Raw genomic sequence first — 72,089 nt, forward strand, 5'->3', positions numbered from 1 at the left:
ACTAACAAATCTGGCAAGGTAGTTGCCAAGTTTGTTGGGGGCAAACACAAGGGATCAAAGACTTGTGTTTGGGTACCCAAAGTTCTTGTATCTAATGCCAAAGGACCCAAAACCGTTTGGGTACCTAAAATCAAGAACTAAATTTGTTTTGTAGGTTTATGCATCCGGGGGCTCAAGTTGGATCATCGATAGTGGGTGCACAAACCACATGACAGGGGAGAAGGAGATGTTCTCCTCCTATGAGAAAAACCAAGATCCCCAACGAGCTATCACATTCGGGGATGTAAATCAAGGTTTGGTCAAAGGATTGGGTAAAATTGCTATATCTCGTGACCATTCTATTTCCAATGATTTTCTTGTAGATTCTTTAGGTTACAATTTAATTTCCGTATCTCAATTATGCAAAATGGGCTACAACTGTCTTTTCACAGATGTAGGTGTTACTGTCTTTAGAAGAAGTGGTGATTCAATAACATTTAAGGGAGTGTTAGAGGGTCAGCTATACTTAGTAGATTTTGATAGAGCTGAACTCGACACTTGCTTAATTGCTAAGACTAACATGGGTTGGCTCTGGCATCGTCGACTAGCACATGTTGGAATGAAGAATCTTCACAAGCTTCTAAAGGGAGAACACATTTTGGGACTAACAAATGTTCATTTTGAGAAAGACAGGATTTGTAGCGCATGTCAGGCAGGGAAGCAAGTTGGTGTTCATCATCCACACAAGAACATCATGACGACTGACAGACCACTCGAGCTCCTACACATGGACCTATTCGGCCCGATTGCTTATATAAGCATCGGTGGGAGTAAGTACTGTCCAGTTATTGTGGATGATTATTCTCGCTTCACTTGGGTGTTCTTTTTGCAGGAAAAATCTCATACCCAAGAGACTTTAAAGGGATCCTTGAGACGGGCTCAAAACGAGTTCGGCTTAAGGATCAAGAAAATTAGAAGCGACAATGGGACGGAGTTCAAGAACTCTCAAATTGAAGGCTTCCTTGAGGAGGAGGGCATCAAGCATGAGTTCTCTTCTCCCTACACGCCACAACAAAATAGTGTAGTGGAGAGGAAGAATAGAACTCTATTGGACATGGCAAGGACCATGCTTGATGAGTACAAGACTTCGGATCGGTTTTGGGCCGAGGCGGTCAACACCGCCTGCTACGCCATCAACCGGTTGTATCTACACTGAATCCTCAAGAAGACATCATATGAACTCCTAACCGGTAAAAAGCCCAATATTTCATATTTTAGAGTCTTTGGTAGCAAATGCTTTATTCTTGTTAAAAGAGGTAGAAAATCTAAATTTGCTCCTAAGACAGTAGAAGGCTTTTTACTAGGATATGATTCAAACACAAGGGCATATAGAGTCTTTAACAAGTCCTCAGGACTAGTTGAAGTTTCTTGTGACGTTGTGTTTGATGAGACTAACGGCTCTCAAGTAGAGCAAGTTGATCTTGATGAGATAGGTGATGAAGAGGCTCCGTGCGTCTCGCTAAGGAACATGTCCATTGGGGATTGTGTCCTAAGGAATCCGAAGAGCCTCCAAATACACAAGATCAACCATCCTCCTTCACACAAGCATCTCCACCAACTCAAAATGAGGATGAGGCTCAAGTTGATGAAGGAGAAGATAAAAAAGATGAGCTACCTCAAGATGACGACAATGATCAAGGGGGAGATGCAAATGATCAAGACAAGGAGGATGAAGAACCAAGGCCGCCACACCCAAGAGTCCACCAAGCAATCCAACGAGATCACCCCGTCGACACCATCCTCGGCGACATTCATAAGGGGGTAACTACTAGATCTCGTGTTGCACATTTTTGTGAGCATTACTCTTTTGTTTCCTCTATTGAGCCACACAAGGTAGAAGAAGCACTACAAGATTCGGATTGGGTGGTGGCGATGCAAGAGGAGCTCAACAACTTCACTAGAAATGAGGTATGGCATTTAGTTCCACGTCCAAATCAAAATGTTGTAGGAACCAAATGGGTGTTCCGCAACAAGCAAGATGAGCATGGTGTGGTGACAGGAACAAAGCCCGACTTGTGGCCAAGCGGTATTCGCAAGTCGAAGGTTTGGATTTCGGTGAAACCTATGCACCCGTAGCTAGGCTTGAATCAATTCGCATATTACTTGCCTATGCTACTTACCATGGCTTTAAGCTTTATCAAATGGACGTGAAAAGTGCCTTCCTCAATGGACCAATCAAGGAAGAGGTCTATGTTGAGCAACCTCCCGGCTTTGAAGATAGTGAGTATCCTAACCATGTGTATAAACTCTCTAAGGCGCTTTATGGGCTCAAGCAAGCCCCAAGAGCATGGTATGAATGCCTAAGAGATTTCCTTATCACTAATGGCTTCAAAGTCGGAAAGGCCGATCCTACTCTATTTACTAAAACTCTTGACAATGATTTGTTTGTATGCCAAATTTATGTTGATGATATCATATTTGGGTCTACTAACGAATCTACATGTGAGGAATTTAGTAGGATCATAACACAAAAATTCGAGATGTCTATGATGGGGATGTTGAAGTGCTTCTTGGGATTTCAAGTGAAGCAACTCCAAGAGGGCACCTTCATTAGTCAAACGAAGTATATTCAAGACATTCTAAACAAGTTTGGGATGAAGGATGCCAAGCCCATCAAGACACCCATGGGAACCAATGGGCATCTCGACCTCGACACGGGAGATAAATCCGTAGATCAAAAGGTATATCGGTCGATGATAGGTTCTTTACTCTACTTATGTGCATCTCGACCGGACATAATGCTTTCCGTATGCATGTGTGCAAGATTCCAAGCCGACCCTAAGGAAGCTCACCTTACGGCCGTAAAACAAATCTTGAGATATTTGGTTCATACTCCTAAGTTTGGGCTTTGGTATCCTAGGGGATCCACATTTGATTTAATTGGTTATTCGGATGCCGATTGATCGGGGTGTAAAATTAATAGAAAGAGCACATCGGGGACTTGCCAGTTCTTGGGAAGATCCTTGGTGTCTTGGGCTTCAAAGAAGCAAAATTCCGTAGCTCTTTCTACCGCCGAAGCCGAGTATATTGTCGCAGGACATTGTTGCGCGCAATTGCTTTGGATGAGGCAAACCCTTAGGGACTATGGTTACAAATTAACCAAAGTTCCTCTTCTATGTGATAATGAGAGTACAATCCGCATGGCGGATAATCCCATTGAGCATAGCCGCACTAAACATATAGCCATTCGGTATCATTTCTTAAGGGATCACCAACAAAAGGGAGATATCGAGATTGCATATATTAACACTAAGGAACAATTAGCCGATATCTTTACCAAGCCACTTGATGAACAAACTTTTAACAAACTTAGGCATGAGCTAAATATTCTTGATTCTAGGAATTTCTTTTGATGTCTTGCATACATAGCTCATTATTATACCTTTGATCATGTCTCTTTCATGTGCTATGACTAATGTGTTTTCAAGTATATTTCAAACCAAGTCATAGGTGTATTGAAAGGGAATTGGAGTCTTCGGCGAAGACAAAGGCTTCCACTCCACTCAAATACTCATCCTTCGCCGTTGCTTCGAGCAACTCTCCAACTTTGGTGTAATCTTCACTCATATTTTATTCGTCGAAGTGAGAGAAAGAAGTTATACGGGCTTATATTTCACTCAAAGTATTCGTTTTTGGCGATTCATGCCTAAGGGGGAGAAAGTATTAGCCCAAAGCAAAAGGACCGCACCACACCCTCATTTTAAAAGAGTTTTTCAAATTGGTATCTTATTGTGTTCAAAAGAGGGAGAAAGTAGTATTTTCAAAATTGATATCTTAAAACCCTCTTGAACACTAAGAGGAGGATTTCATTGAGGGGGAGTTTTGTTTAAGTCAAAGGAAAAGCATTTGAAACAGGGGGAGAAAATTTCAAATCTTGAAAATACTTCTCAAAATCTTATTCATTTACCTTTGACCATTTGCAAAAAAAGACTTTGAAAAGAATTTACAAAAAAATTTGCAAAAACAAAACAAGTGGTGCAAGCGTGGTCCAAAATGATGAAAATATAAAGAAACAATTCATGCATATCTTATGAGAATTTATATTGGCTCAATTCTAAGTAACCTTTGCACTTACAATTATGCAAACTAGTTCAATTATGCACTTCTCTATTTGCTTTGGTTTGTGTTGGCATCAATCACCAAAAAGGGGGAGATTAAAAGGGAATTAGACTTACACCTATTTCCTAATTGATTTTGCTGGTTGAATTGCCCAACACAAATAATTGGACTAACTAGTTTGCTCTAGTCTATAAGTTCTACAGGTTCCAAAGGTTCACAATAAGCCAATAAAAAGACCAAGAAAAGGGTTCAAACAAGAGAGCAAAAGACAACCCGAATGGCACCCTGGTCTGGCGCACCGGACTGTTCGGTGTGCCACCGGACAGTGTCCGGTGCACCAGGGGACTTAAGGCTGAACTCTTCACCTTCAGGAATTTCCAAGGGCGCTCCGCTATAATTCACCGGACTGTCCGGTGAGTCATCGGACAGTGTCCGGTGCACACCGGACTGTCCGGTGTGACAGCGGAGGAACGGCTACTTCGTGCGCAACGGTCGACTGCAATGCATTAAATGCGCGCCTGCGCGCGTAGAGGAGCAGAGCACGCGCGGGTGGCACACCGGACAGCCTACAGGGCCTAGTCACCCCCCTCTAGGCGACTTTCACCTTGTCCTTGTCCATTTGATTCTTTGGTCCTGTCATTGTTAGCACAAAACAGAGACAAAAAGACAACAAATAATGTGAACTCTACAACTATCTCTCAGGGTGGTGGTGTAGGTGGTGGAATACAAATTATGAAGCGTCTTACCCCGCTCTTACAACGTTCTTACCAGCACTGCAGGCGGCAAACGGTGACCGGTGTGACTGTCCAACGAGCGTGGGTGTGATTGCAAAGGAGTACCTGTTCTGCTCGAGAGAAAATTGGAGCTATGGGAAGGCTGACTAAATATATATATGTGGCACACAAGTCAGTAACAGATAGCAATGTTGAATAAGTGTTCCAAGTTATGCCCGTTTTATGGAAGGTACCTCAAGTTATGGTTTTCAAAGGCACAAATCGGCAGGAACCGAAGCGGTGGCTATGGAGCACAGGGTCAGTTTTAGAGATAGGATTTGTTTTCTGGATATGGTCGGTTTAGATATAGGATCTGTTTTGTGGATATGGTCGGTTTTAGAGATAGGATTGAAGGCAAGTTGTGCCCTTGACCACTTTTATTTACCCAATAATGTTCTTTATAATCATTTATTCATGCGTAGGCTTAATTTTAATGGGTCCCAATAGGTCACCATAGTCTGGTTATCTTTTTACCTTGTTTACTCCTGAATTTTGGGGTAGTCGTTGCTATTACTTTACATGTTTTTGGGTGTTGAGATATCTATTACACATGATTATTCTTTATTATTGTTCTGTTTCTGTTCATGATAAGACAACTATGTTAATTGGAACATCGAGCTTAACTTGAGAAACATGTGCCACCACAAGGGTGGAATGGGACGGACTAACTAGGAAAGCTATTGGAGGACTACCTTACCCGATAGGGGCAAGGGTAGTAGGGGAGTAGGCGTGTAGGGAGGTTCCTGGGTTGATTTTGCTACCATGACAGTCATACGAAGGATTCCTGCATTGCTCTTCCTAGAAACTGTAGCGAGTTTTCTGAAGCTAGTGGAACTTTGTAAAAGCCTCGTAGTGGATCCCTAGCCATTCACCTTGGTAGTGTCTAAGGGTCTAGCTAACCCTGGCGAGATGGGATACACGACTTGTGGGTATAGGGTACAACCTCTGCATAGTGTAAAACTAGTATACTAGCCGTGCTCGCGGTCATTAGTAGCTCATGGATCTCGCATGATTAATTTATAGAATTAAATTCAATTTGTTATTTACATCGCATTTATTATTAATTTTGATCTATTATTATTCTGGTTTGGTATTTACTTACATTTAATAACTGCTAATAAAATTTGACCAACTTATTAAAAGCAATGCTCAGATTTAACCCCTATTGTTGATCAGCCTTACACTTTTCATGAACTCACACCGTTAGTAAGTTCATGCACATTATTCCCCATAACTTGTTGAGCTATGATCTTTTGTGAGATTACACTTACGATATATAAACCCCCCACAGGAGAAGAACAGGTGGTTCAGGAGGAGCCGTACAATGAGGAGTACGAGTTGATCTAGGTGGCGTCTCCGAGTCAGCTTTATGGCGCCAAGGATGAACGTTTAGTTCGTTGTATCATTATCATTTATTTTTGTAAGACTTCCACTATGTAATAATAACATTTATGATATCTGTGACATTTATCTTTATGCAGTTTGTCATTATATGTGTTGTTCTTTTTTGGCGCACATATGAGACGTACCCGACTTTTCTTAAATCTGGGTACGACAGTTTGGAATGACTTAAATTATAGAAGCTAGCTTTTCTTCTTTTTCCACTAGCAGCTTAGTGGGGAAGCTCGGGTCAATGAAAGCTCTGCGTTTGGCATCCTAGCTTTTTATGTGGGCGATGTCTTTTGGGACCCATGTTCCATTGATTAACGGAGAATACATCAGCACAGAGAGCACCTTTGGGAAGCTAGAAAAGCCGCGCGACCCGAGCTCACCAGAAAAGCCCGATAGTAGTTGTTTTCTGAAAAGCGCTTCGGTAAGCCGAGAAGTTTTGCGTGTGGGAGCTCTTGGGCTTTTTTTTGACTGAGAAGTTGCCTAATAATCAGTTCCAAACAAGACCTATAGAAAGTAATAAATAGATTTTGGTGTGTTCCCTGCTGCCTATACTATAAAGGCTGGCTGCTAGATTAGAGAGCATCAAAGAATAATACAGTTACCTCATTAAAGGCTTGTTCGGTTATTCCTATCCCATTTGAATTGGATGAGATTAAAAAAAATTATGAAAGATTTTGATTTATTTGGAATTAAAACTCATCCATTCTCACCCCAATCCATATGGATTGAGAGCAAAACGAACAGACCCTAAGGTGAACTATTCTTCGATGGTGGCGCCTATTCAGCCGTCGGCGACGACAGTCCTCCTCTTCGTCCTCGCTACATTCTGCGTTCCTAATCTCGAGCTACTCTCCTCTGCGTACTCCTCATCGACCACCACGCTGCCACAACATTGGGGGGTGGAGGGACTGTTGTATTACCGTAATAACTTTATTTACGCTGTCGAACGATCAGAATAAATCAGAGACATGGACACCAAGAGGCACAGCCGCACAGCCCAACCACCGTATATACTATTATTAAAAAAAATCACGGGAAAATTTTCACAAATGTTTGGTCACACTCAACATGATTGGATGGTTGTGCGCTCAGGTGCAGGTTCGTAAGATGTTGGCTGGCCAGATACGACGTTTTCTGGCGTATGTGTGGGTGCAGTCAAATGGTATTAAAAGGCTAAAATAAAGTTAACGTATATAGTGGTGCAAGATGAGACGGTGTGGTCAACCAATTAGATGGACTGTGAACTCATGAACAATGCAGGTAATTAGCAACTGCATTGGTATAACATGTGAAAATGAATGCAACATTGTAGTTGGCGCGTTGGATACTTTGATCCTTCGACTGCCTTATTGCTGCATGCTTTATCCAACTTCTGTTTGATTCAGTACTGCATGACCTTTGCACACAAAATAGGCCTCCTCACAGTTTAGCACCGGCAAGCCAACGGCTGTAGAAAGCTAGTGCTTCCTGTGGTTTGTACTCAGGAACTGTGTGCCCAGCACCCTGCCAGAGGAACAAAAATTAAGGATAGTTAAAGAAAAGACAACTTGTTTTTTATTTTATTTTTTTTTAATTATCTGGTGGGGTTATTAGTATCATGTTTAATTTGTGAGTCCATGGATTAATTGACAAAAATTTAATCTGAAACTGTGGCACACCTTAATAGTGGCAAAAGTAAGGCCCTTTTCATATCCTTGGGTGTACCTGGGAGCAAAAATACAAACATTTGACTGGAACAAATGGAACATGATAACAAATCATCGAGCTGAATATTTCGTGAAATATATAAATAATGCCAAAGTTTTTGTTGATTATAGTAGTGAATTCATATCGTCCAAGAGCTAGCAATTACTCAACATCGATCTAGGATCGACTAAACGGTTCAAAGATCTTAGGAGGAAATAAAGGGTCAATGCATATATGCTTGTGTTCAGAATCCAGATACATACCCGGCAACTTGTTCGTCGACAATCCACTGTCGCCACGGATCAACGACGGCGTAGCCTAAAGACGCAGTCCATGCTTCAGTCCCGGTGTAAGGTACACACATGTCATGGTCGCCGCTGAAGCAAATCATGCAAAAAAAACAATGATCATGCTAGCTGCCGACATCATGATTCCCATATTATTGCGATTCTGTAGCTAGGTATATATATTGGAAGTACCTGTAGATGAAAGCACGGTAGCCCTGACTCGTGAGGTTCTTGTGATAGATGATCATGCTGCCGGCATCATGATCAAAATCCAGTTTATCCGTGCATAATTCCCAGGGTCCGATTGAACTGACCTAATATATATATGCACATAATCGTTAATTAGAAGGTGGAAATATATAGAATCGATCAATTAGTGCTTGGTGGCATGGTAATCATACTGGTTCGGCATGGATAGCGGATCTGACGCTATTGTTGTTTAGCCACGCTGTCGCAACCTCATCGCTCTTGAAAAAACCAATCAGAAACAACAAGGGCACTACACAATTAAGGAAATTGGAAAATGAGATGAATAATCATGCGTGCTCACCATACACGGAACTCCACTGGAAGTCGAAGCTACATCAGCCGCCAGCTCCTGCCACGACGGAACGCGGCCGTCTCTTACCGGAGCTCTCAAAGGCCACGCCCGTCCGTGCATTCTTGTCCTTACAGGGAGAGGCTTGTTGCTGGTCACGCCGAGGTCTTTGAAACTCTGAGGCAGCTCGCTAGTACTCTGTGCCTGTGGGGTCACTGCTGCTTGTTTGGTATCAGCTGGGGCGTGGTAACATGGCTCAAGGATGTCGTAGATATTTAATCCGTCGATTTCCTACGTACACACGAAAACATATATAGTACATTAATTAACATATATAGAGAAATACTACTGTTTTTTTATTTATTTTTTACTAGCTGGGTACTGGCTATATAGTGTTACACAGCTGGTTTACCTACCGTCTCGACTTTTGACAGCGCCTCGTCGCATTTTGCACTGCTAGAGTTCCAGTAATTCCCTTGACATGCAGTGCTGGCTTCCTACATTTTCGCATAGAGACAAATCGTGGTAAATAATCGCAAGAAACAATAACATGCGAATATCAGAGTGAGGATCACTATCTGATCTGAAATCATCGTATATATACCTTGTATATACTCTCTGAAATGAGAGCCATCCCGTGCGCAAACGGCACAAGAGCATTACCATCAAAGACGGTGTCGCACACACCATTGCCGACCATGTAGCCCTAATTAATTAACATGATATATATGGGAGTACGTACAGAGAACACAAGTTCAACCATTGTGTTATGCATGTATAACGAAAACTAACCTTAAAGTTTATAACTGGCTTCACTCCTTTGTGGATTCCTGTAGAACTAACAGTTAGCTCGTCAGGAACAAGCTAGAGCGTCAAAACAGTTTGCAGGTGAATCAAGGATCCCAAAGCTAGCACGCACCTTTGACGACTTCGCTTGAAAGGGTAGGGACATAAACGCCAGCGTACGACTCTCCGGCTATGTAGAACGGATTTGCCAAGAACTCAGGGTAGAGCTGGAACCACTGCAGGGGGTTCAAAAATTAACACGGAAAGGAAACCGATCAGCGGCAGCCTTCTGTTATTAAAAAGAAAGAAAGAAAGAAAGATTGCACAACACAGTAACTGATAAATTCACCACCAACCAACAACACGAGAGAACGTGTATATGTTTAATTATATTACCTTGAGCAGGAAAGTGTGCGAATCGGCGGCGGTCTTGAAGTCGCCAGTCTCGTAGTCCGAAACGTTGTTTGAGTAGGAAAGCCCGACGCCGGCAGGGGAGTCCAAGTATATCACACTCGACACCTGCGACAAAAACAATGCAAAAAGCACATCACTAGCTGCCTGGCTATAGTTAATTAGTCTCTCGCGGACAGAGACGAGAGGTGCAGTGCAGTGCAGTAGTGTGTCCAACCTTAGACCAGCTATAAGGGTTGAGATGAAGCTTTGGCAGGCTCCCAGCTGACCCTCCTGATGACTCAAAGCTGAATGGCCCTGAATCCAAAAACAGAATCATCATCGGCATGCATGGAGAGTAGTAGTGTATTAGGCATCTCTAGACTGACTTGTTTACTTCACACCTGCTCCATTGCTTTTCTCAATATAGTCCGTAGATATTAACATTTCGAGAAAAAAAGGTATAAAGACGAGATATTTTTTTTAGCATCCATGTGTGCTAAAAAAAAAAGCAAAGACAACAGAAACAGAGAGGACAATCTGAGATGGTGTGAGGATAATCAGGCATTATTATTCGTCTGGCCAGTTAACGTAATTGGGAGCATGTATGTGCAGCAGCGGAGAACCACCAATGCGTATCAGTCTGCTGCTGGGACGACAAAAGTTGAAGCCGCCAGACAATAATCAGGAGTTGATCCGATCAGGAGAATCATCGTGCAACGTAGAGCACCGGCCAGATGGGCAACGAGTGTGGCCGCCAACAATCTCTACTCGACCAAGGGTTCACTTTATTGACAGAGAAAAAATATCAGATATTATGTAACTTTCCATCGACCATTAATTCCATTTGAATAGCGTTGGAGTTCATTGAAGCCCAAAGAAGAAGCTGTTTGCAAAGTGATTAATTAGTGAGCATATTTTAGGCTCACCCGTAGCTATTGCAATATGCCTTTTTCCCCCATGGGCATCTTTGTTCGTCACTACTTGTTCTGGCGTCTAGAATTGAATATCTATGTCCATATACATATAACCCCACGCTAACTAGTAGCTCGTCGTGTCATGCTAAAAACGGAGTAGAGTACTATATGTATATAGCTAGTTTGGTCCTTAACTCGACCATCCTTATTAGTAGAGAGTAACCATATCATACTACATGTGTATATATATAGCAACCCCTAGTGCGTCACTGTGCACTATAACAACCTCCCGCACTAGCTAGAATTTGGGGTGGGCCCCGCGTATCCCCCAAAATCCTCAATTGTTCTACGTCCGGCGTCCGGCCGCCGGTGCGTAGTGGTAGAAAGCAACAGCGCAGCAACCAGACCAGCTCTCGATGATCGGCCGGCCCCACCCACACCGCTATAGATATATTCTTCCGTTCCTCTCTAAGCTAGCTAGAGCTCGGTCATCCATTCCGTTTCCGTCCGTCCACAAACAAGCAACGACGGGGGTTATTCCGGGCAAAAGATAAGAAAAAGGGAACCCGATGGTGACCTGACGACACGCACACACGACGACCAAGATGAGAAAAGAAAGGTAGGGAGCTAGCTAGGGGTCGTCGACGTCGACGTCGACTTCGACGCGACGTACGGACGCCGTAATACGCACGCACCGTACCGTGCTCGTAGACGAAGCCGTCGAAGCTGGAGCAGCCGGGCCCGCCGTTGAGCCAGAGCACGACGGGGTCCCGGGCCGGGTCGCGCTCCGACTCCACCAGGTAGTAGAACAGCCGCCTGCCGTGCCGCTCGTCCACCGTCACGTACCCGGCGTAGTGCTTCGACGGCAGCTGCTGCTTGTTGCCGAACCCCGGGACGCTCGTCACCAGCGCGCCCGGCGGCGCCGCGACGGCGAGGAAGGAGGTCGCCACCACCACCGCCGCCAGCAGCCAGAGGCGGGCTGCTGGTCGAGCGGCGGTAGCAGAGCCGCACGCCATTGCTTGCCGCTGCGGTAGTGTAGTGGATGGGCAGGGCTAGCTCGATTGACGTACCGTCGTCGGCGGAGCTTGCTAGCTAGCTAGCTAGGAGCCTAGGACGGACGGCGGCAATGGCACAGTGACCAGTCGGGATGATTGATACGGCCGGAGGCGTTTAAATACACACACGGTGAGCTGCCGCCCGCCTGCATGCGCCGTTACTATTAGTGAGGGGATTGGATGGTGACGTCGACGATAAAGCCGGTGCGCGCGCGCGCGGCAGTCCTGTTGGAATTCTCACCGTCGCACAGCGCCACAGCCTACCCAGTGCCCAGTGGAGTCGGCCGCCGAACAACGCATGGATATGTTGACTAGTTGACGGACTTAGCGAAAACAGAACTTAGTTAATTAATCTCTTTCTCTCTCTCTCTATATATATGGACGAACTAATGGAAGCCCAGGGCTTCCATTAGTATCGGGAAGCCCCAGCCAATTAGACGCAATCGGTCAGACCGCAGGTTTGTTCGGCGGTTTATGGTCTGATCGAACCACAACGTAAATCATAAGCCAACAGATCGTAAACCCGTGTGTATTTTAGCGTAAAATGGTATACGCGATAAAATCTCGAACGATAACTGAAGCCTCCCGAAAATATCGCCTAGCATGCACGTAAGCAGAAACGCGAGGCATAAATATGTACATACAATGGCGTAACTGGTTAGATATACTTCAGTAAATATAAATCTGTTTCAACAAACCGCGATAAATTCTCTCGAGTTGTTATCACCAGTCCGACAATATCTCCTGGCATGCAGGAACAAACTTTATAGATCGTAATTGACCGAACAAAATAGCGTAAACATTGTACACGGGATTGGTTAGCTCAGGGCATATAAAAAGGAACGTGGCGGCTGATTGTATTGCATTGTTTACAATGGCTGACGGCAGAGAAGAAGAAGCAGGCGATGATAATTCTGCGTCATTGCACATAGCTGCACCAGGTAAATTTGCAATTGAATTATTACTTCAGTTCATAAAATAATTAGACAAATATGATGGCCGGCTTGCAGACACATGCAGTGGTCTACCAGCAGCGCCCACATCAAGAATTATATCTCCAAACTGTGGTGCGAGTCCACGGATAAATATAGTAACACCACCTGCAGAATTACGAGCGCCAGGGGTCAATGATGGCAATACAACAATAATTGAAACAATGGTAGCAGCAAATCAAATGGTGCCTATGAGGACCATTAGTGATCATGAACAAGATACACCTAATATCCTCCGAAGTCATGTAAGTTATTTATCTTTGGTTATGTCAATTATACAATTTATAAAATTAAGACTGTAACTAATATAAAATTAATTGTATTTATGATTATGTTAATTCACAGCCTGAAAGTATTGATCCAACCATGGTGCCTAGGATCGGTATGACATTTGGAAATGTCGATGAGGCATACAATTTTTACAGTCGTTACGCATATGAGGTTGGTTTTCCACTTAAAAAGTATAGGGAGAGAAAGAACTGTAAGTGGTTAAATTGTTCAATGGAGGGTAGAAATACAGAAAGTTAGCTAGTAATCCTAGAATCCGTAATACATCATCGAGGAGAACACAATGCAAGGCTGGTTTGAAACTAAAAAAATCTATGATGACTCAAAAGAAAATATTGTAGCCGTAAGAATCGATCTGGTGCACTTAGAACATAATCATGAATTCATTAAGAAGGATACTGTAAAGAAACACCTACAATGCAACAAAACTCATGATCCTGAGTACATGGAGTTTCTCAGTTCAATGCAGCAAAGCAGAATCCCGCAACACTGTATCATGGACTTCGTGTCTGAGATGCATGGTGGTCCAGAAAACGTACCAATTACAGCAAAGGACATTGCTAATTTGTAAGAATCATTTTCTTTATGTATCTATTATATAAATTTTAAAATCCATTTCAAGTTAATGAGTAATAATTATAATTTTTTGTTGAAATATACAGGAAACAGGCAAAGCAACGAGAAAAGAATGCCAATGATGTGTCTAAGCTTTTGGCTTTTTTTCATTATGCAAAAGGGATAATCCACAATTTTTCTCTGATTTCTAGTTAGACAGCGAAGGAAAAATATTGAGTATTTTTTGGTCTCATGCTAGTCAGCAAGGAGAGTATGTTGATTTTGGGGATGCAGTTACCTTTGATACAACTCATAAGACTAATTTGTATGGAAAACCTCTAGGAATGTTTGTTGGTGCAAACCAACACCTACAATGCACAGTGTTTGGGTTCTCATTATTGGGAGATGAAACTGTTGAAACATTCGAGTGGGTATTTAATGCATTCAAGACATGCATGGGGACTGAAGGACCAAGAGTCATGTTGACAGGTATGATTTATGTAGATATAATAACTATAAACTCGAAGTACATGCAATATAAATTCAATATCTTGTGCGTATTTACAATGCATGTGAGTCTTGTTTTGTTATGTACCATACAATGTTTGCATAAAAATATGCATATAATAATGTCAAACAATGAATATTTACAGATCAAGACCCTGCAATGCCAGTGGCATTACGTCGGGTCTTCCCAAACACAGTCCACAGGTTGTGTCTATGACATGTGCAAAATAGGTACATGCCATTTCTAAATGAGTTGTATGCACGATATGCTGAAGTGGATTTTAAGACAAAATTCCAGTCTATAGTACATCATCCATTGACTGAAATAGAGTTTGAGGCTGCATGGAAATTGTTGATTGATGAATTCAACTTGCATGAAGATGGAACACTTAGAAAATTATATGCAATGCGTAAGGAGTGGATACCTGTTTTTTTCAAACATGACTATTGTGGGCTTATGGTGTCAACGCAACGTAGCGAGAGCATGAACAAACTCGTGAAGAGCGCTCATGTCGATTCAAACACCCCACTTCATGAGTTTGCTAAGCAAATGTTGAAACTACTGCATAGCAGGAAGATGCAAGAAGGAAAGGAAACACTAGGATGTATGGTATGTAATATTATTTATGCATTATACTATTTAGTAGGCTCGCAAGACGTAACTAATTATTTTATATGCAGGGTCAAAAAGAAACCACAACTCTATATATGTTCGAAATTAGGGTTGCAAGGGCATACACCAGGGCTGTGATGAATAGATTCGAGGAGTCAATAAAATACGCTACTGCATATAGGATAACACTTGATCCAGATGGAGGCGCAAATGATTGGTTGGTGCAGCATACATCAAGATCGAAAAGAATCGTGTGGGGGCAACACCAATTCAAAGTGAATGCAGATGTAGAGGCAGGAAAGTTTAAATGTGAATGCAAACAGTGGGAACACACAGGTAAGCAAGAGTTAAGAAATAACGTCGTATTATTTATACGCTAATAAATAAAGCTGAATGTGAAATGTTGCACCCTTGTTTAAATGTAGGACTATTTTGTGTGCATCTAATCCGAACATTCATGCACATTCAACTAGAGAGGATACCTAAGGAATACATTCTACAGCGTTACACATACTCAGCTAAGCAAGATGTGGTATTTTCAAGAGATGACAGGAAAATGAGTGGAAAAGATGGAGAAACAAAATCATATAGGCAAAAAATATTGCTTAAAAAGGCAATGAAGGTAGTAAACCAAGCTAGTATGTCAAAGGCAGGGAGTGATAAGGCTTTGGACACAATGGATGAACTGTTGGAGATGCTTGGGCGTTTAGAGCCAGATATAGGATGTGAAGATGCTGGTGGTGCAACTACTGGAGAGGGCAACCATGTGGGTGTTCTTTTATATAAAATTGTTGAAAATTTTATTCAGAACTTAATTATTGCTAATTGTAAAAAATAAACGTTGCAGGGCGAAGAGGATGATGTTGGAAACGCTGAAGATGAACATGTATCGCAATGTGATAACGAGGAGCATGTGGCAGTACATTCACGACAACAGGTAATATTATGGCAAAAAACAATGTAATTTATGTATAGTGCAAACAAATGGGATGATTTATACATTATTTGTAATATTGACTATAATGCACTAATGAGTAGGATGGAGGCTTAAATATTGATGCACATCATCAATCTGAACTGCAAATGACGCTTGTTGGAAATGATGATTGTGAAGGAACACAATATGGGGATGTTAGAAAGGTATGAAATCTAAATTTATTAAATTGCAGATATTATGTATATTTAATGATAGTAACTATTTATAATTTGACATAACATATGTACCTATAAAAACTTCTTTGTATGGCATGTAGAGACTGGAATATGATGTAGATGGCATAAGCTTATTGCGTCCAATTAATGCAAGGCCAAAGGGAAGGACAATAAAAACTAGTGAACAAAGAGTTCTAAAACTGGGTGCGAAAGGAGAAAAGAAGACTCGAAAGTGCCAAAAATGTGGCATTGCTGATGGACACAACAGTCGAACCTGCTTGTCTGTAGAGGAAAATAGGGTTAAATTGGCTAGCCTTGCCGATAGAAAAAGAGGACGACCGCCTGGGTCTAGAAACAAAAATTCAACAATGGCCCCACAGTGGAATGAGACATCCACATCAAAAAAACATAAACATACTGATTCTGAAGAACATGGTTCGGATGACGATAATTTGGCAGGATTGTAAAACATTTATACATAAATAATGGATGATATTGAAATGTTATGATCATGATACTATTTGATGATTATGAATATTTACGTTAAAAGCTCACTGTATGGAATAGATCTATTAATGCGACGTAATTATTTGTTATGAGCTATGCTACTGATGGATTTGTTTGGCTATATAATCATATATTCACTGCATCTCGTACAGTATTTATGTTGAAAGAATCAAATATCCGGCGAAATGAAGTCAATATGTAGGGGCTGGCGCCAAACGAAAAAACTAAATGAATAAGCGTAAACATGTTCAGTTATATGCATAAACAGTATCAGATTTATGCATAACTGAACAAAGATAGGCAGCACATTAACACTGGATAAACATGCGCATTCAGTAAATAAGTACATAAAACAAAGTAAACATGTTCAGTTATATGCATAAACATTATCGGATTTTTTGCATAGTCAATACAAGGAATTATTGAAAATATTGAACAGAACTGATCAAAGATAAGCAGCACAATGAAGCTGGATAAATAGGCGCATAAAGTAAATAAGTATACAAAAAAGCATAAACATGTTCAGTAATATGCATAAACAGTATCAGGTTTTTGCATAATCAATACAGAGAATAACTGAAAAGACTGCATAAATGAACTTAGAAAGGAAGCACATTGGCACTGGATAATCAGGAACGTACAGTAGATAACGGAATAAAACATCCGATGCATTGAAGAACATCACTGAATAAGATATAAAAACCATAAGACAAATAATAAAGTGCAGAACTATCATATATAAATATAACCATCTAAAACATATCTGGTACGATATATATAAGAGTTTGCTAAGAGCTGCATATGGACATAAGTATTATCTGAATCCTAACATAAGCCAACAGACCAATATTTACATGAACACCATTCAGTGACACTACCCTAAACTAAGCTAGAACTGAGATAACTTGAAGCCACCAAAAGCCATCAGACCATGATGTTCATACTAATATTAAGATAGTAAACTATACTAGGCTACTACTGAGAGAACTTGAATCTATCCAGATGGGAAACCACGTAGCTGTTTCTATTTAGTCGATGGAATATTAGCTAATGCAGTACAAGAGAGCAAATGTCCTCTGAATTATCCTGCAAACAAATATAAGGAAAAGGTGAGTTAGACATAACTATACATACATTATCTCATAACAACAAAAATACTATATATGTATTATGTACCGGATCAATGACTGCATTCATAGCTCCAACCATGTAGTCGTAGTTCTGCATATATCTCATGATAAAGAATCCACAATCATTAGACCCCAATTTCATTGTTGGGCAGTTATTCATGAGTTCAATAGGGTACTTCAAAAAAGCAGGGAGAGCTGATCTTGGTCGAGCATTTTGAATAGCTAGATTGAGCCTACTCATCATTAACCTGGCCCATGAAACCTTCCTATCACCCAAATCTATAGGTATACAATGGTAATTTTTCCAGATAGTCCCACCCATCTCTGGTCCATAAGGGTTGGAATCTAACACATGTATGCGTCCAATCTGAAGATTAACAACATACAATGTCCAATGTCCAGAACATAGCATGGGTACCATTATCTACATGCACACAAAATGGAAATAACATATGTTGAATACACTAAGTGTTGGGGGCCTTCGTCCTCCGAAGGTCCTCAAAAACATGATTTGACAATGTTTTCCAAGTGGATTATGTGAACAGGTACCTTCGGACTCAGAATTACGAACATGAAGTGCGGTCAGGACGAAGCCTGAACCAGACGAAGGACGGGCTGATTACCAAGCTCCACGAAGGATGGTGCACAGCCGAAGCTGTGCGCAGGGAAGCTTCGTCGCGATAGCAGAGAGGGGAACCGACTTAAAGATGAAAAGACTACGTGGACCTTGTCAGATTTCCATAAGTCATTGACAAATGTAATGGACATAAATGTAATTTTACGTGGGCTGCGTCCCGCGTCTATAAATAGATGAACAGTACTCCCGTACTGTTCACGCTGACTTGGCATTTGTTTTTGCGTCACGCTTGTACTTTTTATCTTCTCTCAGGACCGAAGGTACATTTGTAATTTGAAATCATTTCTATTTTTCCATGTTAATAAAATGGAAATGATTCTATGATGATGCTTATATTATATTTCATGCTTTATATGAATCCTTCGTCATTACTTGTTATGTTTACGAAGGTATGTCTCTTATGACCTTCGTCCGAAACTCATTATTTCCCGAAGGGACATAATGCTTCGAAGGACGAAGGACTTTAACACTTAACATTTTTTATGTTGCCTTGTTCTTAACTCTTAGCATTTGAGAACAAGTCCCCAACATTGGCGCCCACCTCCGGTGAACTCACTTCCATTTCCTGAGCTTTTCGACACCTTCGGCAAGCATCAGCTTCGTCATGCTGCCGAAGAAGGCTTCAGCACCAGGGGCTGGCACGCTGCAGCCGCTGGACCCCAATCAAGACGTCCTTTCTCTCAGAGAGGCACGAAGCCAGAAGAGGAAGGCTACCAGTCCAACACATCCGGAGGTTGATCTAGATCAGGAGATTCAGAATCTGGAAATCCTTCAGCAGCAGGTTCAACGCAGGAAGGAGAAGATGGCCAGGCTAGCTGAACTGCAGAGGCAGATAGATGAAGCCTCTGAAGAAGTTCGTCATCTTGCTCAGGATGAGCAACACCGAAGGCCTCAGCATCAAGACCTTCATCAGGAGGGCTTTCACAACGAAGACGACTGGTATGACAATTTCCATCGTGGGAATTTTGTTTTTGATGATACTTCTCCCCTGTCCGCTGAGTTACAGGCTACACCTTGGCCTCCGTCCTACAAGCCGCCTCAGCTCCCCGTATTTGATGGCCATTCAGACCCGAAGCAGTTCTTGATGAGCTACGAAGCAACAGTGTCTTCGTACGGTGGCAATGCTTCAGTCATGGCCAAATCTTTCGTTATGGCTGTCAGAAGTGTTGCTCAAACCTGGTATTCCTCCCTTCGACCAGGAACGATCACTTCATGGCAGAAGCTGAAGGATTTGTTGTTAACCAGTTTTCAAGGATTTCAGACGAAGCCGGTCACTGCTCAGGCTCTGTTCCAGTGCACTCAGGACCACGAAGAATACCTTCAGGCATATGTCCGAAGGTTTCTGCGTCTAAGGGCACAGGCGCCGACAGTGCCCAATGAGATTGTCATTGAGGCCATGATCAAGGGGCTTCGGCCAGGGCCATCAGCGCAGTATTTTGCCAGGAAGCCACCACAAACGCTGGAGAAGCTGCTCCAGAAGATGGATGAATATATTCGAGCTGACAATGATTTTCGCCAAAGAAGGGAGGAGGCCTTCAGATTTTCTGAGATGACCAGGGGCTTCGGAGGAAAATTCTATCCGAAGCATGTCAGATCAATTCATAATTCCAATCAAAATGATGATAAGGGGAACCAGCAGCAAAGGCCACAGTACTCCTCACAGACTTCGGGGCAACAGCAAAGCTCCTTTCGACCACCAGCTCCAAGAGGCAGAGGCGCCAGGTGCTTCGGTGGAAGATTCGGGGATCAACCCAGAAGAATATTTTGCTTATTCTGTGGTGAAAACAAAGGTCATACTACCAGGATGTGTCATGTTACCATTCAGAAGCAAAAAGAGATAGCCGAAGCTGCCGCGCAACAGGCTCAGCCGAAGCAGGTCATGCACACTGCTTCGTATCATTCGCCCTACATCCCAGAATATGTGGGCAACCATCCTGTAGTCTCTGCTGCTTCGGCAAGTCAGCCTTCAGCTTCCTGGCAACAGCCCCCGCCTCCACCCCCGTTGCAACAAGGCCAGCAGCCAGAAGGGAGCCAATATGCTCCACATCAAAGGGACTTCAGAGAACAGTCCGAAGCTCGCACGGTCAACAGCACCGTGCCAGAGTCAAAACACATCTATTGACAAATATCCTACCTTAATAGCAATCTTTTTCATTCAGTTTTATTTTTTCTAATAAAGGACATTGTTTAGGTTTCATGTAATTAGTTTCGTTGATTCCTACAAGAAAAATATGTTTTCTTCACAGGTTTGTGATAATAAAAAGGACCTTCGGACTATCGAAAATCCTTCGAAGCAACAAAAAGTCGTTCTAAGGAACGCAGAGTAAGTCTGACGAAGTCACAAAAAGTCGTTCCGAAGGGAGCGCAGTGTATGTTTTCTGCTCCAAAGTCGTTCCAAAAGGAATGCAGAGCATACAGCGAAAAGTCAACGCTGATACCGCCTAAGTAAAAGGCGAAGAAGCTCCAAAGACGTTCCTAAGGGAATGCAGAGCTTATACCGCCTAAGTAAAAGGCGAAGAAGTTCCAAAGACGTTCCTAAGGGGATGCAGAACTTACAGCGAAAAATAAACGCTGATTCCGCTGAAGTAAAAGGCGAAGAAGCTCCTAAGGGAGGCTTATAATGAAAAAGTCAGTATTGATACAAAAGATTGTGCTCCATTGCAGGAATGTGTGTATCTTCGGCACAAAATATCATTTTGCATAACATAACATCATCACATCATTTTGCATAGCATAATCATCATACATCATGCTGCATGTGGCACAAGAAGGGGGCATGTTATCGATCTTCGGAAAATGCTTTGAAAAGGGGCAAATCATGCCAAGTTACAGGGAGAAACAATATTGATTTTCGAGGTATAGCTTCGGAGATTATTTTTACGAAGCTTGGATATTTCTTATCAGAACACTATGGATATTGTCGTGATAAATGATAAATTCTTCTTCACGAAGCATGAAAAGAAGGGAAGGTGTTTTTTCGTCGAAGACTCAAAAATGGTACGTGTTTAAAGTTTCATGCATCGTAAAGAATTGAATCATAAAACAAGTATATTACATACAGGATTACAGAATATTACACAAATCATATATCAAATGTTTTTTGCAATAGCACTTAGTCTTCCCTAAGTACTATCTCTGCAGCTTCGTTCAGCAGTCGATCGACAACCTGATCCATGATAGCTTCGGCCATCTTTTTAATTTCGTCGTCATCTTTAGGCTGAGGGCCCGAAGATGCTTGAGTAGGATCTGAGTGAGGACGGGACACGACTACATTACTATTACAAATCGCAAACAGATCTTAAAAGCCTAAAGATTACAACACGGTAAAAACTATTATTTAGTACCTAATTGACCTTCGGGCTCTGTGCTCTTTTTAGCAGCCTTAGCCACTTCTCTAGCATCATGGATGCCCTTTTCACTTCTCTGAATAATTTCTCTTGCCATTTCTCGGCCACCGTTATCCCAGATATCAGTAAAAAACTTTCCACCAATTATGCTAGCTTCGGCCGAGGGATCTTTTGTATCTTCAAAGGACAAAGCAGCTTCGGACTGTGCTAAAATTTTCACATGCTCACAGCCCTTCTTCTCTAAAATGGTGGCAATCCCTCTGGCGCCAGAGAAGGCACATATATCTCCTCGGCTATTTAAAATTTCTTCGAAGGCTTCAGCTTCGTGGTCAATCCATTCAATGACACTTTCGGGTTTGCCCCTCAAAAAATTTTCTTCACTTGAGAATGCGCCGACTTTGGCGAAGCTAGCCTTTAATTTTTTAACACAATCTACAGATTTATTGTAGCATTTCTTTTTGGACGAACGAAGCTCTTCAACAGTCACTTCTAGATGATCTGCCCATTGATCGCTGAGTTCACGCTTTGTTTCTTCAAGTATACGTTCTTCTTTGGCTCTGGCCAGTTGTTTCCGAAGGTCTTCAATTTCGCGTTTCTGAGCTTCAGCTTGACTTTTGAAAGCAGCTTCGTCCTCCTTTATTTTATCTATCAATGAGTATAATATTTTGTCTTTTTCGAGACCTTCGTTCCTCAGTTCAGTTACTTCGGAACGAAGGTTGCTCAGGGCTATAGTACATCCTTCGTCCTCAGCATCTTTCTGTGCTCTGAGGGCATTGCTGAGTATCAGGCCCTGCAGACAGGAATATGTCTGTGTCAATAGTTTTAAACAAACGGAAAATTTTGAATTCAACAAAAATATAAGAATTCCATTTGTCGCACCTTTAAACTGTTGTAAGCTAGGCTGTCAGCCAGATCGTTCTTTGACAGCACCGAAAGTCCGTCTTCTAAAGTTGGAAATCCGAAGCTTCTGCTCATCTCCCGACAGACAGAAATCTCCTTGCTGTCGGGGAGGCAATACAAGAAATCTTCTTCTCCACTGCCATTAAATATCAACGCCCCCTTTGGATATTTCAACTTTTGGGCATAGTGTTGGGCCTCTTGTTCTTCTTTTTCTGTTAATTTTTTCCCCGAAGCATGACGAAAAATATAATCACGAATTTTGGATGCTTCGGGGGTAACAACACCAGTTCCTTCAGCAAAAGTTGGCTTTGTTATTTTTTCTGCCTCACTTTCCAAGGTTTTTGCCTTTGAGGGCCCTGAGGGCCCAGCTTCGGCTTCAGTATCTTGCTCTGGAGCTTTAGAACCCGAAGCTTCGACTGTTGTTTCAGGAGTGACGGCAGCCTTCTTCGGAGGGGTGCTTGAAGATTTGATCGTTTCCAGCACATCTAGCACATTAGCCATTCTCCTTCTTTTCGGAGTCACTGCTGGCACTTTTTGATTACTTACTGTTTCAATGTTTGCCACAGGACTCAAAACTTCTGATGTTTTGGAGTCCTCGGTTGCTTCCTTTACCTCTTCCATTTTTTCTGTGAATGGCGCTTCGGCCTTCTCTTTCGTTTCTGGTAACAAAATTTTTGATTGCTCCAATTTTGTCTTCGTTGGTATTTCGGCTGTTTCTGTGACTTCTGGCAGCAAAGTTGGCTCGGCTGGTTTTTCAGCTTCGGTGGCCGAAGAAGTCTCTCCGGCAAACTCAGGCACCGAAGCTGGTTCAATATAACGCGGTCGATAAGTAAGAACCTTTATCTTTTTCCTTTTCGGTTCTGGCTCGCTAGGAGCAGCTGCAGTTTCTTCTTTTGCAGAGGTTGTATTTTTTCTCTTCTGCCTTCGAATGGGGTAGCAATAGTCAGGGTAGACAAACCCGATGGCATCAAATACCCGATTCAGCCTTTTCTTTTTTCGGCCTCCGAAGGCTGCTGACATTGCAGTATCTTCGGCCTTCGAGTATGTCCCAAGCAGCTCATCACTTAAATTGTCAATGCTTTTCAACCACTCATCGTCTGGCTCAATAAATTTATCTTCAAATTTAAAAGTGTACTTAAACCTGACAAGTCCACCTTCGTCGGCCTCTTTAACGGTTTCTTGTGGCATTCCCCATTTCTCCGCAAGCGGCCACACCCTGAAGGCAATATGCTCTTGTACTAAGTCCCTTGTTCCTATAAAAGAGCAGACAACGCCGAAGGCTCTTTGGCACTCTTCGGCGGCTTCGTTCATTTCAACCTTCGGCCTCCGAAGGCCGAAGCTTTGCCAAATAGGACGCATAATTATACCTTTGATGTCTTCTCGTGCTGATAAGTCATTCTTCACATAAAACCATTCTGTCATCCAATCCCCGGGCCATCTCTTCCGAAAGGTTGGTACGGGACAGCTTGCCCCGGACCGAGAGACGAAGCTGTAGCAGCCAAAGTTGTTATGGTACTGTTCTTTGCCCCAAGGCTTTGTTTCATATAATAATTCATGAACATTACAGAAGCTTCTTGCGTCAGGCTTCAGACCTTGGCTTCTCGCGGCCCACACGAAGATATTTAGCCTTATAATTGCCTCGGGAGTAAGTTGATGAAGATAGACTTCGAAGATTTTCAACACCTCCACGATGAAGCTGCTCAAGGGGAATCGCAATCCAGCTTTCAAAAAGCTTCGATACACCACAACTTCATTTTCTTCAGGGTGTGGACAAGTTTTTTCCCCTTCGTCCGCCCTCACAATGGACAGATCCCGGAAATACCTTCCTCTCATATTAACAAGATGATTCTCTTTGATAGTTGATTTACCATAAACTGAATGGCTTGGTCGCCAGGGGCGATCTTCGGAGTCTTCGCCACCGCTGTCCACATCATAACTTTCACTGTCACCAGTATCTTCAGACAGCCCTTCCAGAATTTCCCTGGTGATCTTTTCTGTGTTGGTCTTCGACATTGCTATAAGAAACCCTAAGTTCTTCTCTTCATCAAGACTCAGCTTCATCTCAGCAGCAGCCTTCTTAGCAGCTTCAGACATCTTCGGAAACACTAAAAAACTGTTTTTAAAAGCCGAAGCTTCAAAGCTAAAAACTTAGCAGATCACAGTGCACAAGAGCTAAAAAATGAGTGAGCAGGAGTGGTTGGCCAGAAAGCGTGCAAAATAAGTTTGCGGTATGGCCGTATTTATACGCTTGATGCGTTGAAAGTTGAAAGACCCCACTTGTCATTGAATGTTGCTATTCTAGCAAAGGGAAGGTGTTTTTTCGGACCTTCGGCATAAAGCCTTCGTTCATATCGCAATCTGAATTTATTATTTCAAACAAATTAATATTGCGAGGGGCTACTGTTGGGGGCCTTCGTCCTCCGAAGGTCCTCAAAAACATGATTTGACAATGTTTTCCAAGTGGATTATGTGAACAGGTACCTTCGGACTCAGAATTACGAACATGAAGTGCGGTCAGGACGAAGCCTGAACCAGACGAAGGACGGGCTGATTACCAAGCTCCACGAAGGATGGTGCACAGCCGAAGCTGTGCGCAGGGAAGCTTCGTCGCGATAGCAGAGAGGGGAACCGACTTAAAGATGAAAAGACTACGTGGACCTTGTCAGATTTCCATAAGTCATTGACAAATGTAATGGACATAAATGTAATTTTACGTGGGCTGCGTCCCGCGTCTATAAATAGATGAACAGTACTCCCGTACTGTTCACGCTGACTTGGCATTTGTTTTTGCGTCACGCTTGTACTTTTTATCTTCTCTCAGGACCGAAGGTACATTTGTAATTTGAAATCATTTCTATTTTTCCATGTTAATAAAATGGAAATGATTCTATGATGATGCTTATATTATATTTCATGCTTTATATGAATCCTTCGTCATTACTTGTTATGTTTACGAAGGTATGTCTCTTATGACCTTCGTCCGAAACTCATTATTTCCCGAAGGGACATAATGCTTCGAAGGACGAAGGACTTTAACACTTAACATTTTTTATGTTGCCTTGTTCTTAACTCTTAGCATTTGAGAACAAGTCCCCAACACTAAGGTTGATATGGATGATTGGATTAAAATTTAAATGCAGCAAAATGAGGTGAGAGTGTGAAGGGTGAAGGAACAGAAATTAACTGATTTGTAGTCATCCAGCTGCTTGAAAGAAGGCAGTGTCTTCAATAGGTAACTCTCCAAAACTGAAGGGTCAAATGGACGAGGAGACTTACTATGTTGCTCCTGCTCCTCAAAGTTCAATATAGCCTAATAGGATAGAGAAGTATTATGTAATTTCCATTAAAGATATGCATTTAAAAAAGAGGTATAAATGTAGAAGTCATACCCCAACATTAACATCTAGAATGAGCTGGTGAGCATTGAGTGGAGGAATATGTTTAGACCAGTCATCGCAGACACACTCAATGAAACATTGCATAAACACGTTGTCGAGACATGCGCCATCAGCAAAAGATTGTTGTATGTCACAACAATTGGCGCGATGTTCACCAAAGTCAATTATATTTCTACATAAGAAAAGATTGAACATACAACAATAGAAACACATGTTATTTGTATAAATGAGATATAAAATTACATAATATATATGAAACTTGACCATTGAATTGAAGGTACTATATGGGAATAATGAGATACAAAATTACATAATATGCAACTTGACCACCCTCTCTCAGACATAATAATGGGAATTCTAGTATTTCAATTTTCTGTTTTTCTCTTTTATGTAAACTTGTTGTTTTTGACTTTTGATTGTCTGGCACAGCCTGCTGTTGGAGCTGACAGAAGGAAAGTGGATGCTCAAGGTAATGTTCTATAGAAGCTACAACTCAAAGTTCAGTCATGTGTATAGCTATTTTCCTTTCGCTTCTATTCAATGCTAAATATTTGGGTACAAAGATTGAATAAAACTTAATAGTATCAATACCATTGCCACGATGTTGTTCAATCAGAATTAAAAAAATTAAAAATTATGCCAAGTCAAACAAATTGAAAATTATGTACCTGTCCAATTCAATGAACTTAGAACACAAGTATGCCCGAAGAGCGCGAGCACATTCTAATTCAGATAAGAAGAGACCTGGTGCAGAAACACTCCCAATAGGAGTCTTGTCAAATACTGGTCCAGAATCATTGTCAACTGTGACACCTACCACTGTCTGACCTTGCTGCACAAAAAATATGAAGTATACGTTAATCATAATATGTAAACATGAAATGCAAGATATCAAGACAGAAAAGATATATAAGTAAAGCTTAAATACTAACAGTATTTGGTGTAACAGATTCATCGGCCCAAAGAACCTCATCAATCAATTCTCCAAATGTAGCAGCTAGATTGGAATGCTTTGTACCAATAGTATTCAAACATTGCTTGATAGAGGCAAATATTTTGCCAACCTCTAAGTCATAATCAATCAACGTAGCTTGGAACTTCTGGCGTTGATGTACAGGAAGCATCTGAATCTTATTTGCCATCAAGTCTTGCATAAGAGGGAGTTGGATGATTATATTGGGAAGTCGATCATGTTGATTTGGGTCTTCATCAAAAGTTTCTGGCCTCATAGGAAACTGAAGTAAAAAAAGATAATAATGATATGATAAGTATGGTAAAGCAACAGACAAACAAAGATCATAGTGGGTATATGACCTAACCTCAATCTGGCAAGTAGTTGGCGATTTTGAGACGTAACATGTCTCACTGCTGCTACGAAACTGATGAAACAGAATCAAAATTAATAATTATGTATATGGATTGACACATGGCATGAATTGATATCGTTATATGACTACTAAAATCAAGATGTGTATTCCAACTAAGAAAGAAAAGAAGACCACAAACTATATTTCAAACCATCCAGCCATGCATACTGCAAGTTTCAGCTTCCATATACAAGGATAGCAATCCTGACACCTCTTATTTATCAGGACATTGTAAATGTAATTTAGATTTGATAGGGAGCCATATTATAGTAAACGCAAGCAAACATTTCGACATGAATATATACTTTCAGTGGCTGTTTGCTTGGGATCCCTAGGAAACCTGCCAGGCATATTATAGTGAACGCAAGCAAACATTTCGACATGAATATATACTTTTAGTGGCTGTTTGCTTGGGATCCCTAGGAAACCTGCCAGGCACAAGTAGTGCTCCCAGGCGCACAATTTCATCTGCTTGGGGTCATGATCAATGCCTGGCAGATCCCAATCAAACAGACAAATAGTCCCTCACCACACCCATTTGCAGTACTGTTCATGGCTCGATTTTGATCAGAATATTTACTTTACAAAGAAAATGCAAGAATGCGCAATAACAGCCAGTAAGATGAGTCAAGCAAATCCATGCAGTAGTAGTAGAGGGTAATTATATAATATCTAAGGCAAAGTTAATCATAAATGGTGCTCCCAAAAATTATTACTTTGGATCAACTTGGTAACCCAACCATAGAGTTATTTTTTCAGAAAGGGCTACTTAATCTTTTATAACTTGTACTATGTCAGGTTTGAGTGTAAAGACATAATGCACATTTTGGGTTCAAAGGTACATGCTAACTAATAGGCTACGAAACTAATGAAACAGAATCAAAATTAATAATTGTGTATATGGATTGACGCATGGCATGAATTGATATCGTTATATGACTACTAAAATAATTGGTTTGTAACTAGTTGTAAATAACATTGTTATAAAGAACAGGAAAAATATGATAGAAGAAATGAAGACTCACAGGGCAAACACCAAATGGTTCACCACCCTGGCGAGGCTTCCGCTTATCGGCCATTGACAATGCCCTTATAATATTCTTATTAAAATACTTTATGCGTGGAGTGCCATTTTTGTTGTTTGGAGCAGCAGCATGATGCAAATGATCCAAATAATACAGCTACATAATATAAATATTTCATGAGAGTCATATACAAATGAACGTAAACACATAATATGTCTATGTATTTTCAAATTGCAAATGAATAATCTAATAAAAGATTTGACAAATTAATTTTGAAACTTACAAGAACAATGATGGAACAGCCATATATCGTCGCCGACACATTGTTAATGCTCCTGTTGTGCCATCTCTGGGCAGCCTCACATAAGTCACTAAAAATTAGATGGCACCAATCAATTTGAGGGAATCGCTCCATTTCTTCTGTAAGTACAACCTCATTGAAAGAAATAGACCAGCTAGCTGTTGGGAATAGCAGCCGGTTGAAGAGAATGAGAAAAAAACATCTGATAGAAAGATCATCATCCTGGCCTAGCCTCAATCTGTCTTGGAGCTTTGAAATAACAAACTCATCCTTGCTAATATTCAATGAGGCCCGAAGTGTTGCCGCAGCGTTCGCTTCATTAATATTAAGGGGCTTTCCACCACCCAAATTTGGAAGACCCAATATCTGATGGACAGTCTGCTTGGTGATTTTGAGTTCTTTGTCTGGACCAATACGAAGAGTCATGTCCCTGGGGTCTAGCTTCTGCATGAGCCAACAAAGAAGTGTTCGACATCCAATTGCATCAATTGTCATGTCAAGAATACTAGAAAATCCTTTTCTGACTATAGCTTGACGTTGCCTTTCATTCAATATCTGAATGGACGCAAGAACATCTCCTGGGTTGCATCTGATGTTGAGCTTCTTAAATGAAAAGGTAGATAGATGGATAAATATGTGAATACTTAAATATCACAATTTATGCTTTCTTATTTATACAAAGTTCCTTGTACTATGACTGTTTTGTATTAATGAGCTAATGTAATGTAGAAAGCTATAACTTTCAGCACATAAGATATGTATTGAGATTAGATGCATGATTAAAATATTGGAAACGATTAATTTCTGCAATGTTGTAAACTCACCTGCGTCTTATTTGGGGCATCCATTGAGATATTGCACTTCTTTTTGGGTGGCTCAAAGTCATCATCATCATCCACATTAGGCATAGCAATGTTTTTAGCAGCAACTGCAACACCCGTCTTTCTATGCTGCGGAGGATCACCATCAGACGGCGTATTTGTAGGGTCTGCCATGTCAGTCGAGCATGGAATGTCAACACTGAAACATTCTTGACTTGACTCAATGATTAAACGCTTCGGATTGGTTGGGGGTCGATCAACCTTCCGCATTATTGAAGCAGCAGCCTGCAAAAGAACAATGTAAAACATATGCGCTTCATTGAGTTAGAACAACATATACACCAATGATTATACGAACTAATTGAAAAAATGTCATTAATTGTGTTTTATGACCCTAACGAAATAAATGTCAACACAGTCAAACATCAAAAAAATTATATCATTGCATTATAAAAATTGCCATATACATATATGCAAACCAACAGACTGATAATAGAAACAATATTTACTCAAGAAAAATGTATATTTATGCAATATTAGTAGTTAATAAGCATCAACATAAATATGTATATATGACTAAATAAACATGCAAACAGATGTTCAAATATTATTTCTTTTTCCTTTATTTTTCCCCTTCTTCTAAACTGAGTGTATTGCCCTTGGTCCCCATCACATCTGTTCGTTCGTTTCTTGACAGGAAATAAAATAGTTTTTGCATTCCTGAAAAGTGTAAATCTGTGATAGTTTTAAAACCATGTAGTACATTTGTGCATAAAAGAATGTTGCAGATGTTGGATTGATCCATCAAGTAGTATATTTGTTTCTAATTCTCAATACTGAAAATATATCAGTTTATGGAGGTGAAATATTGAAATTAAAACGTGACTAACTATTGTGAATTCAATGTATTGGTGGGATCTGCTCTTGATGTTGGCATATACTATCCACACGGTGAAGTGAAGAAACAAACGTACAGATGTGAATTGCCAATTAAGCTACACCCTATTACGGTAGAGACATTAGAAAAATTTGGCGGCGCCGAATGCTATCAAGAAACGAACGAACAAATGTGATGGGGATTGGGGGCAATACAGTAAGTTTAGGAGAAGGGAAAAATAAAGGAAAATGAAATAATAAAAAGAGGTGAGAATACTATTTTAAAGAGTAATAGCACTTGTAAATACTACTATAGAGAAGGTCACATTAAAAATACTATAAGGGAGAAACCTGTTAAAACAAGTGTTATAATAGAAAAAAACTCGGTATTTTTTGTAAATGATTATGTCAGCAAGACCTATGTGAGCAAAAAACAGGTGTTCGCAAAAATTCGCAGCGCCATAAGCACATATGGCCAAGTCACCGCAAGCTAGTCATTTGCTTTCAGCTAGTTTGGATTGGTTTGATTTGTGGCTGTTAGCTATGTGCTAAGATCGGTTTATGATTGTTGAGTGATTAGTTTGGTTTGCTAGAACCGCCTCTATGTTGAAAAAAATGCAGAACAGAGGATAAAAAATGAATTGTATCTTGTTGTTCAGAGCCACTAAAGAGGGCAAACACACCATTCTCATCCCTGCCTTTTCTTTCTCTGTGGATAGATGGCAGGTTTCTCTCTTTCTCTGTGGTTTATGGTCGATTTAGTTCCATTTTGGGTGTTGAACATATATGTTCATATAGCTGCAGCACAAAAGATAAATGTAGGCAGTGCTTATTAGTTTACTAATGTTATGAAGTAGTGGTTTATGATTGTTGAGTGATTAATTTGGACATGATTGATGACCATATTTATGTGAAAAATATGATCCAGTAAGTATATAAAAAGTGAAATGCATTACAGTTTATTTGAATAATATATAGTAGCATGAAGTCATGCGCAGCACACTTGTTTCCTCATCAAAATATCAACCCTACTTCATAAAGGAATGTATAATTCACAACATTGCATATATCTTCACCCACAGAATTTGAGCATACAATGAGTCTAAAACAACAGGTCCGTGAACCTTTATCAAAGCTAAAGGCTCTATGATAAACAACTGAACCATAATCGCACAAGAACAGTAAGATTAATGAAGACCGTTGGTGGGCATGTAAAATACCTATGGGACGCGGTGGCGGAGGATTGACAGCAGCGGCCGGCTCGACGACACTGTCAACGGCGGCGCCGATTAGGGTTGAGTTCGCGCGGAGACAAATGAAGGTGATTCACACTGCCGGAAGGGGGGAAGGAGATTAGGAAGTTGCATTGTAAAGCATAAATTTAAAAAATCAACTCGAGCACCTTGGAATCCGGACGACATAGCGACCGCGGACGTGAGCCAATGTGACGTGGGGCGCGCAAGATTGACAACGGCAGCGGCTCGACGATGCTGTCAACGGCGGCGACGATTAATGTAGGGCGTGCGGTGGTGGAGGACGGCGAAACGCGCTGGCGGCGGCGGATGAACAAGAATCGCCCTGGCGACCCCTGAAGAAACGCGGCGAGTCGGCCAGGAAGGTTGACCGCGCGGGGGTTAGGGTATAGAAATGTTTGACCGCGTGGGAAGTGGAGTAGTGGGCCAATTCCTTTATTTCTGGAACATGGGTCGGCTGAAGTAGTTATGCTAAATCACTATTATGTATAAACGGAAGAATGGAATAGCGTAAACATGTGTTGACTAAGGAAGATATGGTTGACCACGTGGAAAGTGGGCCTAAGCCGCTATTTCTGGAACGAGGGCTCGCGGTTGTTACTCTGTTTACGCTAAAATGGGTTTACGTTTACGCTAAATCAGTTCGCTTGCGTAAAAAGTGATCGGACGTGGGCTGGGGCTCTCTACAGTTATATAGAGCCCAGGGCTCTTAATAGATAAACTATATATATATATATATATAGTATTTAGAGCCCTGGGCTCTATTTAACTACAGGAAGCCCTGACCAGGTGTGCAGACCGCACTGGAGCCCTGAGCTTATTGTACCTACATGTGCTTACGCTAAATTATAATACGAGTTATGCTGATGTGTGTATCAGTTTATGCAAATATAGTCTGTGCATATTACGTGAATCGGGCCCACGCCGTCACTATAAAAACACCCCCACGCCGCCAGAGATTAGGTTTTAGCGGCGGCGGCGGTTCCCTCGGGCGTGTAAGGAGGCGCCCGTGAGTAGGAGAGCCCCGGCCGCCGCGGCGCTCTCCAGCCGGCGGATTGGCGGTCGTGGAGGGGGCGCGAGGAGGAGCCTCAGCGTCCGCGTCGGTACAGCTTCAGGAGGCACCGGTCGGGCACAGCGGAGTGGGCGGCGGTGGTGCTGTTCATGGTGCTTGCGGTCGTGGTGCTGCTGGGCGCCGTGGCCGTCCTTGTGGTGGTGCTGCTGCTGCAGCCCCGCGTGTCGTACGTGGCGGTGTGGGCGGGCTGGCGGTGCTCTGCGCCTACCCGTTCCACGTGCCCGCCAGGGGCGTCCTCTCGCTGGCGTACGTGGCGCGCGCGCAGGGCGCCCCGCTGGGCGACGCCGGCAGCGCCGCCATGGAGTCTGCGCTCCGCGACGGCGTGGTGCCGTTCCGGGTGGATGGGGAGGCCCGGATGCGATGGAAGGTCGCGGGGATCATCGGCGTCGACCAGTGGACGCGCCTGGCGTGCCAGCTCCGCTTCTTCTGGCCCAACAGCACCGTGCTCCCCTTCAGATGCATCTCCAAGTCCAAGTTCTTGTTCTTCTGACCGCCGTGCCCTCTGTATTGTCTAGTGGCTACTCTTCTGACCTCAGTTCCATGGCCGAGCGTGAGCGTGACGGATCAAGATTCAGGAACAGCAAATGGCTTCATCGTTTTCTTTCTTGTCTTGGATTCGTTCAGTTATTAATTCACCCCCATGTCGCATGTATAGGTCGGCAAAAAAAGATTTTGTCTTGGGTTCTTTCTTATTGCATTTTACGCTTCCACTAAAAAGCAAGTTCCACATTCGTCGTTTTAAAACAGATCATTGATTTACGCTAAAATTCGTATCCATTTACGCTGTTTCGGATCACGTCTTACGCTTAAATCCACCTGACCTAGAACCCGAGCACGATCGGAGCGCGATTTTGACGTCGTAATTTAGGCCACATTCGTTGTTACGAAATAGATTGATGATGTACGATAAAATTTGTACCCATTTACGCTGTTTGGTTCACGTTTTACGCTGAAATTTGACCAAGCCAAAATCTGTGCACGATCGAACGTGATCAATCTACGCTGTTTTAGCTAATATAGGATTTACGCTAAATTTCGTATTCATTTACGATGTTTTAGCTCACGTTTTACGCCGGAATCTGCCCTAGCCAGAACCCGCGCACGATTGGTGCACGCGATTTTCACGCCGTAATTTTGGGCTTCGTTTGCTGTTACAAAATAGATATATGATTTACGCTAAATTTCGTACTCATTTACGATGTTTTAGCTCACGTTTTACGCTGGAATCCGCCCGAGCAGCTGCGGCTGTAAATTAAAATTTATTTCCTTCTACTAATGCTCCTCGAACCGTAACTGTCCCTTTATTTACGCGATTATGCAGCACGTCTTTCCTTATATCAAACTGGTCAAGATTTATATAATGCATGGTTTATGCTATCATGTTACACATCGTTATGCAGTCGTAAACGGTGTGCACATGGTAATATTCGTTTCCGTGAGTCAAGGTACAAAATATCCCTTCTATGCATGATTTATGCACATTACTACATATATTTATGTGTGCGTATTTGTTTTCTCCCGTAACTGCGCCTTTATTTACGCGCACGAAGAGCACGTCTTTCCTTATCTCAAAACCGGTGGGAGATTTTAAATGTTTGCATGGTTTACGCTATCATGTATCATAACGTTATGCAGTCGTAAACGTCTAGCACATGCAAATATTCGTGCGCGCGATTCCTGGCATGCAAAGATTCCATTTATGCATGAGTTATGCACATTTGTACACATATTTATGGTTGCGTAATTGCATGTCGCGTGTAAGACGGGATACGTGGTTATCCTTTGCATAAATGGCGCAGGCTGGCGTCCAGTGGGCCGAACGCGACCCGATCGGTCTCCCTGGCTGGGGCTTCGCCCACTAACGGAAGCCCAGGGCTTCCATTACCTCTTCCCTATATATATATATATATATATATATATATATATATATATATATATATATATATATATATATATATATATATATATATATATATATATATATATACTACTCTATTAAAAATCTAATGTGATCAATCTAGTATTACCATGGCTTCACCCTATAGCCCACCACACGTCCGGCGCCCGCGAGCAAATAATATTGTAGAGCAAGTACTCGAAACCACACTCCCTTATATACTTAATAAATTTGGAGATAACCATCAGACCACACGTACCTAAATGTTTATAAGTGTTTAGAAATAAACGATAATTATATCTATAGTTTAGACGCCGTTCTTTCGTCTCATGGCAACATACGGGCATATATCTAATATATATAATAGATATAAGGGCTTAGAGGTGGCGGCCAAGAACGAACACTGTAATGGCCGGCAGCTAGCGATGTTAAGTTGGCGATGCATGATCCGAGTGTGCTGATGACTGAGAGAGTGTGTGTGGATGGAGGCTCAAGATTCGGCAAAGATAGTAGTGACCATGCTCGATCGGTGCAGGCATCGTATGGACGAAACGGATCGAAAGGACTGGTGTGGTGTTATGAGTGGCCACGGCGCACCACCATGATACCCATATGTGGTCGACGGGGAGAGGCACGCACTAATGGTGTCTAGCTAGTATCTATGGAATATGGATGGACATGAAAGATTTTTAGGCTAATAAGTGGATCAAATAGACTGAATCATTTATCACTGTTGCACTAGTACAGAGAAGCTATATAGAGGAAGGATGTGAACCTATCTGCATTGGCGTTTTTTCAGAACCGTCAGTGCTAGGGGCTAGTACAAATAATTATTTGTACAGTCGGGTAACTGAGAACCGCCAGTACACTGACGTTTTTTTAAGATTATGGCATATATGGTTGCCTAGTTGAAAACATATACAATAAATAATCTATGTACATGCAACCGTAGTTATGACTAAGTGTGTTATTATATCTACTACAGATAGTTATGTAACCTAGGTTTAACCTTTTAACTAAATCGGAAACGTAAAGCAAACGACCGAGGTACATAACATAAATGTGAAAGCCAAATGGAGATAGAGATGTAAACTTTCCATTAACAACTTCGGTATTTTTACCGATGTATTGAGAAACATGCAAGCTTTCTCATAGTCCTTGTTATTAGAGCCCCTCACAAGGATGCTTATACGAGGGCCAAGCTCATAGTCTGGTAACTCTGTGGATAGCTCCAGGTCTTTCCCAATGACAATTGAATGTCTACAATTGTCGTCACGGGAAACCAATAACGGATGGTCATCTAGGCTACCAACACACGTCGAGACAGGAAATTCGCTATAGTTGTTGTGGTCATCTCTTCTAAATGCGGCTCTACTACCTCTGACTGATAGAGGCGATCAATCTAGGCATGCCACTTGGATTGACTTATTAGCTACGGAGGGTGTGCTTGTGATCAGTGAATGTAACACCCCAACTTCTTATTTTGACAATGTTGTAAAACTCTCTAAATGTTTTAGATTAAAAGGTCATTAAATAAGAAATTTTCTTACCTTGGAGTTACATCTCCGAAAACCAATATGTTTTTATAAAGATTTAATAAAAGAATATTTGGTTATCCCTTTGTTGATTAATATATTAATATCCTCTAAAAAGAAAATTAACCTAAACACCCTTGTGATCATACCTTAGAACTTATTTTCTCCTACGACAGTGAATAGTGATTTTTAATGAAGTTTTAATTAAGCAATATATGGTAAGGCGTATTTGTTGCATATTTGAATCATTTACCTAAACGGATACAAACATGAAATCAAAATATTTTATATATAATTGCATAGCATGCTGGATTTATGATTGTGCATTCAGTTTTGAATTTGAAAACTCAAATTAGAGTTTAGTTTGAAACTTGTAAATTAAAACCGAGTGTCTGAATCGGCCTCTTTGCCAAGTGTCTGAAGCACTCGGCGAAAGCTTTGCTGAGTGTGACACTCGAAAAAGAGAGCTCGGCGAACTGTACATCGGCAACGACTTCTTTGCCGAGAATTTTTTATTGGGCAGTCTTTGCCGAGTGTCACTCGGTACTCAGCAAAGAAAATCCACCGTCACGACGACTGGTAACGGAGACGGCGCCTTTGCCGAGTGTTTTAGGTGACACTTAGCAAAGAGTTTCCCTTTGCCGAGTGTATTACGTGACACTCGGCAAAGAGTTTCCCTTTTTGCCGAGTGTCCGTAGGACAAGCACTCGGCAACAAGGCCACCAGCAGGTCTCTTTGTCAGTTTCTTTACCGAGTGCGCTAGGAGGCACTCGACAAAGCTTGCTTCTTTGTCGGGTGTCAGGGCCATAGCACTCGGCAAAGAAGCTTTACCGGTGCCCAGGTGTTCCTTCTTTGTCGAGTGCTATGACCTTGACAATCGGCAAAGCACCTCTTTGTCAAGTGTTACACTCGACAAAGTGACCAGTATACCCCTTTTTTATTTGTTTTTGCTATTCACTCCAAACAAAAAAGATATATCACATATACATCGCAGATATCACATATACATCACATATCTCACAAAGACCATAAATCAAACAAGTTCTCACATCATTACCAACATGTTCAAACACAAACATAAGTATCCAACCTCAAGAACATAAGTGTCAAGTATCTCACAAAGCATTACCAACATCAAACAAGTTCAGACCGGGTTATCTCACAAAGTATTAACAACACTAACAAAGATAATATCTCATCGAGGTGGGCGGCTAGACTGGTGCAACGATGGGCTGGACGATCCATGTGGTTTGTTGGATGTCGCCCCATATTGTCCCTGCACAGAGAAGAGATTGCATGTGTTATACTAGATGAATATATATATCATGAAGAACTAGAATTTTGATACTCATTGGAGTATGGAACTGAGCAGGGTCAACTGTAGGGAACAACAGAGGTGGTGGAGTGAAATCCTATGTGGCGCCAAGGCTCTTCATGTACTGGAACATCTCCGCCATCCTCGCCTCCATCTCCTGATGTTCCCTCCTCTCTATTTCTAGCTGGGTCTGTAATTTTCCAAGCCAATGTTATAATAACTCAAAGAGAAGGTATATAACTCAAGGAATGACGAGTTACAGAAGCACTAACCTCGAGTTGTTGTATGTGATGATGTGAGTTGTCCTACCGAGGTCATATGGCTGGGCTCGAGCTCGTACTCCTTGCTCGCACCTGAGATAGAGTGGGAGTGGACGACGAGTCAATTGCCCCATCGGCAATCCAGTACCACCCATGTCTCTTGCTCCTCCGACTCTCATGAGGACATCAGGGTTGATCTCCTCGGTCCTTGGATCGTAATCTGGCCCATGGACCTCTTGTGCCATGGCGGTGTAGTCATGAAGGCAGCTGTAGACGGCGGGGTCGCTATACGCCTCAGGCCCATCATTCGGGTTGTAGGTGACGTCGGACGTTGCCTTGCCCTTGTGGGCCATAGCATAGGATGAGAAGATGGAGTAAGGCTGGCCACCATGTGACGCTTCTGCAAGAAAACCAACTATAGTTAGAAATAATATCTAATCTAGTGTTATATACCTAAATAAAAAAGAGGGTGTACCCATGCTTCTGTATATTGTCCTAGGCCGCGGCTGCCTTGGTGGTGGGAGGGACATTGCATCATCAGACGTCGTTCCCGGCTAGCGTTGTGCGCCTCGTCCCACTCAGGTGAGCACCACTTATCCACCATCTGCTCCCAGTACTAAGGATGTGCGGCGCACCAATAAGGAATCATCTACAAAGTAAACACGTACACTGCATATCAGAAGATAAAATCAAGGAAAAAATTCACGGATATTAAAGTGTTGTATTTACCTCCAAGTACTAGTCCCTGGTCAACGACATGGTTCGGGCTTGCTGCTTGGTCACCTTCTCCCCAAGGATGGACTCGTGGTAGCTGACGATGGCCTAGTTTCGTGCCTCGTAGTGCATGTCCACGACAAGCTTCTTACAGCTCGTGGTGGCCACCACATCCACCCTATCCTCTTATCTAGCCTTGCATCTGAAGAAATCCTGCATACAAAGACAATGTATTCATACATTATTTAAAGAATGTGCAACGAATGTGACATATTTTACATTATAGTAAGACTTACGCACAACTCTTGCTTCACCCGCTCTGCCTTGTTGTTGAATTCCCTGTCGTCCCGGTCTACTGCATCGTGGGCGATGGCGTAGTGGTCCAAGGTGTAGGCTGGGACCGTCACTCCGACGTACTCAACCAGTCCAGGGAAGTGTTCCCTGCATAGCAGGTCGAGGATGCCATTGGGGTTGTGGATGTGACCCCCAGGATTCTCCACAACCATCCAAGACCTGTCCAAGTGAAAAATAAAAAGTATGTGTTTATATTATGAATTTGAACACATAATATGAACAAGCATGGAGAACATAAAGTTACATGCCTCTCCCCATTTGTCCGAATCAGTGGCCGCTTGTCTCGAAGTATGGGACGCTGAGGGAGACTCGTGGGACCTCGTAGGTAGACGTTCCTCGAACCTAAGGCATCCTACTGAGCGTCGTCGTCGTCCTGCTGCGTCGCATCAATAGCGGCCTGCTGCTCCACCTGCTGTTGGACGTCGTTGTCCTGCTGTGCCTCCTCCGCCGTCCTACATGTGCTCCTCCTCCCCATCCTCGTCCTCAGCCAACCACCCACCATCTTTGTCCAACAACCTGCAATTAAGAGTAAACAAATAAGCACATATAAAAAAGATGTATTTAGAAACAGGTGTGAAATAAAAAATATAGCATTACATCGATTAAAAATAATCTTCATATGTGTCGAGGTTAGCCGGATCGTAACTCTCATCATCACTATCAACCATTTCAGTCAACACCATCTGAAGGTGCAAGTTCATCATTAATGTCATTGCCTTCAAGTATTACTAAGTTATTCTCATTTTGCACCTCATCATCCTCCTCATCAACAACCATTTCAATATCTACTTCCATTCCGATAGCTTCAGTTAAGTCTATCTCAAATCGCCCTTCTAGCCCATCTTTTTGGAAGAACTCTCTATCATATGTGTCCGGGTCTAAGTTATAATCTTCATCATTAGGAACAGGTAATCTACCGTGTGACGATACCTTATACACAACATCCCAACCCTTAAGATGTTATTTTGTTTGGCACACATATGGGAGATAATACACTTGTGTGGCCTGTTGGGCCACGATATAGACATCGTCTCCTGGTAAGGTGGAATCTTGTCGAATTTCGACTATCCCAAGATTAGAATGTGTCCATCTCATCACTTGAGGGTCAAACCAATGACATTTGAATATCACTGGAGTAAGAGGTTTGGAACCATGAAAATTGAGTTCATATATTTCTTCGATTCGTCCAAAATAATCGACCTCATCAAGGCCGGGCGTAAAGACTCCAGAACACGTTGTTTTCGATTGGGCCGACTTTGGTCATAGCTTGTTGTGTGAAAACGGTATCCATTGATGTTATACCCAGAATATTTCTTGACCCTATAAGCAAAGTCGTTGGCTACTTGTCTCAACTCGGCACTCATAGACGGATCTCTTTGGCCCTACAAGTATTCGCAATTTAAAAGACGCTAAATTGAATTCATAGACATATATGTTTAACAAACTAAGCATGTACCTTATGTTTGAACCAAGAAATGAAATCGGACAATCCATTTCTCGCACCCTTTCTAAGAAGGGTATCATATTCCTGTGGTGTTGGGTCCATTGATCGATGCCAGAATTCATGAACATTTGTTCCATGTATGGCGTCGCCTTTTCAAGGTTGGTCAATACATATAGCATGATATGGCGCCACTCTTCATGTGTGAGGGTCTTAGTGTTCGAACCACTTGCGCTTCCGAGTTGGCCTCAAAATATGCTGAGGTTCGATTCATTGCTGCCATCATTGTAACGAGGGGTGGATTATGCACGCTCGGCTGTTTGTCACCATAGTAAGTTATTGTGAAGTTTGACGCCTCCTCTAGAATGTATGCCTCTGCAATGGAAGCCTCGATTTTGCATTTCTTTCTACATTTCTTTCGAATAGTCTTTAGACATCTCTCGATTGCATAGCACCGACGTCCCTGCACGCCCCCCCCCCATTCGTGCCTCATAGGGGAGATGAAGAATCAAATGCTGCATTGGATTGAAGAAGCCGAGTGGAAATATCTTCTCAAGCTTACACAGTAACATAAGTGTCAGTCTTTCCAAATCTGCAATCACGGTCCGATATAACTCTTTTGCACAAAGCTGGTGGAAGAAATAGCTCAATGAAAGCGCTAGCCAGACATGCTCAGGGACATAGCCTCGAACCATCGTAGGAAGAATCCATTCAATCCACATGTGGAAGTCATGACTCTTCATCCCTAAGATTCGTAGAGTAGATAAGTTCACCCCCTACTCACGTTAGCTGCATACCCATCAGGGAACATCAACATCTTGATCCACTGAAGTACTTCCTTCCTCTGGGCCCTACTTAGGACGAAATTAGCCTTAGGCCTTCTCCATGTCTTTCCACCACTAGGCGGCTTCATCTCTTGGTTTGGTCTATCACATAACATTGCTAGATCCACTCTTGCCTTTACGTTATCCTTTGACTTATCAGGAATGTCCATAATTGTTGCCCAAAGTGCCTCGTCAACATTCTTTCCAGTGTGCAACACGTCAATGTTGTGTGGAAGGAGCAAGTCGTCATAATAGGGGAGCTGAGTCAAGCCCGACTTATGTGTCCACATATGCTGCTCACCATATCCCACCAAACCACCTTCTACATTGGCCACGAGCCCATCTATCTGTTGATGAATTTCGGCACCAGTCATCGTTGCAGTTGGGCGGTCTGTCACTACGACACCTTTCATAAAGTTCTTGATGTCTAGGCGGAATGGATGGTCAGGAGGGAGAAATTGTCGATGTTTATCGAACGACGAATATTTGCCACCCTTTTTAAACCAAATGAACCTAAGACCTTCCTTGCAAACTGGGCATGGGAACTTACCTTGAACACACCAGGTGCAGAATAGCCCATATGTCGGTAAGTCATGCATGGAGTACTGGTACCAAACATGCATTGTGAAGTTTGCCTTCGTAGCTCGGGTGTCTGGGAATTATCAATCAAAGGCTCCATGTACACGCCCATTTTATTCCTCGGGTGTCCGGGGATTATCAACGACACGAATATGTTCTGCCTTTGAAAGCACACACCGGGGGGGAGATTGAGTGGGATAACAAACACAAGCCAACATGTGTAAGGGGTAGCGCTCATTCCATAGGGATTGACCCCATCTGTGGCCAGCGCAACACGTACATTACGAGCCTCTTCGGCTTTCTCACGATGAATGGCATCAAAGTGTTTCCATGCTTCACCATCGGATGTGTGCACCATCTTGTCAGGATTGTATCATTTTCCATTTTTGTGCCATGTCATCTGTTTCGCGGATTCCTCGGTCATGTATAGACGTTGGATCCTCGGTATGAATGGAAGGTGGCATAGGATTGTGACGGGGATGTCGAGCTGCCTCTTCTTTCCATCACCAGAGTATACCTTCATGAACCTAGACGATTTACACTTCGGACAATACTTTGCCTCCATGTATTCTTTTCTAAATAGCAAACCTGATCCTCCAGAAGCAGACTGCCAATAACCGTCAACAAGCCATTAAATGCGTCTCGACTCATGCTATACTGCGACTTGAACGTCATTACACGCCCAATGGCATCTAGTTGAGAAATCCTTGTCTAGCCGTGAAGGGGCTTTTGTGTCGTGTCAAACATGTCGTAGAACACCTTTACAGTCGGCTCTGGCTCATCCTCCGTACATCCTCCGGCGAACTGTGCCTCGTGATAGTCGTTCAACATATCCGCTACCCTGGCATTAGCATCATAATCCTCGATGCGTTGTCTCACCACCTCCTCTCTCGTACGATGCGCTTCACCATGGAAGATCCACCAAGTATAGTCCGACGTAAATCCATTCTTCCAAATATGTTCTACCATGGCCTTCTTTGATTTTTTTTCAGTTAGCACATTTGTTGCATAGACATGGGACTAGACTCGCTCCTTTAGTAGCTTCGTCATATGCCCATTCAACGAAATCATCAGTCTTTCTAATCCATTCAGGGGTGACATCATTCCTTCCTACATGGCTCATGTACATCCACTCACGATCCTCTATCCTCTAACATATATAACCGAGTATAGTTTAATATAAACATGTAATCCATGTACACTACAGAAATAGATGTTATAGTTTAATATAAACATGTAATCTATGACCATGTTGCGGAAATAGAAGTTATACCTAGGGTGACGGTGGTGGGTCGGTGCAGTGGTGACGCGTCGCGGTGCAGGCAGACCCGCAATGGCTGGGAAATCCTCTGCAAAAAAAATAAACAAGCATGTCAACAAAAAAACTCGGCATCACCTCCCATATACGGGGAGGTTTTCAAGACCTGCAGATAAAAGTAACAACACGATGGCTGACACACACATATACAAACGACACGATGGATGCCAGTCACATCTAAGCGGTATCCATATCCACCATCACAATATATAGAACTATTTTACTAAACATAGCAAATTCACTAGAATGCCCTAAAACTACCGCTCAATCATGTGTCACTATAGTATTTTGCTGAGATAGCATAAGTAGGTAACTTACCTACTTATATGTAAAGTTGTGTTGTTATATCTAAATTTGTCTAGAAATTCAAATAGAGGCCTAGGCTTTGCATGAAACAATCTTACCACTACATTTTACTATAGTAATGTGAGGAAGTGAATATTTTTGTACTTATTACAGTGAATCGTGTAATGAATAATTAATACCCTAAAGAATTACAAACACAAACAATAAATATGGAGTGAGCCGACGACGAACGGGGAAGGTGGCCGACGACCGGGGAAGGGCGTGGTGGCTAGGGAGGGGGCGGTGGCTGTGGGCAGGCGTGCGGACGGTGGGGGCATGACGGCGTGTGGACGGGCGGTGGTGGGCGGCGGCGCTGTGGGGGCGCGGTGGCTGTGGGCGGATGCGTACTGGGGGGCGCGGTGGCGGTGACAGCGCGCGGCGGTGAGGGCGCACGACGGTGAGGGCACGACGATGGTGTGGGCGCGGCGGCGGTGAGGGCACGGTGGTGTGGGCGCGGCGACGGTGAGAGAGAGAGAGAGAGAGAGAGAGTGAGAGTGATGAAGAAATAAGGCTTAACAGAACACATGTAAGACTACTTTGTCGAGTGCCCGCGATCTGGCACTCGACATTTTTTTTTTAAAATTTAAAACATATTTTGTCGAGAGCCAACTGACAAGCACTCGACAAAGAAAGCTTTATATTTTTAAATTATTTTTGTCGAGTGTCCCATGTCTGACACTCGGCAAAGAATGTTTTGCCAAGTGCCATTCTTGGATACTCGGCAAAGTATATTTTTATTTTTTTTCCTTTACCCAACCAAACTTTTTGTGGTATATTCCTACACTATGTAGACCTACATGTTCCATTTTTGCACAATTATAAAAGTGTTTGCTATAACTATTAGATGTTGTTCGTTTAATTGAATTTTCTCGGAAAATTTAGATTTGAACTGCAAGTCACTCAAAATATAAAACCGTGAATGCAAAAATAATATCCATGTTAGGTAAGACAAGTTACGACCGATTTCAGGAGCAGACCGGAATTTTCGAGCACCATGATCACTAAATATGACCGTGAATTTGCCATCAAGTTATTTAAAAATTGTATAAAACATAAACAAAGTCAGAAAATCATGAAACTTGTCCACATGTCATGATATCATATGTAGAGGTTGTGAGAAAAATTTGAGAATGTTTTGAGAAAGTTGTGACGCACTATATGTAGAAACCTACCCGATCTACATTGAAACTCTATGATTTCATGTGTAGGCCACTTAGGTTTCTACAAATAGTGTGTCACAACTTTCTCAAAATAGTCTCAATTTTTTATCACATCCTCTACATATGATATCATGACATGTGGGCAAGTTTCATGATTTTCTGACTTTATTTGTGTTTTATACAATTTTTAAACAACAGGATGGCAAGTTTATGGTCATGTTTAGTGATGATGGTGTTCGAAAATTTTGGTATGCTCCTGAAATCGGTCGTAACTTGTGTTACCTAACATGGACATTATTTTTGCATTCACGGTTTTACATTTTTCTAGTGACTTGCAGTTCAAATCTGAATTTTCCGAGGAAATTCAATTAAACGAACAAAATCTAATAGTTATAGCAAACACTTTTATAATTGTGCAAAAATAGAACATGTAGGTCTACATAGTGTAAAAACATACCACAAAAAGTTTGGTTGGGAAAAGGAAAAAAACTAAAAATATATTTTGCCGAGTGTCCAAGAATGGCACTCGGCAAAGCATTCTTTGCCGAGTGTCAGACGTGGGACACTCGGCAAAGAATCTTCTTTGACGAGTGCCAAAGACTGGCGCTCGGTAAAGTTAATGGCCGTCAGCTATAGACGGCTGCTGACGGCCTTTTGCCGAGCGTCTCCGTTCGCCGAGTGTTAGGCACTCGGCAAAGCGGTCTTTGTCGAGTGTCTAGCTGTGGCGAGAGTCCTGCTCTCGATAAACGCGGTCATTACCGAGCGTAGGACTTTACCGAGTACGACACTCGATAAATAATTCTTTGTCGAGTGCCCGATAAAAAGCACTCAGCAAAGTGCCGAGCACTCGGCTAAGTGCCGGATTCCGGTAGTGCCTTGTGATCATACCTTATAAATTATTTTCTCCTATGACAGTGAATAGTGATTTTTAATGAACTTTTAGTTAAGTAATATATGGTAAGAAGTATTTGTTGCATATTTGAATCATTTACCTAAACAGATACAAACATGGAATCAAAATATTTTATATATAATTGCATAATATGCTGGATTTATGATTGTGCATTCAGTTTTGAATTTGAAAACTCAAATTAGAGTTTAGTTTGAAACTTGTAAATTAAAACTGAAAATAAAAAATAAAATAGAATAGAAAAAGAGAGGGAAGTACCTGTGTTTGGGCCGAAACGGGAAACCCTTTCCCTCATCCCACTGTCACCTCACCCGGCGCGACCTAGCTATCTCGCGTCCGCGCGCACGGGCACCGACACTTGGGCCCCACTCGTCAGCCCCACTTAAATTGTGCCACAACTCTATCGCACCCACCAGCCCAGTTCGACACCAACAGGCGGGCCTCGGTGGACAAGCTCGCGCGCGTAGCTGGAACGATCACCGACATGTCGGGCCGACCCGTCAGACCCTTCTCCTAGCTCAGTTCGTTATGATTCACGCGTCATAGATGCCCCGCCTCCCTCCTCGGATCGGACTTCGCCGGGTCCTATAAAAACGTGAGCAATGAGTCCATCTTCTCCCCCCCCCCCCCCCCCCCCCCCCCCACCCACCAATGTGCCCATCGTCGCATTCATGGTTTTTGAGTGACGGGTGGCGCGCCGCGGGCGAAGCCGAGAAACACCGTCGATTGGGGGAGCGAATTGTTGGGGGGCTTCGCCTGCTCCTCCGATTAGTGGTCATGGCTTCTCTAGGCGCGATTGATTAGCGGAGCGCGAGGAATTCATCGCTGGACTTTGATGGTCCTAGTGGACCCGCCATTCGTCGGCGCCTGGGCGTTCTGCTGCACTTCCTACGGTATGAAGTCCCCAACCGAGTTCGTCTTAAACCCCTCCTCACGTAGCACCGGTTGATATGGGATTTGTGGCCCTGATTCGTCAGGGCTTGTTTGGTTACACCAATCCAGAAGGGGATTGGAGGGGATTTAATCCCCTGCTAGTCAAAAATGACTAGGAGGGGATTGAATCCCCTCTAATCCCCTTCTGGATTGGTATAACCGAACATGCCCTCAAGAGGGGTGCGTCGGTGATCTCCTCCGCCACGGAATGGGTGGCGTCGCAGTGCCCAGGCAACCAGAGGTCAGATGGTGTGTTTTGGGCGTTGGATTGGAAGGGATCAGTTCAGATTAGGAGAAGTATACCGTTTCACTTGGGTTAAATCGCTACCCTAGGATCTCTCATGAACGCACGAGAATAGATCTAGGTATTTTTAAATCCCAGCCATTTACTTAGAATCGGGCGGTTAGGGTCGTGATGGAGAATACCGATTGGGTGGGCGATCCGCAGCCCTGGTCATGCACGTGTGTTCAGTCGAGACCATTTTATCGAAGAGTCCCTGTGTTTTCTATGAATAAACTCGTCGTCCACCCGTGCGGTAAGAAGATTAGGCAGCAGTCCCTGGAAATTTCAAATAAGTCCCTGGAGCTCGATTTTAATTATAAAAATGACCTAAAACTCATTTAATCCCTATATTGCTCGTTTTAACCCCGATTTAGTCAGTTCAAGTCGCGTTAGCTTCATAATAAAATTATCTATGCAGTACCAAACCTTATTGGACCATATTACATACTCCCAGAATTGGATATTTATTTAACTTGTGATTAGTGGATTAACCATCCTAATTAGGGTAAATCCTCCAATAACATTGACTAACACATGACCTCTAATCAAGTTATAACTTAAACTAATGTTGAAAGTGTTATTTCTTTAGATTGCCTTAGCCACATGGTTTACATTAATCAACAAAGAATATAACTTTATTGTTCAATCACCTAAAACCTTAGGAAAACATATCTTTTCAACCGTAACTCCGAATTTAGTGGTTCTCGAACCTATAATCTCGTAGCAGCACGTAGAATATTCTTACGTTGTTTGTCCTCGTGTTTGGTGTACTGTTATTTTCATGTACCGCTTGTCTATTTGTATGTATTGCTACGAGTAGAAGCAAAGTCACGAGAAACCCGAAGACTAATTTGGTGAAGTACCTGGGGTCTCAAGTCTAAGGCAAGTTGTGCCCTTGATCACTCTCCTTTACCTAATAATGTTCTTGTTAATCAATGTGACATTCTTAGGTTAATTTGATGGGACCTTATAGGTTTCCCTAGTATTGTTCAACCCACACCTTGCCAACAAATGAACTATTGGGTAGATTTGCTATTGCTCTACCTGGTTTCAGGAAATTAATGCTATATTATGATCATGTTACAATTTTGTTGTTGGTTTATTTATTGTTCATGATAAGATCATTATTAATTGGAACATGGAGCGACCACCCGGGAAAATAGTTCTACCACAATGGTGGTATGGGACGCCCTTGGCTGACTAATTAGGAAAGCGAGTGGAGGATTAACTTACCTGAAAGGGGCAAGGGCGGTAGAGGAGCTGTGGTATAGGGAGGTTCTTGGGTCGATCATGTACGATGGCTTTTTGGAAGAGGGATTCCTATATTGCCCTTCTCAGAAACCGTAGCAGGTTTTCTGAAGCTAGTGTAACTTTGTAAAGGCCTCGTAGTGCTACCCTGCCTCGTCTCCTCGATAGAGATGTATGGGATTCATGACCCTGTGGCAAATGGGTAACACGACATGTGGGTAAATATGTGCAACCTCTGCAGAATGTAAAGGTGGTATATTAGCCATGCTCACGGTCATGAGCGGCTCAGACCCTCACATGAGTAATTTATGGAACTAAACTTAATTTGTCATATGCATTGCATTGTGGGTGTTATTATTAATTGTGATGTCTTGTTTATTTGGGTTGGTATCTACTTATACTTAGTAACTGCTAATAAAACTTTGACCAACTTTAAAAGCAATGCTCAGCTTTAACCATCTCCTTTGGTAAGCCTTACACTTCACATGAGCCTCCGCCGTAAGTGAGCTCATGCACATTATTCCCCACAACTTGTTGAGCGATAAACGTATGTGAGATCACCCTTGTTGTACTCACATTTGCCCCTAGGTCAAGGACATGTACCACAATATAAGGAGCATGAACGATACCGCGATGAGTTCGTGAGAGGTCTAGACCATCGTCTCCCCATCAACAATGGTTGCTGGATCGTTGTCTTCGTATGATGTAATTATTTAACTATTTTGTACAGAACTCCATTATATATTAAAGATGTGACATTCGTTTCTGTACCATGAGGCATCATATGTGTGAGACTTGATCCTAGCACACATTTGAGACGCACCCGGGTTTGCCCCCTAAATCTGGGTGTGACAGAAGTGGTATCAGAGGAATGTTGACTATAGGACGTAACCTAGATAGAACTGGATAACTCTTACCTACTTACCTTTGCTACTCTGATTCTTTCTAAAACTTTCCTTAATCTTCTCTCAACTATTGCTGCATTACTCTGACTATTCTTACCTTTTCTCTTCTAAAGACAAAAGAGGATTTCACACTTAGAATCTTGTACCTAAAGTGACCTTTAAGAATAGGACACCTAACCATAGGAACAAAAAACAAAATATTTTTGTAGGTATCTATACGCTTGAATGCTTGTTCTTATGGTACTTGTTTTATTTGGTTCTTTGATTGAGTGTGGTGAGTTGTGGAGTAATGTCCACAATTACATCTCCATATACATATTGGCATAAAAGTATAGATTATCCCCCATAAAAATCTATCTTATAGACCCATATTACCATAAAAAGATTATCTTATCCTTCTATCTTATCCTAACAACTTTGCTTATCTCATTGTAGAGCAATAACCATGATCTAATCCAAATCGATTAGATCTTATTCAGTCTAATCTAGTTATACCAATCTAATCTAGATCCCATCTGATCTAATACGATCTAATCTAGAGTAATCTAATAGATTAATCTAACCAAACCAAGTCTAACCTTAAGTCGATCTATTCCAATATGAGTTACTTAACAAGTTAGTTAATAATGTTGAATGAGATCAGATCCTACTCCTATAAACATATTTTATCCTAAATTGGTGCCTTAGACCAACTCGACCAAGAACAATAACCTAACTTGCGTAGTGGGTTATATGACCTATATAGCCCAACCAAGAAAAACCCAGAATTTGCTTAATCTCATTGAAACTTAAGCCACCTACTAAAGCCTTTTACTCTGCCTACTAAACTGTTTGGTACCCCTATGCTATCTTAGCCATATGTCCCTAGCTCAGATAGAGAAACCAAGACTGAAAATAGATCAACCTCGTCAACAAAGGATGGGAGTCAGATCAGATCTCCAAGGGAATCAAGATCAACAATCCAGAGCGGAATTTTTCCTTGCCCTACCCTTTCTTACCACAACTTATAACCACCCCTCACCCTGACTATTCAACGACTTGACATACAGATACTTATGCCTTCCTAATCACCGACTAGTTAATATTAAAGGAAAAGGAACCTTTTGGAATTGGAACAAAAATGTCACACCCGGTTTTGGAAGGTAAACCGAATGCGAACCATGTACGTGCCAGGATCAGAAACTCACGTACACAGCGATTACATAATTGGACATCATCACACAATGCTCGAAATAAATAGCGGAAAGGTACTTTATTACATCAAGATGTCCAAGACATCCACCGAGTCTAATACATTACCATTGTTCAACATAAATATCAAAGTGCGGAAATACGAAACGTAGATGCTAAGCCTACACAGGCAGCTGATTGGGGGTTTGCCACTAACAAAGAACTAGAACTCGTCATATTCCTGGAACTCCTCGAAGTCATCCATGTTGCCAGCATCACCTCCTGAGCATTGAGTACACTAGGGACAACCTAGGGTGGGGGTGGTGTGTAAAGCAAGGGTGAGTACACATCAACGTACTCAACAAATGTCCTGTTTGGCTAAAGTGGACTAGCTGTATATGGAGTTGAGGTTAAACAGTTGCTTTTAGTTGGTCAAGTATTTATTACTATTAGTAGAGCCAAGTTTTAGTAATAAACCCAGTTATTACCCAGAAGTACCTTCTCAAAAGAGGAAATACCAGAGATCAGATTTTATAACATCATTATTGACCATCATCATAAAAGTATCCAAAGTTCTTCTAATCAAAGAGGATCCCAAGGCTGCTCTTAACCGTGAGCTCGGTTGACATACCAGTTTCTAACACTCTGTAGAGGTTGTACACTTTACCCACAAGTCGTGATCCCTTTCCAGCCTGGGTTGTACAGACCCGATCTTCACTACCAAGGTGAAAGGCCAGGGATACACTATGTAGCCTTTACAAAAGACTCCCCTGGTGCATAGCTGCTCGTTAGGTTTCGCCAGTCGTACAAACGCAGTACACCTCCCCAAGGTGGGTGACTAACAAAACCAAATCGAAAGAACCTCTGCACCCCAACCTTGGCAGAGCGAGCACTACGCCCCAGCCCCCATTGACGCCCCTCCGACAAAGCCAACTACACCCCCAGGTTCATCTAATTAATCAGCTAATGGCATCCCATTCTACCCTCATGGTTGTACTGTTATCCTGGGTGGTCACTCCACGAACAGGTCCTTACGGAGAGGTACTCAGGAAAAAGGCCTGAGCCCCCTAAGGTATCACAAGATCATCCACATAATCAGGATAACAGTTTCGTATCATAAATATTCACATCATGTTCATTGATTAAGTTAAGGCAATAGCAACATGCTAACCATGATAACCCCAAAAGGTAAACAAGAATAAAGTAAATAGAAAGCTAGTCAAACCTTAGGTTTAAGTAATGTAATGCGGGATAGTGAATCATAAAGTACATAGGACATAATAGGTTAGAGGACACTTGCCTTCACCATGTTGTTGCTTAGGGAGGTCTCCAACAACACACTCAGGAACCTCAGACTGCTCGTTGTCTAAATAAAACGAGCATGCATTCAATACATTTGGAAAGTACAAATGAACATCACACCAAACATGTACAAACATTGGAACACATCTTAAAAGGGCACAATACTACATACTGAATTCAAAGTATGACATGAACTATAACATAAATTTACTTCATTTGAAAATAGATTGTTATTTCCCTAAGTGTTACTTACAAGTACATAAACATAGTTCAACTTATTTTATTGTGACCTAAAATTTAGAACAAAGGTAAACTCATGTAATACACATTATTAATCTCACAAGCTTACACATGTTTAAATCTCTAAGGTTCTCCTTTTATTTATTTTATTAAATAAATAAAAATACATCTACATTAGTTAAAATTCAATCCTAAAATTAGAGTGTGCAGACAGTAAGTGAAACCATTTTATTTAAACAGAGAATAATTCTATGAACCTTTTGCAATTTGAATCACTAAATTTGAAGTTCATATGCAAAAGTTATGAAATAAACAAGTTTGGGAATTCAAAATATGAAATTAGGGCTAATTCTGTGAATATTTAAAAGTCCAGGGCTAAATCTGCAAGATTACAGAGGCCTGCGCGCGAAAACCAAGGACGACGGGTTGATTTCCAGTAAACCGAGGGTCTCTTTAAGAAAACTACCGCGCGAAGGGGTATCAAGTGAATCTAACCGTCGGATCTAAAATCAACGGCTAAGATTAGATCTGCGGTCGAGGGCGCGCGCGCGAGCGGGCGAGCGCTGATAGGCGGGCCATGGAGTGTCAGCGACAAAGAGGGAGAGCGCGCTGACCGAGCGGGCCCAGCGTCAGAGGGTTTGGGTGCTGACAGGCGGGCCAGGGCGTCAGGGCGCGCGTACGCTTAGCGTTATCCGTGATCTGAGCCGTTCGATCTGACCGGACGGAGGGGATCAGACCAGGGGGAAACGGATGGCTGTGGGTGGCGCTGTTCCTCTACGTGGCAGTGAGGTCGCCGAAGTTGAGTCTGGCGCGAGATAGGGTGGCTCTAGGGTCGCCGGAGTTGGGCAGAGAGGGAGAGGGTGCCACGACGAACTCAATGGCGGGGAAGAGGCCATGAGTCCACGGGTAGAGAGGGGAGAACGGCGGTGAGAAAGCCACGGGCGGGCCGGAGTAACTCCGGTGAGCCATTCCGGCCACGGGGAAGGGGCTTAAGTTGCGCTAAGGCCTAGGCTAGCTTCAGCAGAGGCAGGGGTGACACAAGACCTACTCCGGGGAACTAGACCAGGGCTAAATCGGCCGGCCACCGCGCGAGCACGGCAGACCGCCACGGCCGAGCACCGGCGAAGGTGAAATTGGCCGAACACAGGGCGCAATAGGGGAAATTGGGCACGGGGACGGGTGTCTCACCTCGGGGTGGAGCTCAGGAAGGCTTGGAGCGATCTCCGGCGAGCTGGATGGCCGGGAACGTGGGCGAGTGTCTCCGGCGCCGGCTGGCGGCGTGGGCAGAGCGCGAGAGAGAGTGAGGCTGTGCGAAATGAGGCAAGGGGTGTGTGCCGGGCACTGGCGGGGCTCTAAGAAGGGAGTTGGGCGCGTGGGCAGGCGTCGTGGCCGAGAAATTCGGCGATGTGCGCGAGTGCGCACGCGCCGGTCCACGGCGAGCGTGGAGGGGGCGAAACTGACAAGGCAGGCCCACGGCGCAGAGAGAGAAGAAAGGGGCGCGCGGGGCAACGACTCGGCGACTGGCGATCCAGGCCCGCAAGACAGAGAGAGAGGGAGCGCACGGGGTGAAGAAAACTTGCACCGACAGGTTGGCCCCACTGGGCAGCGGGCGAGAGAGGGAGGGCGCGCGAGAGAGAGCGCGTGAAAGAGAGCGTTGTCGCTGACAGGCGGGGTCCGCCTGTCAGGCGACGCGGGCGCGCGGCCTGGCTGGGCCGAGCTGGGCCAGCTAGGCTGCTTTCCCTTTTTCTTTTTCTCTGAATTTTCTAATTCCTTTCCTTTTTCTTTTCTCTAGGTTTTTCAATTCCAAATTCAAACTAGATTTCAAATTCAAATAATTTCAAACATGTGCAACACTTCAAAGAACATTTTAAGCTTAGCATGATGCAACATGTCATGACCCATAGTGTTTTGGCAAAAATAAATAATTACCCTTTGGTATCCCTTTGTTGCTTAATATATTAATATCCTCTAAAAGGATCTTTGGTTATCCCTTTGTAGAGGAGCTGTGGTATAGGGAGGTTCTCGGGTCGGCCATGCTGCGATGGCTTCTCGGATGAGGGATTCCTATATCGCCCTTCTCAGAAACCGTAGCGGGTTTTCTGAAGCTAGTGGAACTTTGTAAAGGCCTCGTAGTGCTACCCTGCCTCGTCTCCTCGATATAGATGTATGAGATTCATGGCCCCGTGGCAAATGGGTAACATGACTTGTGGTAAAGATGTGCAACCACTACAGAGTGTAAAACTGGTATATCAGTCGTGCTCACGGTCATGAGTAGGGATGGCAATGGATGTGATTTATCCGCGTACCCGCGGATAAAAAACCCGTTGGGCACGGTTTTGGGTACGAGTCTATACCCATGGATACGGATACGGGTAGCACTTGATATCCGTGGATATTTTTAAAACGAGTACGAAAAATCAGTATTCTGTCACACCCGGTTTTAGAAGGCAAACCGAATGCGAACCATGTACGTGCCAGGATCAGTTATTCACGTACACAACAGTTACATAATATGGACATCATCACACAGTGCTCAAAATAGTATTAAGAAGGGAAATAGTCGATTACATCATACGTCTGAGACGTCCATATAGTCCTTACAATAAATCAAAGTGCGAAAACGAAACGTAGATAACCGCGGCCTTCACAGGCAGCCGACTGGGAGTTGCCGCTAACCCACGCCTAGAACTCGTCGTAGTCTTGGAACTCCTGGAAGTCTCCTTCCACAGCTTCATCTTCGCCTGAGCAGTGGTTGCAATGCTGACAACCTGGGGATGGGGGGGGGGGTTTGGTGTGTAGAGCAAGGGTGAGTACACATCAACATACTCAGCAAGTATCCTGTTTGGCTGTAGTGGACTAGCTTTATGTGGGGATGAGTCAAGCAGTTGCTTTTAGTTGGTCAGATTATTATTTACTAATAGAAAGCCAGGTTTTAGCATTAACCCAAGTTATTAGCCCGATGTACCCTTTCCAAACGGAAAGAATACCACTTACCAGCACCATAGTCATAACCAAAACCATCGATCTCATAGCCACCTGTACCAAAGTATCTCTGATCAAGTACCACTAATCACTGGAGCTCCCTTGGCCGCTCATAACCGCGAGCACGGCTGATATATCAGTTTTCAAACACTCTGCAGAGGTTGTGCACTTTACCCACAAGCCGTGATTCCCTTTCTGCCCGGAGAGAGCTACTCCCCATTGACCACTACCTAGGTGGCCTAGCAGGGCATCACTACGTAGCCTTTACAAAGATTCCCCGGGGTTGTGGCCACCCGTTAGGTTTCCTAAATGCACCGCACTCCTCCCCAAGGGGCGAACCCAAACTTGGCAGAGCGAGCCGCATACACCGAGCCCCATTGACGGCACGACGGCTAAGTGAACTACACCCCGGATCCTCTAATTATTCAGCTAAGGGCACCCCATTCCACCCTCATGGTTGCACTGTTTTCCCGGGCGGTCATCCATAGAACAGGTCCTTACGGAGAGGCACTCGAGAAACCGCTCGAGCCCCCTTGAAGACCACAAGTACAACATCGTCATAAGAAAGGGGAAAACAGCGTATCATAGATGATCTCATCATGTTCATTGATTAGAGTTTGAGCAATAGCATAAAGCTAAACAATAATAATAATAATCCAACCCAGATAGGTAAACAAGGACATGGATAACAAAAACTAGTCAATCCTTAGGTATAGATGTGTAATGCGGGAGGTGAATTAAATAATGAATAGGATAGAGATAGGTCAAGGGACACTTGCCTCCACCAACCGACTGCTGCTCAGGGGCTTCTCCTACGAGTTCCTCGGGCTCTTCAACCGGATCGTTCTCTATGCGATTGCAAACATACATACATCCACATATTTAATACAAAAGAACAGTACACCATACAATAGAATGCAATAAGTAAACAGACGTCCACGCGGGTTCGCGAGTACGGTTAAGAGAGAAAGAGGAAAAGACAGTCGAGAAACGATCACGTTACATGATTATAAATTAACCACTCGCTTAATGGAAGGAAATTTAATGTAGACACTATGTTTAGCGTAAAGTAAAGTCATGTTTCATGTCTAATCATTATAAGCAGGTGGAGATAAATAAAGAGGATGGTCGCGCGGCGAGACGCACGACAGCATACGTCGACTAAACTGAGTCCAAAGTGGAACGTCGCGTGAATACACACGCGGCGTTACACCTTAAACAACCTGAAATTAAAATGGATCGTCGCGCGACGAAGCGCACGACACAGCACATAGATAGAATCTGAATTTAGACAATCCGTCGCGCGGCGAAGCGCGCGACGCAGCACGCTAACTAACGGAGTTTGACATTAACTATCGACTAACAAATAATCATCGCGAGCGTGGGCGAGCGAGGATACGGTCGGGCGAGGCCGGGACGGGGCTGTTGAACCGGGGGGGGCAGTTGAACCGGCCAGGGGCCGCGCCGCCGCTCCGGGGGCCGCGCCGAGCGAGCAGGGAGCCGCCGGGGCCGCACCGGGCGAGCAGGGGCCGCCGGGGCCGCGCCGCCGCGCACGGGGCTAGGACGAGGACGAGCGCCGCCGCGGGGAGGCCGGGGCGGGGTCGCGCGCCGCGGGGGGGGGGGGGGGGGAGCAGGGCGGGGCCGCGGGCGCCGCCGCGAGGGGAGGCTGGGCGGGGCCGCGCCGCCGCGCGCAGGGCCGGGTCGGGGGGCCGCGCCGCGCCGGGGAAGCAGGGAGCGGGGCCGGGGCGCCGCCGCGGGGGCAGGGGGGCGGGGGCTGCGCGCCGCCGCGCGGGTAGGGGGCGGGCGGGGGCGCGCGCGAGCAGGGGGAGAGAGAGGGCGCGCGCGGGGGAGAGAAGAGGAGGGAGAGGGAGAGAGAGAGGAGAAGGGGAGGGGAGGGGAGCTCACCTCGGGGTCCAAAATCCGGTGATCGCCGTCTCCAAATCCTAGGGCACCACGGGGAGAGAGAGGTGGAAGAGGGAGAGGAGAGGTTGTTGAGCGGGAGATCCAAATGAGAGAGGGAGGAGAGGAGGGGGCGCATGGGGGGGGGGGGGGGGTTGGGCGCCAGGGGCGCGCAGGGCCGGGTCGGACCGGGCCGGCTGGGCTGGGCTGGGCTAGGCTGGGTCGAGCCACTTCGCGGATTGAAAACCCACGACGTGCGCGGACCACTAAACGGAATTAAATCGCGAATCGAAATCCGGAACGGAACGAGACAAACACTCAACATCAGACAAAGAAAAGTGCTTCGGCATGATGCAACACCCATGACACTTAGGTTTTGGTTTATACATGACACGGGCACTTGTCGCTATACTGGTTTGAAATTGGGAAGAAGGAGCAAACGGGGAAAGAGAAAAGAGAGTAACGCCCGAATTTGGTGAGAGAAAAGAAGAAAAAATTCTACCCCCAAATTCAGGGCGTTACAAACCTATCCCCCTTAAAAGAATCTCGCCCTCGAGATTCAGGGTTGGCTAGCAAAGAGCTCAGGGTATTTAGCCATCAGATCATCTTCACGCTCCCAGGTTGCTTCTTCCTCAGAGTGATGATTCCATTTGACTTTGCACATTCTGATGGTCTTCCTTCGGGTGACTCTGTCTGCAACCTCAAGGATCTGCACTGGCTTCTCAACGTAGGTCAAGTCCTCCTGGACCTCAAGACCTTCCACTGGCAACTGCTCCTCTGGCACACGCAAGCACTTCTTCAACTGAGACACATGAAAAACATCATGCACAGCAGACAAATTCTCGGGCAAACTGAGCTGATAGGCCACTTCTCCACGTCTTGCAAGGATCTGATACGGACCAATGTAGCGGGGTGCTAGCTTGCCTTTCACTCCGAACCTTCTGACTCCTCTGATCAGTGACACTTTCAGATAGACAAAGTCTCCGACTTTGAAACTCAGCTCTCTTCTTCTTGTGTCTGCATAGCTTCGCTGCCTCGATTGCGCTATCTTCAGATTCTCTCGGACCATCTTGATGTTTTCTTCAGCTTCAAGCAAAATGTCTGGTCCAAACACCTGCTTTTCTCCAGGCTGATCCCATTGCAATGGAGTTCTGCAACTCCTTCCATAGAGCGCCTGAAATGGTGACATCTTCAAACTGGCCTGGTAACTTTTGTTATAGGAAAACTCCGCATAAGGCAATCTCTTGTCCCATCCGGACTGATCTTGCAACGCACAGGCTCTCAACATGTCTTCAAGAATTTGGTTGGTCCTTTCGGTCTGGCCATCTGTCTGCGGATGATAAGCTGAACTGAAATTCAGATGTGTGCCCAAAACTTCATGCAACTGCTGCCAGAAATGAGAGGTGAACTGCGTTCCTCTGTCTAACACTATCTTCTTTGGCACACCATGAAGACAAACGATCCGAGACATATACAATTCTGCCAATACTGCACCGCTGTAGTTGGTCTTGACAGGTATGAAGTGGGCTGACTTGGTCAAACGGTCCACTACTACCCAAATGGAATCATAGCCGGCTCGAGTGCGAGGCAATCCGACTATGAAATCCATACCGACTTCATCCCATTTCCACTGAGGGATTTGCAACGGTTGCAACAATCCGGCAGGTCTCTGGTGCTCTGCCTTAATTCTTCGACAACTATCGCACATAGCCACATGCTCTGCGATTTCCCTCTTCATTCCGTACCACCAGAATTTCTTCTTCAGATCCTGATACATCTTCTCATTGCCAGGGTGAATCGAATAGGCCGTCTCATGAGCTTCCTTAAGAATCAACTCCCGAATGGACTGGACATTGGGAACACACAAGCGGTCTTTGAACCATATCACGCCTTCTGCATCTTCTCGAAAACCTTTGCCTCTGCCATCTAGAACCAGTCGCCGGATCTCACTGATTTTCTCATCATTCTTCTGCGCTTTTTTGATTTTGCGCTCTAGGGTAGGTTCCAACTCAACTGTGACTCCTCGCGAATTGTTCAGAAATCCGAGACTCAACCTGTCGAACTCTTTGGCCAACTCATAAGGCATCGGACGAGCGACCATCAGATTGACTTGACTCTTTCTTCTCAAAGCATCTGCCACTACGTTTGCTTTGCCTGGATGGTAATGAATCTCCAACTCATAGTCTTTGATCAACTCTAACCATCTTCGCTGCCTCATATTCAACTCGGACTGAGTGAATATGTACTTCAGACTCTTGTGGTCTATGTAAACATCGCATTTCTGTCCATACAGGTAGTGCCTCCATGTCTTCAGTGCGTGAACCACTGTTGCCAACTCTAGATCATGGATTGGGTAGTTCTTCTCATGAACCTTCAGCTGTCGGGACGAGTAAGCCACAACTCTTCCCTCTTGCATCAACACACATCCCAAACCTGTGTAACAAGCATCACAATACACCTAGAAGGGCTTGTGCACATCAGGCAATACTAGGACAGGCGATGTAGTCAACTTCTCTTTCAGCGCTTCAAAGGCCTCTTGACATTTCTGGGTCCACTTGAACTCAACTTTGTTGCCTAGCAACGCTGTCATTGGTTTCGCAATTTTTGAAAACCCTTCAATGAATCGCCGGTAATATCCGGCCATTCCAATGAAGCTCTTGATTCCCCTAGCATCTGTTGGCGCTTTCCAGTTCAAAATGTCTGCCACTTTCTTCGGATCCACAGCCAATCCTTCTTTGTTGATTATGTGACCCAAGAACAGGAATTCACTGATCCAGAATTCACACTTGCTCAACTTTGCATACAACTGGTGCTCTCGCAATCTCTGCAATACCATCTTCAAATGATCTGCATGCTCTTCTTCGCTTTGAGAATAAACCAGAATGTCATCAATGAATACCACCACAAACTTATCGAGATAATCCATGAATACACTGTTCATCAAGTTCATGAAGAACGCTGGAGCATTGGTCAAACCCAAAGACATCACTGTGAACTCATATAACCCATACTTGGTAATGAATGCCGTCTTCGGAATGTCCGAAGGTTGGATCCTGAGCTGATGATAACCTGACCTCAGATCAATCTTGGAGAACACACTGGCTCCTCTCAACTGGTCGAACAGATCTTCTATTCTGGGCAAGGGATACTTGTTCTTGATCGTGACTTCATTCAAAGCTCGATAATCGATACACATCCTTTTGGTGCCATCTTTCTTTTCCACAAATAGGACAGGGGCGGCCCAAGGCGAGGTGCTTGGCCGGATGTAACCTTTCTCTGACAGCTCATCAATCTGCTTCTTAAGTTCAACCAACTCTGGTTCGGATATTCTGTAAGCTCTCTTGAAGATGGGGGCGGTTCCAGGAAGAAGCTCTATGGCAAACTCAACTTTCCGCTCTGGTGGCATACCCGGTAAGTCCTTTGGAAACACATCCGGGAACTCGGACACAACCTTGATACTCTCATTTGGGTCTGCTTCACTGCTATCAACGGCTATCTGATAACAACTTCCTTTCTTTGGCTCAGGCGGGACTAACTCGGTCACCACTTCCTCTCCTAGTGGAGACACCAACTTGATGGTCCTTTTATCACAACTGATAACTGCCTGATACTTATCTAGCCAATTCATCCCTAGGATGACGTCTATTCCCTGAGTACCCATTACTATAAGGTTGGCGGGAAACACTATCCCCCTTATTTCCACACTTATATTCAAACAAATGCTATCGGCTCGAATTCTACCACCGGCTGAGTCAATTTGAATGGGGGTTGACATGGTAGTAATTGGAAGATTATGTGCTTCTACCCATGATGCAGTAATGAAAGAATGCGTTGCTCCAGTATCAAATAACACTTCTGCAATATGGGAGTCGACTGGGAACATACCTACTATCATGCCGGGGGTCTCCTGAACTGCTTCAGCCTCCAAGTGATTCAGTCTCCCATGATTATAACGCGGCTGAGGGCGATTGCCTGCTCCAGGCTGAGGCACATTCTGCTTTGCTGGGGCATTGGGGTCTGACTGCTGCTGGGCTGCCTTCTTCGGACATTGCATCACCCAGTGGCCTTGCTCTCCACAGTGGAAACATGCTCTGTTTCCAACCTGAGTTGGTGCTGCCTGATTGTTCTGCTGGCTTGCTGGGGCAGGAAGACGAGGTGCCTGCTGATGATGCTTCTGAAACTGACCTCCTGACTGATTGTTCTGACGGTTCTGGTACTGGTGCTGAGGATACTGCCTTTGGAACTACTGATGCTGCTGAGGTGGACGTTGGTTCTGCCTGAACTGCTAAGGTTGATTGCCTGAGAAGCGAGGACGGTTGCTGCTTCCAGGCTGGGGTCCACTGATCTTGCGCTTACGACCTTCCATCTCCTTACGCTTCCTCTCTGTCATGATTGCTCTGTCAATCAGGTGCTGGAATGTCGGGAAGGTATGATTCATCAGTTGGTACTGAAGAGGGTCAACCAAGCCTCTCAGGAAACGGTACTGTCGCTTGGCGTCGGTGTTGACATCTTCAGGAGCATAGCGAGACAACTGCAGAAACCTGTCCCGGTACTCACTGACAGACAATGGCCCTTGCTTGAGGGCCAGGAACTCCTCCTTCTTCACTGTCATCAGACCCGCAGGCACATGGTACTGACGAAAGCTTCCTCTGAACTCTTCCCAGGTGATGGCGTCAGGGTGGGCATGGGTGGCGAGGTAAGACTCCCACCATGACTGGGCTGCTCCTCTCAACAGACGGGGACCATACAGGACTTTCTCCCTATCATCGCACTGCGCGGTATGCAACTCCCGCTCCACAGTGCGCAGCCAGTCTTCAGCATCCATGGGGTCAGAAGAGTGAGCAAACGTTGGTGGATGACCTATCATGAATTCAGCACGCTTGTCTCTAGGCATCTGAGGCTGAGGTGGTGCCTGCTGCTGTTGCTGCTGCTGCTGCTGAATGGTGGCCAAAGTCTGACCGATGGCTTGAACTGTCTGAGTCTGCATCAGAAACATCTGCTCGATGGACATCGGGGGCGGGGGCGGCAGGTGCTGTTGCTGGGGCACCTCATCCTGCTGAGCGGCTCGCTCCTGCTGAGCACGCCTTCCTCCTCTGCGCCTGTTCTCTGACATCTGCAGAATGCAACCACACATCAGAACTGATCTGACAAATCTTGCAGCATAAGAAAAGAGTATAGAATTCTTCAACAGCACTGAACAGATGAGCATCTTCACTGATCTCCAACACAGACCACACAGCTTCTCAGATAAAGAGGAAAGTGGAATAAAAGGTTTCCCAACTATATAACTAACTCCATTAACATAATAGGTAAACCAAAATGCAGGGGATACCCACACTCTGGTGACAGTCATTACAAAGATCCAAACCAAACATAGTTCATCATGACAAACATAGATGCACAGGATATAGCAAACTACCCTGTCTAACTAAGACTAACTAAGACCGAGACTAACGCTAAGACTGAAGCTTCTACGTATACATTTCGTATTAATTACAAGATCCAACTCTAACGAGTTATGGTTCTAGAGTTATCTTGGTCTTGCAGTCGGGATTGCCATAAGACTAGTGTCCACGCCGAGGTGAGCGGTACGGGTGCTGAGTCCCGACGGGAGCGGGGGAACCGTCGTCCAGGTGACGATGTTCCGCGCGCTCAGCCCGCAGCAGGGCGATCTCAGCACGAGCCCTACTCAGCTCGTCTAATGCATGGTCCAGCTCCGTGTTTAGCACGGCGGCTAGGTTGACTGTGCTGCTCAACCTAGGATTGCCCTCACCGACAGGTGAGACAATCACGCCTCCTGTGCTGCCAGATGGACGGTGGGGGTAATACTTCAGGTCAAGACCGTCAGCTACCCCACCGAGAACCGAGCAGTAGTGCGAAAGCGCACGTCGTGCAGCATCTTGCATGGCTGCCTCAGCTGAGTCCCGCTCAGAGATAGAATAGTGCTCTGAGCAGGCCTCCGCACCCTGGAGACTGTTCTCCGGGCGGCGCACCAAGCAGATTGCCTCCCAGCGGTCCGGGTAGACCCCGCGACTGTGCTGGTAGACTACACAGCGATACTCGATAGACCAAGTATGCCGGTTAAGTGCCCGACGTAGCAGGGTATCGAGCGCATCGTGGAAGTGACACCCGCGAGCAGCGTCGTGAGTGATGGGTCGAGCAACCCATCCTTCCGGCTCATGGTTAGCAGAGAAGTCGATGTCGTGGCTCGAGCTGTCGTCGCCACCTCCGTCGTCTGGGTCTCCTCCAGCAGCTACTCTAGAGGCTGGGGCGCCCAGTGGTGGTGCAGGGGGCGCCTCCAGGGGAAGCACAGGGGAGCAGCTCCTCACAGACTCTATCTCCTGCTGGAGCGAGAAGGAAGAGCCCTGCTGCTCCTGTCGTCGACGTTCCTGCTCCTCATGCAGGCGGTGGTGCAATCTCTCCAAGTGGCTGGACTGTCCGGCCACGGGACGGCGAAGCGGACGCTCAACAAGGCGGGAGGGTAAGAAGGGGATGACGGACTTTCGTGCAGTGTGTCTAAGTCGAGCCATCTACAAAAGACATCGCAAGCAAAAGGGTGAGAACAGAATCAATATGACCAGCAAGTAATGAACCATAAATAAATGAAGGATTAGGATAAAACATGATTTTCAGCAAGATATAATATATAGTAGAACATAGGTTTGGTCGGTATGACCAACTTTTGAAGGGATATCAAAGTCAAGGCAGGTACAGAGGTCTATAGTCCTTAGAACGACCATTCTATTCTAGGTTAGCGGTCCTACAGTCAGCACGACTTTGATACCACTTATGTCACACCCGGTTTTAGAAGGCAAACCGAATGCGAACCATGTACGTGCCAGGATCAGTTATTCACGTACACAGCAGTTACATAATATGGACATCATCACACAGTGCTCAAAATAGTATTAAGAAGGGAAATAGTCGATTACATCATACGTCTGAGACGTCCATATAGTCCTTACAATAAATCAAAGTGCGAAAACGAAACGTAGATAACCGCGGCCTTCACAGGCAGCCGACTGGGGGTTGCCGCTAACCCACGCCTAGAACTCGTCGTAGTCTTGGAACTCCTAGAAGTCTCCTTCCACAGCTTCATCTTCGCCTGAGCAGTGGTTGCAATGCTGACAACCTGGGGATGGGGGGGTTTGGTGTGTAGAGCAAGGGTGAGTACACATCAACATACTCAGCAAGTATCCTGTTTGGCTGTAGTGGACTAGCTTTATGTGGGGATGAGTCAAGCAGTTGCTTTTAGTTGGTCAGATTATTATTTACTAATAGAAAGCCAGGTTTTAGCATTAACCCAAGTTATTAGCCCGATGTACCCTTTCCAAACGGAAAGAATACCACTTACCAGCACCATAGTCATAATCAAAACCATTGATCTCATAGCCACCTGTACCAAAGTATCTCTGATCAAGTACCACTAATCACTGGAGCTCCCTTGGCCGCTCATAACCGCGAGCACGGCTGATATATCAGTTTTCAAACACTCTGCAGAGGTTGTGCACTTTACCCACAAGCCGTGATTCCCTTTCTGCCCGGAGAGAGCTACCCCCCATTGACCACTACCTAGGTGGCCTAGCAGGGCATCACTACGTAGCCTTTACAAAGATTCCTCGGGGCTGTAGCCACCCGTTAGGTTTCCTAAATGCACCGCACTCCTCCCCAAGGGGCGAACCCAAACTTGGCAGAGCGAGCCGCATACACCGAGCCCCATTGACGACACGACGGCTAAGTGAACTACACCCCGGATCCTCTAATTATTCAGCTAAGGGCACCCCATTCCACCCTCATGGTTGCACTGTTTTCCCGGGCGGTCATCCATAGAGCAGGTCCTTACGGAGAGGCACTCAAGAAACCGCTCGAGCCCCCTTGAAGACCACAAGTACAACATCGTCATAAGAAAGGGGAAAACAACGTATCATAGATGATCTCATCATGTTCATTGATTAGAGTTTGAGCAATAGCATAAAGCTAAACAATAATAATAATAATCCAACCCAGATAGGTAAACAAGGACATGGATAACAAAAACTAGTCAATCCTTAGGTATAGATGTGTAATGCGGGAGGTGAATTAAATAATGAATAGGACAGAGATAGGTCAAGGGACACTTGCCTCCACCAACCGACTGCTGCTCAGGGGCTTCTCCTGAGAGTTCCTCGGGCTCTTCAACCGGATCGTTCTCTATGCGATTGCAAACATACATACATCCACATATTTAATACAAAAGAACAGTACACCATACAATAGAATGCAATAAGTAAACAGACGTTCCACGCGGGTTCGCGAGTACGGTTAAGAGAGAAAGAGGAAAAGACAGTCGAGAAACGATCACGTTACATGATTATAAATTAACCACTCGCTTAATGGAAGGAAATTTAATGTAGACACTATGTTTAGCGTAAAGTAAAGTCATGTTTCATGTCTAATCATTATAAGCAGGTGGAGATAAATAAAGAGGATGGTCGCGCGGCGAGACGCGCGACAGCATACGTCGACTAAACTGAGTCCAAAGTGGAACGTCGCGTGAATACACACGCGGCGTTACACCTTAAACAACCTGAAATTAAAATGGATCGTCGCGCGACGAAGCGCACGACGCAGCACATAGATAGAATCTGAATTTAGACAATCCGTCGCGCGGCGAAGCGCGCGACGCAACACGCTAACTAACGAAGTTTGACATTAACTATCGACTAACAAATAATCATCGCGAGCGTGGGCGAGCGAGGATACGGTCGGGCGAGGCCGGGACGGGGCTGTTGAACCGGGGGGGGGGCGGTTGAACCGGCCAGGGGCCGCGCCGCCGCTCCGGGGGCCGCGCCGGGCGAGCAGGGAGTCGCCGGGGCCGCACCGGGCGAGCAGGGGCCGCCGGGGCCGCGCCGCCGCGCACGGGGCTGGGACGGGGGCGAGCACCGCCGCGGGGAGGCCGGGGCGGGGTCGCGCGCCGCGGGGGGGAGCAGGGCGGGGCCGCGGGCGCCGCCGCGAGGGGAGGCCGGGCGGGGCCGCGCCGCGCCGGGGAAGCAGGGAGCGGGGCCGGGGCGCCGCCGCGGGGGCAGGGGGGCGGGAGCCGCGCGCCGCCGCGCGGGCAGGGGGCGGGCGGGGGCGCGCGCGAGCAGGGGGAGAGAGAGGGCGCGCGCAGGGGAGAGAAGAGGAGGGAGAGGGAGAGAGAGAGGAGAAGGGGAGGGGAGCTCACCTCGGGGTCCAAAATCCGGTGATCGCCGTCTCCAAATCTTAGGGCACCACAGGGAGAGAGAGGTGGAAGAGGGAGAGGAGAGGTTGTTGCGCGGGAGATCCAAATGAGAGAGGGAGGAGAGGAGGGGGCGCATGGGAGGGTTGGGCGCCAGGGGCGCGCAGGGCCGGGTCGGACCGGGCCGGCTGGGCTGGGCTGGTCTAGGCTGGGTCGAGCCACTTCGCGGATTGAAAACCCACGACGTGCGTGGACCACTAAACGGAATTAAATCGCGAATCGAAATCCGGAACGGAACGAGACAAACACTCAACATCAGACAAAGAAAAGTGCTTCGGCATGATGCAACACCCATGACACTTAGGTTTTGGTTTATACATGACACGGGCACTTGTCGCTATACTGGTTTGAAATTGGGAAGAAGGAGCAAACGGGGAAAGAGAAAAGAGAGTAACGCCCGAATTTGGTGAGAGAAAAGAAGAAAAAATTCTACCCCCAAATTCAGGGTGTTACATATTCATACCCAAATACCCGAATATCCATTAAAATATCTCGTACTCCCGTCCCACAAGCCCACGGGCCACAGCCCAGAAGGCCACAAGCCTAGGTTCCAGGCTTCCAGCGAAGCCCTCGCTCGGCCGCTCTCGCTCCAGACCCTATCCATCTATCCTCTCCCACTCCTACCGCGAATGTCGCCTAGAGTACAGGTACAGTACGTACGTATAATTGTTGTTAGGATTTAAATATGTTGTATGTGTAGTGGGAAAACGGATATATCCGCGACTGTCGCCTAGAATTTGCTGGATTTAAATATGTTGTATGTGTAGTGGGCAAACGGATAAATCCGCGGATATCCGTTACCCGCGGGTAACAGATGTGGATATTGTTTTTTATCCATAGCGGATAACAGGTTCGGATATCAGATATAAGTCGCGGATATGGATGTCCAGAGATACTATCCGTGGATAGTTTATCGTTGCCATCCCTAGTCATGAGCGGCTCGGACCCTCACATGAGTAATTTAAGGAAGTAAACTTGATTTGTCATATGCATTGCATTGCATTGCATTGTGGGTGTTTTTATTAACTGCGATCGCTTGTTTATTTGGGTTGGTATCTACTTATACTTAGTAACTGCTAATAAAACTTTGACCAACTTTAAAAGAAATTCTCAGCTTTAACTATCTTCTTTGGTAAGCCTTACACTTCACATGAGCCTCACCGTAAGTGAGCTCATGCACATTATTGTGGCGGAACCGCCCGAATTATTCCAACTTAAGTGCCTAAGTCCCGCCTTAGAGGCTAGACCACACTTAAATAGGAATAACCCGTCAGTCCCTCGGATCTAGTCCGATAAAGCCACTTATCCAGGATCGAATACCACTAGCTCACTCGAAGGTGAGGCACAGAGAAATACAATAAAACATAATACCACAAATTTAATAAGTATCATTAGTGATTACATTATCGGAGTTTTAGAAATAATAACCATAAATTTTAATGCAGCGGAAATAACTAACAGAGAAGAACCGAGTAACATGGTGAAGCCTGGCCATGCTACTCCTCCTGGTCCTCTCCTGCGGAAGCAGTAACCCACTCGACCATCTATCCCGGTGGCAGGGATGGAGGCCAAGTCACAACAACAACAAAATCATCCTAAGGAGTACCTACAAAAAATTGTGCCACAAGCAAGGCTGAGTATACTAATACTCAGCTAGACTTACCCGGTGTGAGGAGTCTACTCCTCTACCTCTAGACATGCAGCTATTTGGCTGAGGGGTTTGTTTTGCCAAAAGCACTAGCTGAGTCTAAAATCAAGTTTTAGCTTTTCAAGTTTTAGTATGATCCTTTTAACTAGATGTGTACCTAGCTATTCATACATGGTATCAAACATTTTATCAATCAACATCATTTTGCCAGTCACCTCATTTCCACTTATTACTCAATGTAGCAGCATGGATCAAGCAGTCGCATTAGCTGCAAGAAGCAGACGATTCGAATCGAGTTTTTAAACCTTGCAAGGTAAACCTAAACACACGACGTGGCGAGGCACTCCGTCCCCACACACATCAACCGTCCCCATCGATTCCCTGGCAACAGAAAGGGGCTCACCGCCTTGGCGTACAATGCCTCACTGACCCCGACTGCCGTCGTGCAGTGACCGCACTTGTACCCACCATAACCAGAATGAGAGACCACGTCTCAGGTCGTGTGAGGAGGGCAATCTGTGGGCAGGTTCACTCAGGTACTAGGCTTACCGATTTACCATATTTCTCGGCATATGTTTAGTACGTTCAAACGCTTGACTCACGGTACCACACCTTAATCCTTATTCCAATTTCCGTCTCGTAGACAACGCATCCCCATGGACCGTTGTCCACAGACCACCATCATTACGATATCAAAATGGATACAACCAATTCCTGACCTCGCGCGAGTGCTAGAAAAATCACTCGACTTCTACCGAGATCCCTAATTAGTAAAGTAGCTACTCGACCTAGCATACTAGTATCCATCTCAAAAGGAATCCTGAGTTCATGCAACTAGGGTTTTCAGACAACTCCTACACTTAAGTGCACAGTACAAGCCTACAAACATTAAGTGCAGTAAAATAGCATATATAACGGTTATGCATAAAACTGGGGCTTGCCTTTAATTTGACACTTAGATAGTGTTTGCTGGGGGGGCACTCGCTCGGCGAGCATCCACTGGTTAAGTCCACCATGCATCCTTCAGTACGTCCACCAACTGCATCTTGTGGTTGGCACCACATCACTTGCACGGTCGTCACCTCTCGGTCCTAAATGAGATGCAGGATGCATATGTATGAATACAATGAATTTTGCATATGTATAATGTTGGGACTATGCTTCGTCGCCGAAGGTCTTGTAGGAAGAAGCAGCTTCGGCTGAAGCTGTCCGCATGAGATGACCGAAGGATCCTCTTCATGAAGCTTCGGAATTACAAACCGACTTAAAAGTAGAATGACCTTTTAGTCCATAAATGTTTGGGTCGCTGTTGTAATCCCTTATAAGGGGCATAATTGTAATTCCCCACAGGTTGTGTCCTGTGCCTATAAATAGTGAACAGTATTCCTTTACTGTTCACGCATTTTTTGTATTTGCAATCACAGTTCGGGAACCAATCTTTGTCAAGGCAGAGGTATAACTGTATTCAATGATTAAATATACTGAGTAAATATAATATGGTTCATTTATGATTCATTTACCTTCGATACTCTATATTTTATGTTATTTTATACAATCTATTAAAATTCAATTACGAAGATTTAACCTTCGTAATCGTATTATCATCAACCTTCGTCCTAGGTCCATTAATCCCCAAGGGAATAATGCTTCGTTGGACGAAGGACATTAACATTTAATTATGTTGCCTTGTTCTTAATTCATAGCATTTGAGAACAAGTCCCCAACATTGGCGCCCACCTCCGGTCAACTCACTTCCACTTTTTGAGCTGATGGCTTTGATTAACGATCAAGCTGGAATTGCTTCGGCCCCGAAGCTGGTGTTCCCGATAACAGGTGGTTCGTGCTCAGAACCAGCCAACAAAAAGCAGAAGAAAGAGGCACAGAGAAGGGTACAACATGTTGGAGTGCAGGGACCCTTCATCAAGTCAAGATGGTCACACATTCCAATCACCTTCTCCCAAGAGGATCTTCAGCTCAAGGATTTTCCTCATAACGATGCTATGGTTATTTCTTGCGTTATCAAAGGATTTCTGGTCCACAATGTTTTGGTTGATACAGGTAGTGCAGCTGATATTATATTTGCTAAGGCCTTCAGACAAATGCAAGAGCCAGAAGACAAGATTCATGATGCTACACACCCTCTCTGTGGCTTCGGAGGAAGACAGATTGTAGCACTGGGCAAGATCACCATGCCAGTGACCTTCGGCTTCATCAACAACACCAGAACCGAGCAAGTTGTGTTTGACATTGTTGACATGGAATACCCTTACAATGCAATTATTGGTCGTGGCACCCTCAATGCTTTCGAAGCAATTCTTCATCCTGCTTACCTTTGTATGAAGATACCTTCGGATCAAGGACCCATTGCTATTCATGGAAGTCAGGAAGCTGCCAGAAGGGCCGAGGGAAACTGGACTGACTCAAAAGCAATCCATAACATAGATGGAGCTGAAGCTTGTGAACAGTACAAATTCAGAAGGGAGAAAGCAGCTTCAGCAGATCAGCTGAAGCCCATGCTCTTATGTGAGGACATAGCAGAGCAGAAGGTGCTGTTGGGCTCTCAATTATCCGAAGAACAGGATAAAACCTTGATAAGGTTTTTGTTCAACAACAAAGATGTTTTTGCATGGTCAGCCAATGATCTTTGTGGAGTTAACAGGGATGTTATTGAACACTCGCTCAATGTTGACCCATTTTTCAGACCCAGAAAGCAGAGGCTTCGGAAAATGTCTGATGACAAGGCCGAAGGCGCTCGCAATGAAGTCAAAAGACTCCTTAGTGCAGGAGTTATCAGAGAAGTAAAGTACCCAGAATGGCTAGCTAACACTGTTATGGTAAAAAAGGCCAATGACAAATGGCGAATGTGTATCGATTTTACGGATCTCAACAAGGCCTGTCCGAAGGACGAATTCCCATTGCCAAGGATAGACTCCTTAGTTGATGCAGCAGCTTCGTCAGAGCTTATGAGTCTTCTCGATTGTTATTCAGGCTATCATCAAATTTGGATGAAGAAGGAGGATGAGCCGAAGACCAGTTTCATTACCCCTAGTGGAACATATTGTTACCTTCGGATGCCTGAGGGGCTCAAGAACGCTGGAGGAAGTTTCAGCAGAATGACTGCGAAGGTTCTCCAGTCTCAGATAGGCAGAAATGTCCTAACTTATGTTGATGATATCATTGTAAAAAGCACGAAACAGGAAAATCACATTGCTGATTTGCAGGAGACCTTCGCCAGTTTTAGACAAGCTGGTCTAAAGTTGAATCCAGAAAAATGTGTCTTCGGAGTAAAGAAGGGGAAATTTCTTGGATGCTTGGTTTCAACAAAGGGAATTGAAGCTAATCCAAGTAAAATTGAAGCTATACTTCGAATGGAGCCACCAACTACAAAAAAGGGGGCCCAAAGATTGACAGGGAGGCTGGCATCTCTCAATAGATTCATATCCAGATCAGCAGAGAGAAATTTACCATTCTTCGAAGTGCTGAAATCAGCCAAAGTCTTTCAATGGGGACCAAGCCAACAAAAAGCCTTCGAGGAACTGAAGCAATATTTAATAGATTTAACAACATTAACTCCACCAACGCCAGGGGCTCCTTTGTTATTATATGTGGCAGCTTCGCATTCAGCGGTAAGTGCAGCACTTGTCCAGGAGAAGCTTGATGGCCAAGTCAAGAAGTAGGTCCCAGTGTATTTTGTATCTGAAGTTCTTAGTATATCAAAGAAAAACTATACAGAATTGGAGAAGGTGTTATATGCTGTTTTGATGGCATCCAGGAAGCTTCGACATTACTTTCAAGCATACAATATTGTTGTTCCTTCTTCACAACCGTTGAAGGATATTATGAGAAATAGAGAAGCTACTGGACGGATTGGAAAATGGGCTGCAGAGCTCAATGAATTTTGCATTGATTATGTGCATAGATCTTCGATCCAGTCTCAAGCGTTGGCAGATTTCATTGCTGACTGGACGCCAGGGGCTCAGGATGAAGAAACAAATAAAGATGCCGAAGTATGGACAATGTTTTGCGATGGGTCTTGGGGAACCTTCGGAGCAGGAGCAACCGCTGTGTTGGTCTCACCATCCAAAGTTAAAACTTGTTATGCAGCAAGACTCGATTTTAGTTGTACTTGAAAGGGAATTAGGCTTACACCTAGTCCCTAATTAATTTTGGTGGTTGAATTGCCCAACACAAACATTTGAACTAACTAAGTTTGTCCAAGTGTATAGATTACACAGGTGTAAAAGGTTCACACTCAGCCAATAAAAAGACCAAGAGTTGGATTCATCAAAAGAGCAAAGGGACAACCGAAGGCACCTCTGGTCTGGCGCACCGGACTGTCCGGTGTGCCACCGGATAGTGTCCGGTGCACCACCGGACATGTCCGGTGCACCAGAGGACTCCAACGCGAACTCGCTACCTTCGGGAATTTCCAGAAGCGACTCCGCTATAATTCACCGGACTGTCCGGTGTACACCGGACAGTGTCCGGTGCAACAAGGGAGGTCGGCCTCAGGAACTCGCCAGCTTCGGGAAACTCCAACGGCTAGTCCGCTAAAATTCACCGGACTGTCCGGTGTGCACCGGACTGTCCGGTGCAACTCCGGAGCAACGGCTAACTCCGCGCCAACGGCTACCTGCAGCGCATTAAATGCGCGCGCAGCGCGCGCAGATGGCAGGCGCGCCCATTCCAGCACACCGGACAAGGAACAGTAGATGTCCGGTGTGCACCGGACACCCAGGCGGGCCCACAAGTCAGAAGCTCCAACGGTCAGAATCCAACGGCAGTGATGACGTGGCAGGGGGCACCGGACTGTCCGGTGTGCACCGGACTGTCCGGTGTGCCATCGAACAGACAGCCTCCCAACGGCCACACTTGGTGGTTGGGGCTATAAATACCCCAACCACCCCA

General features: G+C 44.4%; 2 protein-coding genes and 1 pseudogene across 3 annotated transcripts; all 3 read right to left on the reverse strand.

Annotated features, from left to right (window-relative positions):
• Positions 1 to 7,423: 7,423 nt before the first annotated feature.
• Positions 7,424 to 12,257, reverse strand: LOC100282964 (serine carboxypeptidase 1). Of its 2 annotated transcripts, XM_035965858.1 has the most exons (14): positions 12,164 to 12,249; positions 11,568 to 12,068; positions 10,189 to 10,268; positions 9,957 to 10,079; positions 9,694 to 9,796; positions 9,567 to 9,604; positions 9,379 to 9,480; positions 9,191 to 9,271; positions 8,787 to 9,065; positions 8,638 to 8,703; positions 8,429 to 8,550; positions 8,213 to 8,326; positions 7,922 to 7,967; positions 7,424 to 7,766 (listed from the first exon to the last, which is right to left on the reverse strand). In XM_035965858.1, the coding sequence occupies exons 2-14, from the start codon at positions 11,881 to 11,883 to the stop codon at positions 7,683 to 7,685; spliced, it is 1,554 nt and encodes a 517-aa protein (XP_035821751.1). In that variant the 5' UTR covers positions 11,884 to 12,068; positions 12,164 to 12,249; the 3' UTR covers positions 7,424 to 7,682. The 2 variants fall into 2 exon arrangements, with proteins under 2 accessions (XP_035821751.1, NP_001149341.2); NM_001155869.2 differs by having other exon boundaries at positions 7,520 to 7,766; positions 11,568 to 12,257.
• A 5,326-nt stretch (positions 12,258 to 17,583) lies between these two features.
• On the reverse strand, positions 17,584 to 32,963 carry LOC103650606 (uncharacterized). The gene is made up of 12 exons (XM_020550908.1): positions 32,885 to 32,963; positions 29,724 to 29,747; positions 29,466 to 29,629; positions 28,624 to 29,085; positions 28,341 to 28,496; positions 27,268 to 27,327; positions 26,881 to 27,183; positions 26,617 to 26,780; positions 25,940 to 26,120; positions 25,735 to 25,860; positions 17,713 to 18,090; positions 17,584 to 17,622 (listed from the first exon to the last, which is right to left on the reverse strand). Exons 1-12 carry the CDS (start codon positions 32,961 to 32,963, stop codon positions 17,584 to 17,586), a joined length of 2,136 nt encoding a protein of 711 aa, XP_020406497.1.
• A 5,607-nt stretch (positions 32,964 to 38,570) lies between these two features.
• LOC118476804 (uncharacterized) lies at positions 38,571 to 45,801 on the reverse strand (annotated as a pseudogene).
• Between the last annotated feature and the right edge of the window lie 26,288 nt (positions 45,802 to 72,089).

Source organism: Zea mays, chromosome 3 (assembly GCF_902167145.1).
Source record: "Zea mays cultivar B73 chromosome 3, Zm-B73-REFERENCE-NAM-5.0, whole genome shotgun sequence".
NCBI classification, from domain to species: domain Eukaryota; kingdom Viridiplantae; phylum Streptophyta; class Magnoliopsida; order Poales; family Poaceae; genus Zea; species Zea mays.

What these genes read in the sequence shown, in the direction of transcription:
- LOC100282964 (XM_035965858.1), bottom strand. Translation starts at nt 11,883, where the DNA reads ATGGCGTGCGGCTCTGCTACCGCCGCTCGACCAGCAGCCCGCCTCTGG. An exon ending in CGCACACTTTCCTGCTCAAG is followed by an intron (nt 9,797 to 9,956) that starts GTAATATAATTA and finishes AACCCCCTGCAG; the next exon opens with TGGTTCCAGCTCTACCCTGA. An exon ending in TTTCAGAGAGTATATACAAG is followed by an intron (nt 9,272 to 9,378) that starts GTATATATACGA and finishes GCGAAAATGTAG; the next exon opens with GAAGCCAGCACTGCATGTCA.
- LOC103650606 (XM_020550908.1), bottom strand. Translation starts at nt 32,963, where the DNA reads ATGGCGGCGCTGCCGGCGTCGCCCAGCGGGGCGCCCTGCGCGCGCGCC. An exon ending in CTGCTTCAATAATGCGGAAG is followed by an intron (nt 29,630 to 29,723) that starts GTTGATCGACCC and finishes CTGACATGGCAG; the next exon opens with ACCCTACAAATACGCCGTCT. An exon ending in GCTGTTCCATCATTGTTCTT is followed by an intron (nt 28,497 to 28,623) that starts GTAAGTTTCAAA and finishes TATATTATGTAG; the next exon opens with CTGTATTATTTGGATCATTT.